Below are 72,089 nucleotides of genomic sequence, written 5' to 3'. Positions count from 1 at the left end.
TCAGCCCGAAGGCTATCTAGAATTTCTATATGATAGTAGGACCTACACATTCCGACTGACAACCGTAATTTGGACACAAAATGCCGAATCGAATATTAATTTTGATAAAAAGGCCGAAAGGTTAGCCGGATCGAATATTAGCAAGACGTCTGCGTAAAACGAGGAGAAGTCGTTGTCGGGCCAAGTCCGTTGGGAGACATCTCGTCTGCTTCTTCGGGCATCGGCGCTTCAGTTTCGGGTCCCAGGCGTCGGGCAGCATTGGCTTCTCTTAGACTAGGGAAAGGTGACTTCTCGCCAGGGACCGACTCTCGCCGCACCACGGAGCGCTAAGGAGCCTATCCGGGGCCCTCGATCCTTGCGCTACTGGGATACGGCGACACACTCCCACCCGGGGGAACCACCGATGGTGACCATGTGCCTGCCTACACCCCTTAGGTCCTTTTCCGAGTCGGGATGATTATCGTCCGATGACGACGCGACACACACGTGGTCCCCAGTGCCTGTTCGATCCAGACATTTATGTAGAAGTGAGGTTAACAATGTCACTACCACTTCGTTACACTGATTTATCCGCACTTGGAATGATTGGACACAACTGAGAAGCGTGCTCGGTGTAATCTTTCGTCATGCATTGGTGATTCGCTCAATCATGTTCTCACGTGTTGGGTATTTTAATTGGCTGCCTGGCTTTGACTTTCCCCAGCACGGAGAAAAGCCAGCGAGGCGTCGATGGACTGGTGGCTCTTCCCGTAGCCCCACAAACAATAGTCAGGCGAAGTAAGATCTTGCAGGCCAAGACACAGGACCACCTCTTCCGATCCACCGACGGTTGTACACGCGATCTAATACGTCCCGTGCTGCAACGGAATAATGTGCTGGACAACCGTCATGTTGAAACCACATTGTTTGTCGTACGTCTAAGGGAAGGTCTGCAAACAATACTGGAAGTTCGTTCTGGAAGAAGTTTCGATATTTCTCACCATTTAAGTTCCCATCGATAAAATATGAACCAATAAGTTTATCGCCAATTATTCCACACCAAACATTTACATTCCAAGGACGCTGATGTTCAACTTGGTGTAACCAATGCGGGTTTTCGACACTCCAATAATGCATGTTGTGTCGATTAATCGTGCCGTGGTTTGTAAAAGTCGACTCGTCAGAGAACAAAACTCGAGTAAAGAAATTGGGGTCTCCTTGTATTTGCTGAAGCGCCCATTGACAGAATGTCACTCGGTTCTGAAAATCATCGCCATGAACTTCTTGATGCAACGAAACGTGAAACGGATGATATTTTCTACGCTTCAGTATTTGGCACACAGTAGTCTGCGAAATTCCCGATTCACGACTTATTTGTCGAATACAAACGTGGGTGTTATGAGCACTGCAGCTATAAGCTCTTTTCAGTTGTTATGGCGTGCGCTCTAGAAGCTAGCAGGGGAAGTGGAGAGCGGGGAAACGACCTACCCAGTGCAACGAGACAGGCCGGTTAGAGAGAGAGAGACTGCAGCGTTTCCAGAGTAGCGGGAAAGGCGAGTTGAAATCGAAAAAACATGAAATAAAGACGTCCCATTGTTCGCGTATGGCCTGAGAATGCGTATTATCCCCATCTTGTGGTCAGTAGAATACCGATAAGTGTATGATATCAAGTGTATACGTTGTAGGAATTCTTTCCAACTGTACCGAATGGTAGCTAGCATTGTCCATTACAATCACTGCGTCTTTGATGTTCCTTTCGTCAAGCGTATCTAAAAACTGCAAACACCACTGAAAACTTATTTACATTCCTGTAGAAAACCAGTGTGACTGGAACCTGCGTGACAAACAATAATGCGCCCACCTTTACCCACGGGCACTTTTAAACCCCCTGCGCCCTCTTTATTTTGCCAGATTTTCGTTGGAGCGTAATTCTGATGTATGTACGTTTCATCTAAATAAAATACCTATATAGGACAAAGGTTCCTTATTTTTTAGAAGATGCATTTTTCGCAAAAACGTTACTCTGGCTGTAACTATATCGGCTCTCTCCATCAGAAATCGTCTACCGTCGTTGTTCTTTTTGTACTTGAACCCCAGTATCTTCCACAATGACGAAACTCCCCACTGAAATCCCAAATCAACGAAAACATGTTCAGTGTTGGATATTCACCCTTTACATAATACCCGAGGATAATTCTTATTATTATATCTTTATCGCAACCGTTGATTGCCTTTGTGATACTGTTCCTTTTGATTCGTTTGCGCGGTGATTCAAATGACGTGGAACCCGAAGCCTCAAGACCTGTCTTTGCCTTCCCTAACAACACGCTGCACAGTTCGCTTACTCACTCCACAAGCTTCGGACACTCTCTGTTGCACTTTGTGCACACTTACCAAGGGGCCACCGTTTTCTGCTTCCTCTTGAAAATATTCATGAATCCTACTGATTATTTTCCTGCCTTGGCTACGAACTACCTCCTTCCTGTTCGCCATCGTACGATACTTACTGCTTTGATAAACACAAAGCAAACAAACAACGAGAGTACAAATAAAAGTCACATCACATGCCACATACACGTTTATCGAAGAAACAATGCAGTTAGGCAGTACACGACGCGACAACCTTGCCCCTCCCTGGAAAAAATCCTGCGGACGTCCATGAGCATGATTGATATTCCTGCCACTTTCTCCATAAATGTACACCATTTCAATTTTCTCTTGCACCGTTATAGCCTGCATTATAACCACTAATGGAGTGGAGGAAGAAAACCACTACTTCCGCCTATTCTTCAGGCTTCGTGGAAGATTATGCCGTGTCTGTTTGACCAAACATGCTCGGCAATCTGTTCAAAACGTTTTTAACCACTTATAAAACTGTAAAACGTTTAAGATTTCAAAGCTCCGTAAAAACCTTTGACCATGTGAAAATAAACAATCTCACTTCCGCGGAATGGATCGTCGAGTTAGTCGTCTTCACAGCTAATGTTGTGCTGCTACGTGCTGCCGATGGCTGGTACTGGCCCCGCCCACTTGCTTCCTCCCTCCCCCTCTTTTTCTCCGCTACTCCTGCATGATTACGTCATCCCTCCGCCTTGGAACTCCTCTATCATCATGAACACTTGTGTCATTTCTTTCGTTACATTAAAACTACAATTAAAACCTATCTGTTTTTATCTTCTTCCATTTTTTTAACATCTTTACCTATCTTTCCTCTACATTCCCTTTCTTCAACGTTTTACAGTTTTATAATTGGTTAACCTCGTTTTTAACAGATTGCCGAGCATGTTTCAGGACGCATGTTTTATCTTACAAACAATTACACCTTGTTTCCTGGTCAAACAGACACTGCATAATCTGCCACGAAGCCTGACGAAGAGGACAGTATTTCTCGAGAATTGCGCCAAATCTTACTTTTTGCGATTACAGCGCCAGCTATCACAAATCCAAAACAAAACAGTTTCAGACAAAACCTACGTATTTTTATCTGGAGAATCCGAATCTGCAGTAAAAAATGAGTGTTCCCATTTGAGATTTTACAGTTGCCCATCGCCCCACCCCCAGGAGGTGGGGTGGGGGTGGAGTTTGCCATCATTGGATGAGCCCCTTCGAGACGAACAAATTTCATTCAGAACTTTTTTTTTTTATCAGATGCGTACTTTTTGAGATATATCGTTGTGTCGAGCAAAAAAACTCACCCGGTATATATTAACTGAAGAAAACTGTCGTTTACTACAGGAAATTAAAAAAACTCCGCGTACCTAGCTATTTTTTTTACCGTATCACCTCTTATATTGAAGAAATTGACGTGTAAACCCGAGTGTTCTAAACGTATTGTTATTTTAAAATTTGCGAAGAAAATATTATGACGAAAATAATTTTAATTCCAGAATAGACATTCTTGTAACAATAATTTGTTGCCAGTCAGAACCTATGTATTGGCAATGAACAAGGCTGTGCACGTGTTCAGCCATTGACTGTTACCAATATTGCTTTGTCAGTCTAATAGAAAAGCCCTGTACCAAATGGCTGAATTATAGTAAATACTGCTATACTTTTAGGACATGATTAATCTCCAAGAAACGGAGCACACATTTTTGCACTGGAAGATACTTGTTTTGTACAGTAACATATGACTTTTTGCCGTCGCTTTCATGGCCCATGCTAAGTTGACGGGACGAGCAGAAGCCCTGCCTAAACACATTTCTAAATGATGACGTCAGCCCAATCAGAGGAAGTTTTCAAATCGGTGACGTAGGAGGTGAATTTCAGCAGTGTTTGAACGCGTGTTTCTCGAGAACCAAAACAAATATCGCCGAGATTTTCTGCACATCCCATTTTGGTGTCATTATCAGTAAAATGAATGGATTTAAAAGGTTTTTCATGTCATAGTGGAAATGTCCATTGTATCACTTAAAATTTTTAAGTGGTGTAGAGAAACAGAAGTACCTCGAAAAAATTGGGAAGTTCCCGGTTCTTTTGGATGCGAACATAACTGACAATACTAATATTTTCCAAGGCAATGTTGATCTACCAACAGTTTCGATTTTGAAAAGACTTCTGCAGGTTGAAATGAAACTTACATTAATTTTAAACATTGAAATACTTCGATTACAACAGTAACATATATAATAATAATCCCTACGGTTATAATTATTATTAATAATATAATCTAATTAAGTACATTTTATTCGAAATTTATTATTATTGTTTATTATTTTCATGCTATTCGATCCACAAGCCGAGTGAATATCTAGCACAACTATTTTCCATTAATTCTTTTACATTTTAGAGTTACTATACTAAAATGCTCAGTGTGCTCAGTTATTGTATTTTGTTATTAACTTTTGCAAGTGTCCTTCAAGAAAGGACTTTAGAAGTTAGAAAGAAATACGCACAAAGATTATGTTGTGTGACCTCATCTAAAATTATAATTTCTCGAATTCCAAAAACTGTGGAACCATTTATTCTTTGGATTAAATGGTAGAATATGAAAATATAACCTAGTTCCTGTATTTTTCACTCATTTTTTTTTGCTGCCACACCGGGTGTGGTAGCATTGCATTGCCTATATTTAATCATTGTTTGTGTACAATTCCTTTTCAGTCTTTTTTTCTAAACTTCAAACCACGTGGTTTATGAAATTACGTGTTGCTCCGAAGATACTAATAAAGAACACCCTTACAACAACCAGAATTAATATTATTTCCTTTGTTATAACCAAAGTATAGCATAAATAACACGGTTACGGTACACAATGTATGCATTGTTCCAGGCATTTTTGCGAATATGCTAAGAATCGTGCTGCCATCTATTCATGGGACACAGTAAAAGAAAGGATTGTGGGGAACAAGATTATATCGAAGCAGACAAACAGTTTAATCCCATAAAAAGTTATAACAATCGTCAAATATATTTAGTTAGAACACTTTGAAAACAAGGAAATGTGCTTCTTTTTTACAATGAGTCCAAAAATTTTGCCAATACTGTATATGTATAATAAAACAAAATTATTTTTCGTTAGTTAAGTTGGTATTATTATAAGTAGTCCTCGGATTTTAGGTTTTTAACCTATTTTTTCCTTTACAGGTACGTATGTAAGAAATAATAAGTTATGTCAGCGTTTCGTTAAAAAAACGCAAAAACTGATGGTTTTATAGTGCCTAAAAAACTATTTTGCTTGTTAGAACCTATTTTAGGTTTATGCGCCTAAATCAAGGCTTTTTTGAGGTTTTCATATATATTTTGAAAGGTTTTACAGGATTTTTATGCCACACAGAGGCATGTGCTTTGTTTGGTCACGAAAAAATTCAATGACGAACGTGTTTGAAACGTACTCTCTGTCGATTTCCCTTCCTCCAAGTCCATGGTGATTTTTCAAAGCTCTAAACAAAGCAAAATGTCTGGGGCCACTGTTACCTGTACAACCCAAAGTGGTCTGATTTCCAATGGTAAGTTCTGCCATCGCCGTAGGGTTAGGCAACACACATAACGTTATGCAAGATAGTGCGCATTTCAGGATATAGGTGTCCCATTTTCATTGCCGGTGACTATACCTAATCAGCATTTTTCAGGAATTTTTAACTATTTTAAAATTAAGTTTTTTTAACCTACTTCAGGATTTTTCGAGCCTAAAGCCCCTATCACACGGAACTGGATTTATAGTAGGAACGCTCTAGTTGACGCTGGACTGGCTACCCATTTGCTAGTTTTCGCCTCACACGGTACTTGTTACACCGTACTTGAAGATATACTGGTGGACAGAAGAGTGTGCTGAAGCAAAACTACATAGAGTCGAATTAGCAAGAATATACTCACGTCAACCAAATCCGGAGAACTGGATAGCATTCAGACGCTCTGTGACCAAATCAAAGAGATTATGCATAAAAGCAAAAAAAACAAAAAAACATGGAAATTATTTTGTGAAAATTTACACCCAAGCATGAAATTAGGATATGTGTGGAATAAGTTTAGGTCGCTAAAAAATCCTCGTACAGCAAATGTGGTCCCTTTGAAATCAAATTGGAAGACTGAATTTATTCAGAAACTCATACCTACAGTGTCAGACGGAGTAATTGAAACACCAAATGAATTATGTAGTTACACATCAAAACTATGTTCGGCGAAAAGTTTTGCAACTCCAATTTCAAAAGAGGAAATCTATGAAATCATCGGCAACAGTAAAGAATCTGCTCCAGGGATGGATGGAATTACTTATTTTATGATTAATCACCTTCCAGATGTAGCGTTAACGGCGATGTGCACAATTTTTAATAAATTCTTAAATAATGGAAAAGTACCAGAAGATTGGTCCAAACAGTTGATTATTCCAATTTTAAAAACAGGCAAGGACCCTCAAGTAGGTAAATCATATAGACCTATAGCTTTGACGTCAGTTATAGGAAAGATATTTGAGAAACTGACACAAAAAAGAATAGAATGGTTCTTAGAAAGCCAAAATATATTTCAGTTCGAACAAATAGGATTTCGAAAGGGATTAGGATGCCAAGACGGATTAATCACTCTTTCCTCGTATATTTTCGACTCACTAAAAAGAAACAGAATTGTATTATCTGCATTCTTAGATGTAAGCACAGCTTATGATAATGTAGATATTAATATCCTAATCCAAATAATACAACAGCTAAAAATACCTCACAACTATGTTTTGATATTATGGAAATTACTCAGTAAAAGATCTGTATATTTCCACTTTTTCAGTGAAAGTAGAGGACCGTATTCAGCCTGCAAAGGGTTACCTCAAGGAAGTCATTTAAGTCCTTTGTTATTCAACATATATATGATCGGGATGAAAAGGAAATTAATTCCAACAGTCAATTATCTTCAATATGCAGATGATATCTGTATCTATATGTCCACGACACAAATTCATACTGATTTTCCTGTTTTAGAGGAACAAATATTGGAAGTGCAAAAGTGGCTTGAAAGTAAAAAACTCTCCATTTCAATGGAAAAATCTAATATTACAATTTTTAGTAAAAAGGGAACACCTCCAATAGTTCACTCAATGTCCCGAAAAACAAGAATTCCCATTACATCCAGAGTAAAATATTTAGGTGTCATCTTGGATGAAAAACTAACTTGGAAGGACCAAATTAAAGCAATACAAGTCAAATCAGAAAAAGTGTTTAATTTGTTCAAAGCAATAGCTGCAATGGAATTTTCCAGTGATCCTTTCCCGATCCGAGTTTAAAATTTGATCTTCGTTCGTGCACACGGCCATCAGTGGGGATGTCATCCTCGAGTTATGCTTTTATTTTACAAGAATTATTTTCGGCCTATGATAGATTATTCTCTATTGGCAATGTGTAACTTGACAGAAGGAAAATTGAATTGCATTGATGTCATACAGAGGAAATTCTTGAGAAGATGTTTAGGCGTTATGAACAGCACTCCAAATGTATAGTTCAAATCACAAACCCTGACACCTTCTGTAAACAAAACCACCTGCATGCAGAAAGCATTGCAAACTCATAGAAGTAAAATAATCCACACGAAAATCCAGCGTTGTTACAGGATTCATTACGTAAGGTAAAACAATGGCAAATTTGTAGTATGGGATACGCTGCCGCAAATGACGTCTCACTTTAAACCCAATGCTCTTTTTTTTTTACTTATTGCTTCACCTTTATGGTTAACTCTTTGCACCAGTAATCATTTCCCATACATTTGGCTTCTTTCTTTGAATATATTTTACTTGCATTTTTTAGACAAAATGATATAACATGGTAATGTATATTTCTAACGATGATATAGATAGGAGTGTATTTGAAATTTGTTTGTACATTTTATGTAAATTGTATCTTATGTAAATAAAATATATAATGGGCATAAACAGCCATATGCATTGCTGTAAGTCCAATAAATATATTGATGATGATCAACACAAGACAAAAAGTTCGTAAATTTATTGCGGTTGGAAACTTTGACAAGCATCCTAATAACGATTTTTGTTTCGCCAAATATAGTGCACTTCGTAAAATAACTTGGTGACATGGCAAGGCAAGATAAGTGTGAACATTTTGTAGTAATATAACTTTCAATGAGCTTAGAGATTTGTGTACATAATGATATTTTATAACATTGGTTATTTTCTAAAAATAATCATGTGAACAGCAAGGAAGTAGAGAAACTTAGTAATATTGCCTGACTTAGCCTTAGAAAAATAACATGCCGAGTTCTATGCGTGAGAGAAAGTCTCCGTTTACTCCGAGCTTGTTTTCAAAACACCAGCAAGGACAGCCTTTGAAAAGGGGTGAGAAACAGATTCTACTCAATATTTATGTAACGTTCTGTCAGTGGTATCCTGAGAAACCAGTAAATGAAGTGGTTAAGTTGGTATCCCAGTGCAGTGGTGTGTCAGTGTCTGCAGTTTTAAGGGTTATGAAAGAGAGAATGACCGGGAGAGTAACAATGTATGCGGCTGCATATTCGTCTGATGTTTTGAGAACGGGTTCTCACATTCAGAGGCTCTTATATAAAATGAATAGGTGCGGCGAACTATGAGTGTAACAGCAGATGATTGCGGTCATGGATCAGCTGACGCGGAGTGATACATCGAATCGGTGAGACCGTTTGTTTACAGAAGGTCTCAGGGATGGTGATTTAGACCTTAGTAGTATACATGGAAGCGGGTGAATGTTCCATTTCATGTAGACAGAAGATGTTAGCAGCAAATATGCTCTTCAAAGTGAAATCATATCGTGAGCATCCTTTCAACAATGTACTAACAAATATGATACACTTACATGAAACAGGAAAAATAACAAACAGAAAATCTGCTATGTGGATAGAATTGTATAATTCGTTTTGTCAAGAATGTCAGGATGTTCTACAGATGCGTTCACGGCCTGTTTTTTCATTAGATTATCCTCAACAGTCTCTGAATAATATTCATTTCCCTCGTTATTCGCACATATCGGAATATTTTACTCAATGGCCAAGTTTTTATTTCATATACACAGATGGATCTAAAAGTGAGTCAGGAGTTGGATGTGCAGTGTACGATCCGCAAGATAAAACAGACCTATTATTTCGGCTTCCACAAGAATGTTCAATATTTACAGCAGAATCTTACGCAATTTACCAAGCTTTAATATATGTCCAAAAATTAAATTTACGAAAGTTCTTAATACTTACTGACTCGCAAAGTGTATTACAGGCTCTTAAATCTTCTTACAAGAGTCTTTACAAATTATCCCCTTATATTATAAATTGCATACAATTAGTTCAAACAATACAAAAATCTGGAAAAACCATTGAGTTTTCTTGGGTTAGAGCTCATAGCAATATTACAGGTAATTCTCATGTAGATGAATGTGCAAAGAAAGCAGTGCTTCTTCCAAATATTACGAACTTATCATTATACTATACGGATATTCTCCCTAGAGTAAAGAAGAAAATTCTGAATGTATGGTTTGATTGGTGTCGAAATGAACTTACAACAGTTGGAGAATCATACAGACCATTTGCTGAATTCAAAACACAAGAACCATGGTTTCATCATGTAAGTGCTACAAGAAATGTAATTGTATTAATTAATAGACTGAGAACGGGCCATTTGTGTACTAGGCAACATTTATCCAAAATTGGAATAACGAACAATAAGAAATGTGAATGTGGCTGGGAAAGTGCAGATGCACAACATATAATACTGGAATGCTCAAAATATAATAGAGAGAGAAATATCTTGTATAAAACTTTAAATAATCTAAAGGTTCAGTTTCCAACAAATTTGTTAAGTTTAGTTGTTAATCCAGATGTGAGAATTGGTTATAGTTTGTTATCATTTTTAAGGAAGTGTAACATACAATTGTAAAAGGAAAAATGTTCTTAAAAAAATCTAATATCTGTAAAATAGGGGGGATGGACTGATAATTTTATTGTAAAACTATTGTGTACATTTTATATGTGTATTGTTATGGACAAAAAACGGCATAAAAGCTGTTAGGTTCCAAATAAAGGAATGAATGAATGAATGAATACACCGTACTTGTCGATAGTCTTTCGTTCCCATAATGGCGGCCGCGCGAGATGTAAACAACGTATCACTTCACACTTTTAAAATACGATAACTATTCAACCGAGAGAAATATCGCTTCGTATTAAATGGTTTTAGGTAGAGAAGAACGGCGCTGATAAAATACATACTTTACAACGTTTACTATACACGTATGGAAGAATATTTTAGCTTTTTCAATTGTAAACATGCCTTTCGTGCTGTATGCACTCGGAAACCACAGACAAAAAAGGCTACTTTGCAAACTCACAGATTATCTTCTCATGGCGAAACTTTGCTCTGATTGGCTGTTCCACAGAATCTAGTCGAAGAAGTTAGTAGCAATTAGAACATGTCCTATTCCTCAAAACCAGTCAAGCAGTCAGCCAGGCGGTCATAATTTCTACGTAGAAAGTCAGTTCATCGCCAATAAGGGCATTCCAACTAGAAATCCAGTTCCGTGTGATAGGGGTTTTAATTGAGATTTTTAGGACCTATTTTAGGATTTTTGGAACCTCTTTTAAGGTTTTTTGAACCTATTTTATAATCTTTAGAGCCTATTTTAGGAACCTAAAAGCACACTTTTAGAATCTGAAAATCCGAGCTCTAACTATAAGCAGGAAACGTAATAACATGCAGAATACACCACTATTTAAAAGATGAAAATCGCCATACTCTTAAAAGTGAGGATCTTCTGATTCGATATTTCGTCTGTGAATTCATTAACGTCAGTTGAAGGTGTCGGAGTGTCTGACTGGGGGGGGGGTCGCTTGCCCACCTGTCCCCCAGTCAGTTACTCCCCCCGCTGGCAACGTGGCTGACTCAGCTGAGTTCGCGGGCCTACTTCTGGAACGCACCCTAAATGTACAACATCTACTGATTTCCCAGGAGATTTTCTGATTTTCAGCACAATCTACTGATCTCCTTACAAGTTTCAGGAAAATGTGGAAATCTCCTGATTTTTTGCTTCCTTAAATATTTATAATGAACAATTATTTTAAAAAAATCGAAAGTTGATTTAAAATTTACATATTCAGCTGGTGGAATGCAAAAGACCCATGAATATTCCGTTGATATATATATATAGAGAGAGAGAGGAGGTGGGGGAGCCCTTTGTGCATTGGGAACTCCAAGGCCGTGTGCGGATTGACAAGCGCTCCGTCCCGTTCTCTCCCGTAACTCTCGCGTGCCGTCGAAGTCACGTCCAAGTCGTCCGAATCTACATGTCCCCTTGTAGTACAGTTGTCACTTTTCCCGCCAGGTGTCAGCCCGAACTTCATCCACCGCGCTCTGGGGCGCAGGCGCATTGCACTGAAGCAGAAGGCAAACGCCAAACAAACATCACAATGAGTTCCACCTATTTACTACTCATATTAAAAATGTAACATGCTATTTCATCATTTACAATTTTTCTACATTCAGCATTATCGATAAAATGTTAAAGTATAACTGAGTTTTACATCCTCTAAGTAAATGTTGTCTGTACAAAGTGAAAGTTAGAATATGGCTGCCAAGCACAGCGTCACACCGAGTTCAAGCGTGCATCTGTCGCGCCTCTCTGCTCTCCCCTCCGACTCCACGTCTGCCGCGAATTCGGACAACGGAGGTTGGCTGAGTCCCCGGATGGAACGGTGCTCTAGGTGACATCCACTGCCGATTCGGACGCGGCCGACGGGTGTCCTAACTTTTTCCCCTGGTAAAAGCTTTGGTGCGCCCAGCTGAAATCTGGAAAGTGCGGATAATTGTCCAACGCCGCACAGTAAAATTTGAGGTAGAAAAAATTAAAATATGTATGTTTATACGAGGAAGAGAAGTCTAAATGGCAACCTGTGGATTTAAATTATACTATATTGTATAATATATTGTGAAAATTATTCAAAATAAAGGAAAAATTTGTTTTTTCAATGATTGCTATCTATCTGGCTTTGGACATGGACATTTCGCAAAAGGAGCGACGGAGAGTCAGAGTCAGTCACGAGTCCTTTAATCTACACGATCAAAACAAACTAAAAAAATAAATTTCTTTGCACAATGTAAGTACAAATGGAAAAACTCTAGTTCAGTATATGTGATGAAAATAATGTCTCTATTCAACACAAATATTGCATGAACCTGTCGTAAACTATTTTACAATGTCGTTTTTATTACAATATGAGCACCCTCGTGTGATTATGTAAACCACGTGTTATGTAGTGCTCCAATTGGCAATTGCTCCATTAATAATTGACGCAAGCAACTGCTAGGACTATTATGGTTTCCGTCACCATCCGCAAGTATGCATATGGAAGCCTAATAAAAACAATAAACCACTACATGACGCAGTATATACCATCTTCATTTGTTTGCTGGTTAGGTTCTGTTTTTCTGTACAAGGGACGGCATTTAGAAACCAGAAATAGCGTTATTAAAAGTTTAATATCCGCGAAACGTCTGAAATTCCTTTATTTTTCACATTGGTACTTACGTATTCTGCATTACTAAGGATTCTTGAAGGTGGTATTTCGTTGGTTTTTTTTCACGAAAATTGTTTCAATTTTTCACATACCGAAAGTACTATCTCCTGTAAATTTGAAGGAATCCGTCTCCGGTATAGTAAAGTGTTACCAGTAAGAATTGTTCGTTCGTTTTTTGGTTGAGTTACACAAAATATGGCGGGCAAATCTTGACTAGTGTTTGCTATGATCAGTGGGTGTGCAGTGTTTCCAACATTCTTAACCGAAAAAGGTAACATTATAGTATAGGGGAGATGGATTTCTTGGTAACATTATAGTATAGGGGTGACGGATTTCTTCAAATTTACAGGAGAAAGTACTTACGGAAATCATTTTCTGTAGCGTTGTGGAAGTTCATGAATGTAGTTTTGATCCATTTTAATGCGAATACATGTTGTTTTCTGTGAAAATCTCTGTCCGACACGCTGTTTCTGCTGCCGTAATTTGCTTCTTGCACGAGAGCACAATGTTCCTTGTGTCAGATGATATAACCCCGTGGTCAGTGTTTCAAACTCGCCGTGTTTTCACTAGAACATGACATGTCGAGTATTTTTTTTTACTATGCTTACCTAACCTAACCTTACGGAAAATGGAGTGAATTTACAATAAAAAGAAAGTCTCCAATTTTGTTAATTTTCGGTATACTAACTAATTTTGACCTAATCACGAATCTGTTGAAAAAAAAACGGGGGTCACGTCTGGATATTTGAAAAAAGGCCGATTAATTTTTTTTTATATATATATAGGTGTATATAAAGGCCTGCACAAGACCTGGAGCAGACCCGTTCGCGAGACATCGCTCCTGAAATGCCATGCAACCTGCGCAACACCCTCGCTTGAGCAGCTTGTATGCCCACCTGCACAGATCGTTCCTGGCAGGCATTGTAGACTCGCCGGGTACCCGCAGTCTTACGATACCTAGTAGGTCTCAGTTCGTTCTTTCCATCAACTGCAGACCCCTCCCTCTGCATGACGTAGTTGCTTCGAGTAGAAACTGCACCTGGCACACACCGTTCTGCAGTGTTGCCAACTGCAATAGATTTTCACTACTTAAAAAAGGGAACTCGAAGCTTCGTAAGCCACATCACCAATGAAATGAGATTTACGAATGTTGCTACCCCCCCCCCCCCACACACACATTGAAATAGGTTTTCCGTGGCACAGGATCCATAAGTATATGTCGTAAACAACCAATATACGTATATATAGTGATATAGGACAGGACTGAAACATGTCACGTTCGACGCTGAGGTCGCGAGTCGAACAACACACTGTTCTACTGCGAACACCAGGGCCGTAGCCAGCCAGGGCCATTGCCGTTACCCTCGTTTGGGGGGTAGGGCTAAGTACTTGGATAAACGTGCCAACAAGAACAATCACAATAATAGTAATAAAGTAGCATGAAAGGCATTATAATCCTCATAAATCACGCAAAAAGGGGGTAGAAGTCGGTTCTCACGCGCATTTGTGTTGAAACAGAGGATTAGAAATATTTTTTTTCAACACGTCAATTTCACATTAGCTAATAATGGAAAACAAGCACACAAACTGTTTTTGAAAGAAAGAAAGTGCATGATAAATGCATTCCGAATGTACAGACATATGGCATGTAAAATTTCCATCTACAATATTTTCTTTTCACATGGAGCGACGTATTACATAATCAATTCATCCAACTCGTAACAAACCAACATTAATAGCAAATAATATCACGGGCCGCCATAGCATTCTCTGTTTTAAAACTTTTCTCACTTAGATCGTTCGGCGCTCAGGGCCGACTCCCGCTACCCCTTTGCTACGGCATTGAACTTGATGAGACTGGATAATATTTTATAATATATTTCTACTTTCATAAAATTTGAAATCAAGGGGTTGCAATTACCCCTCCATTCCCCCTCTGCAGGTGCCCTTGGCCGTCTGGAAGGAAAATGCAAGAAAAATATGAAAATTAATTCCATCTTGAGTACCCTTTAGCCCTGCTACTCTTAAATTCTGCTAGTCTGTTTTTTTCTTGTACTTTAATGTTTGACCCCCACCCTGACCCTTCCGCTAGACTTAATTTCCGTCCAAGGTTGTGAGCAATGCACCCTACCCCCTCTGGTTGCGCCACTGCGTGCCTGGTTAAGGCACCATGCAATGAAAAGCAATTAGTTTTCAGTGAGGAGATTTTTGTTTGCTCGATCATTCATTTAAATAAATGAAGCTGTAATACTGCGTGCATTTCCTGGCAATAACATAAAAACTGCTTACGCTGAACTGAAATCGCTAAGTATATAAATTCTCCTTGGAGGAGAGAGCTCCTCCTAGGACCTCGTAGGATTTACGAGCTACGTAAGTAGGCAACACTGGCTGAAGCTGTCCACATGGTGATGAAACACCTGGAGCGACATGCTGCCGGAGGGCTGTTTCCTTCCAGCAGGTTTTGCAGGTGCCCGGGTCTTGTTGAATGCCCAGTTACCTTGTAAGCGCAGAGCGCCTGGAAGACGAAGAACCCGGGTAAAGACGCAAGTCGACTCGTTGCCGTGGGCAGGCGAGCAGGTATACCTGTCCTCGCGGCAAGCGGGCAGTGGGTAGGTAAAATGCAGATTATGCTGGCCTCTGGGTGTATATGCGTAGTTTTACGAACAAAAATGTAATCTCCTGTCATTGTGTCCAACCACACCATTGTTTTACAAGAAAATGATTTATGATGTTCAATTCTAGTACGATCCCTATTTTCTTCGATGAATTTAGGGGTGAAATGAGTGCTAATGGAACCTAACCTAACAGGCCTAACCTAACCTCGTGTGAATGGTTCGTGGGGCTACCCATGGATGGTTTTTGGGGCTAACGTCAATGGTTTGTGGGGCTACCCGTGGATGGTTTGTGGGGCTACCTGTGGATGGTTTTTGGGGCTAACGTCAATGGTTTGTGGTGCTACCCGTGGATGGTTTTTGGCGCTAATGAACAATTTTTCATCAAAATGTACAATTTCCAGACGTGACCCCCGGTTTTTTACAACAGATTCGTGATTAGGAGGCCAAAATTAGTTAGTATACCAAAAATTAACGAAATTGAAGACTTTCTCTATATTGTAAATTCTTACCCCTCTGGGGATATGTAAATGGTTTTTGGGGTTAACGTCAATGGTTTTTGGGGCTAACATGAATGGTTTTTGGGGCTAACATCAATGGTTTTTGGGGTTAACGTCAATGGTTTTTGGGGGCTAACGTCAATGGTTTTGGGGGTTAACGTGAATGGTTTTTGGGGCTAACGTCAATGGTTTGTGGGGCTAACGCCAATGGTTTGCGAGGTATTAGCATAATTTCAAGTCCAGGCATGAAAGTAGGTATTTTCTGGTGAATGAGGTTGCAACACTGCATAAATCGACAAAACAGTCGCTAACGTGCCCTGAACCAGTATGCTATCGCCCGCCATAATGTGTTACAGAATCGAAATCACAAGTAACAGTAAGTACTCGTAAATGTAAGAAATAGACATTATCTTAGTTAGAAATGCATTATTTCACCTTAGGAAATGTTCCACATTCCAAAATAGTACATTAGTAATGTAAAAAAGTGCGAAATATATGATTTATAGGTGTCACCCCCATGCTATAATAGTACCGATTTCTTCAAATTTTATAGGAGAAAGTACTTACGGAAATAATTTTCTGTAGCATTGTGGAAGTTTGTGAATGTAGTTTTGATCCATTTTAATGCGAAAATCTCGGTCCGACATGCTGTTTCTGCTGCTGCCATTTGCTTTCTGCATGAGAGCACAATGCTCCGTGTGTTAAGATGACGTAACCCCATAGTCAGTGTTTCAAACTAGCCATGTTTTCACTAGAACATGATGTATCGAGTATTTTTTTTTTAACTATGCTTGCCTAACCTAACCTTATTGAAAATGGTTTTTGGGGTTAACGTCAATGGTTTGTGGGGCTAACGTCAATGGTTTGTGGGGCTAACGTCAATGGTTTGTGAAGCTAACGTCAATGGTTTGCGACGTATTAGCATAATTTCAAATCCGGGGAACGAAAGTAGGTATTTTCTGGTGAACGAGGTTGCAACACTGCATAAATCGACAAAACACTCGCTCAATGCCCCCTGAACCAGTACGCTATCGCCCACCATAAAGTGTTACAGAATCGAAATAACAAGTAAATGTAAGAAATTTTCATTATCTTAGAAATGCATTATTTCACCTTAGGAAATGTTCCGCATTCCAAAATAGGGTACTATTATCGTATGAGGGAAACACCTACAAATCATATATTTCAAACTTCTTTACATTGCTAACATGTTATTTTCGAATGTGGAACATTTCCTAAAGTGAAATAATACATATCAATGTCTATTTCTTATATTTATGAGTACTTACTGTTACTTGTTGTTTCGAATCTGTAACACATTATCGCCGTGATAGCGTACTGGTTTAGGGGGCGTTCTGAGAGTGTTTTGTCGTTTTATGCAGTGTTGCAACCTCGTTCACTGGAAAATATCTATTTTCGTGCCCGGATTTGAAATTATACTAATACTTCGCAAACCATTCACGTTAGCCCCACAAACCATTCACGTTAGCCCCAAAAACCATTCACGTTAACCCCAAAACATTCACGTTAACCCCAAAACATTCACGTTAGCCCCAAAAACCATTTTCTGTAAGGTTAGGTTAGGCAATCATAGTTAAAAAAAAATACTCGACACGTAATGTTCTAGTGAAAACACGGCGAGGCTGAAACACTGGCTACGGGGTTGCATCATCTTAACACACGGAACATTGCACTCTCGTGCAGAAAGCAAATTACGGCAGCAGAAACAGCGTGTCGGACATAGATTTTCGCAGTAAGCAACATGCATTCACATTAAAATGGATCAAATCTACATTCAGGAACTTCCACAACGCTAAAGAAAATTATTTCCGTATGTACTTTCTCCTGTAAATTTGAAGGAATCCATTTCCCTCATACGATAATGTTACCCAAAATAGTACGTTAGCAATGTAAAAAAGTGCGAAATATATGATTTATAGGTGTCTCACCCATACTATAATAGTACCCTGAAAAATACCTACTTTCTTGTTACTGATTTTGTATTTTTTTCCAGGTTCGAAAACCCCACGAAACTTAGCCTCACAAACCATTCATAAATAGCCCCACGAACCATTCATGGATAGCCCCACGAATCATTCAAAAATAGCCCCATGAACCATGCACGGCAAGGTTAGGTTAGGTGGTAACGGTTCCGATTGTTTTATGATTTTTTTTCAAATTCTCCTAGCAGAGAGACTAACCATTGCAGAATTTTGGAAATCATTGTCACACGATATTTGAACCTTCCTTAAAGTAATGCGCACTGTTTGGATTTTTAAAAAAAAGTTATGTATGTTGAAGAAAAACTTAAAAATTACCTTACGCAAGCATGCGTGCTTCCCATGGACTATGTTTCTTCAGTTGACAATCGACTGTAAGTATCATAGACTAGTTGGAATGAATGTAGAAGTAAATCGGAACCTTAGTAGAATGCATTTAGGGACTTTATTTTAATGCTAAGAGAACCAAACCTTACCTGCCTAACCTAACCATGAAAGGATATGTTGAACAAAATATTAATTGATCGCTAAAACTCCTCAGTATGTGTTAACAAACATAAATCAAAATCAAACCATGTAAAAATTGCATTCGTAGCATGATGAAATCGCAATAAAACAAAAGGTACTTGGGCTGGTTAGGCAAACATAGTTAAAATTGTCATCTTCAAAATTGTCATGTTCTTGGAAAACAACTGTGTGGTTGGAAACACTGACCGGGGGTTACATCATCGAATGCACACAACATTTTTTTCACATAGTGCAACGACATAGAGGCAACAGCTTTCGTGCATTGGAAAGACATTAATCTTCAAAAATACATGATTTACCGGCGAAATAAATTAAGCGATGGGAAAAAACACTTCCACGACCTTTCAAAATTGTATGCAAAGTCATTTTGGTTTGAAGATTCTTGTCTCTCTTGTCATAAACACACTTCACTGTTTCATAGCTGCATTTCCTTACTGACATGCCTGCAGTCCACCAATAGTCCCCATCCAGAAGGAGAATGACTCATCTGCAAGTGTAGGCAGGTTTCTGGTTAAGCAGAAGCAGTATTGCCATTGCACCAGATTTTCTGGTAAAATATGTATATTTTTTGATCTCGTATGTCTTGAGCAGAAACAGTGTTGCCAGTGTACCACATTTTCCAGTATGCTTTTTTTTAAAAATCTCACAAGTTACATAAAATATTGCCCACTGTGATTGCACCACCTGCAGAAACTATAACAAAATAATAGTCCATACAATTTTTATACATTTTGAGAGAAGGTTTTGGAGAAAATAATTTCTTAAAGAAGTCAAAATGTAACTTTTACATTTTTTTTACGAACAAGAATCTACATAACACAAGAAGTTGGGCAGATATGACATTGCTAATTGTTGTTCTTGTAATCATATTCACCTAGCCAAATTCATGTCCTGTGATTTTTCATATTTTCGGAAAATAAAATTCAAAAATGTATGTATTGAAAAAAATTGGAGTTGGTGGGATTTCAAATGTCTGTTTTTAAATAATATTTTGGAAGTACTTTGAACGAGTTTCCAATTCTTTTTTTTTAAAAAGACCCTTTTTCTTGTTTATATTGCATTGAAGATGACATTTTTTCTGTTGCATGAGATATTTTACCAAATATCATGTTTTGTGTGTGTGGCTGTAAGATAGTAAGAAATCAACAGACAAGAAGAAAAAGTATTTTTTGTCGTGCAGCCTGTGCAGCTGTAATGTATTTTTTTCCTGTTGAGCCTAATTCTTATGTGAAGGAAAGAAGGAGAGAAGGAAAGAGAGAAAGAAGGAAAGAAAGAATGACAGAGAAAGAAACAAGGAAGGAGAAAAAGAAGGAAGGAAAGAGAGAACATATTTATTATTCACTTGAAAGAATTGGATGAAACGACCGAGTTATACAACTTGTCGAAATCATGCTAAACATCCAGGAATCAGAAATATTTTCATCATTTGCTACCAAGAAATCTTCATGATGTATTGAGGTAGAAATGTATGCAGGTTACGTGCACTTTCAGATATATACATATATTTTTATGGTGTCTGCCAGTAAAACAAAATATGTTCTTTTACAGATGGAAGTTATTGAGGTTCTAACATTTATGCTGATGCTAGCAATAACAAAAAGTCAACTTAGCAGTGATCCGGAGGAACTTTTGAATTGGTGTTTAGATGCTAGAAATCATAAGAGTAAACCAGGCCCTGAAGGGGGACTCTACATGCAGGTATGCTTATCCAAGGAAGAAATTCTATTGACAGAGATCAGGCTTTGTATATTGGGACTACTTTAACATGTTTATGTCTTTATGCATCTCACTCAGAATTTTGTGTTTTTCATGAAAATGTCAGTTTTTTTGCTTCAGTCATAAGTGCCTATTTCAAAGCACGTAAATGCCTCACATGGGGAAAATAGGGAACAATCAGTTCAATGTCTACAAACATATTCTCATTACATTCTGATTTACTTTTCTTTTGCTATGTCCCATCAGTTTTGCCACTTTGGGTGCATGCACCTGTTATTAATGACTAGACCTCGGATTTTAGGTTTTTAACCTATTTTTTCCTTTACAGGTATGTAAGTAATAATAAGTTATGACAGCGTTTTGTTAAAAAATGCAACAACTGATGAAGTTTTATAGTTCCTAAAAAACTATTTTGCTTGTTAGAACCTATTTTAGGTTTATGCACCTTAATGAAGCCTTTTTTAAGCTTTATGCACCTAAATCAAGCCTTTTTTTAGGTTTTTATATACATGTTTTTTTTTTAAAGGTTTTACATGATTTTTATGTCAAACAGATACATTTGCTTTGTTTAATCACGGAAAAATTCAATAACAAACGTGTTTGAAACATACTCTCTGTCAATTTCCCTTCCTCCAAGTCCATGGTGATTTTTCAATGCTCTAAACAAAGCAAAATGTCTGGGGCTACTGTTACCTGTACAACCCAAAGTGGTACTCTGATCTGTGTGGTCTTGCTCATTTTTGCGTCACTTCGGTGCTTTTTGGCATTCACGCCTTGCAAACTAACATTTCAACATTGAAGTTTGCACCACTGACTATATTTTTGTTGAAAGATTATTTTGAGCATATAAGATGATCCTCACAGACAAAATTGCGGAGTTTGACTGTGAAAAATTATTGTTGCGTAACTATACGGTGAAGAGTGGATTTTATTAGCAAATTTCCAATGGTAAGTTCTGCCATCCGTAGGGTTAGGCAACACACATAATGTTATGCAAGATAGTATGTATTTCAGGATATAGGTGTCCCATTTTCATTGCCAGTGACTATACATAATCAGCATTTTTCAGGAATTTTGAACTATTTTAATTTTTTTTAACCTACTTCAGGATTTTTTTAGCCTAACTTAAGATTTTAGAACCTATTTTCGGGTTTTTCGAACCTATTTTAGGATTTTAAGAGCCTATTTTTGGAAGCTAAAAGCACAATTTTTAGAACCTAAAAATCCGAGGTCTAATAACCAATCAGAATGTCCACTCTGCTCTCTCTTTTCCAGTCAGTTTTAATTCTTTTAGCCAAACTTACTGTTTGCGTTCCGGACCGTACAGGACCAAAACTGAATGTAGAACCTGTCCGGCTGTGAAGGACCAGAAATGAATGATGATCCGAACCGGTAGGATCTAAATGTAAGTGAAATTGTAGGTACCACTTACATCTCTCTGGTATGGATTGTGTCGCTACAGGGCAAAGTTCACCGCGATCCTCTTGGGAGTTGTAAAGAAAACACAGGCACACACACTGATAACTATAACTATGTATTATACGGTATATGCACATAACACTTGATTACACTTCCCATGCACTCCTGTCTAGGGAAAACTGTTTACACGAAGTTGCAGCTGGTGTTACAACAACGTGCCACTAATGAAACGTAGCCACGTTGGGCTTACGGTATCCATAATTGTCTGCGACAGTTTCTGGCTGTGTCCCGAGTGACTTCTCTACGCACACTGGCTGGAAGTAACTACCGCGCTAAGATGGCGGCAACTAGACACCGTGCTCAGAATGAATTAGCCAATGGGAGTGCAGATTACTTAAGGCATTTCATATACACAAATAAACAATTGGAGCTATATGCAATATAAAATATATAAAGAAAGAATAAATGTGGTTACTTTTATAGATAAATCTCCAACACTTACCTTCCCCATATTTTAACTTTGACTGTTCTTGTCTTATCTCCTGATGAAGCCACGTGATGTGGTGAAAGATTGAGTGAAAAGTAAGTAGATGTCAAACTGGACTTCATCAACCAAGTGAAATGATCATGTGGTGTAAGTTATGCCTTACCTAAGTTGTAATTTTTATGTAATTGTAGTGCACACCGTGGGCTTCAAAGGCTTGCTGTACCGCAGGAACGACACGAGATGCTCATCATACCAACATGTACAAATTTAATTATAACCATTGCAGCCATAAAGGAAACATGTCTTCAGAATGTAAAAGGCATTTTATTCAGGATCTCTGTTTTTATGAATGCTCACCTAATATTGGCCCTTGGGTTGTTAAGGTAAGTTGCCTGAATGTATGCTAAAATTGTAAAGATGGTTAAATAATAACTTATGGTATAAGCTTCCAGTGCCACAAGAAGCAACTGGCATCAATATATAAAGATTTTTCACATGAAAGTATGCTGAAACTCTCATTGTGGAAAACTTTACGAACTTGCCTCAAGATGTGATTGTCCATAATTCATATTTGTGCATTGGTTTGCAGTCTTATAGTTTATAATGCATACCCTGATTGCCTAATACACTTAGCATGTATTTGTGCACCACTTCAGAATCCTAAACATTTTCCATCCCAGTAGATTTTTCTTTCCCCTAAAAATATAATAATAATAATCCTGTATACCCCTAGTGACTAGTGATGGATGCGGTAAACGCGGTTTAAAATTACTTACGTGAAATTTAGAAATTTCGTATTTCCACGTTGCACAATTTAACAGTCAAATCCTATTAATTTCAAAGATCCTCTGTCTTCATTCACTAACGGTACGGCATCTGGAGCGGAGATGGTTCCTCGTCACTGCTTTGCTTTGTTTGTTCCCGGGTGGCGGTAGTTGCAATTTCTCCCGTTTGGCAGCACTGGTGTGTGTATCCTGGTTTGTGTCATCTGCTTCCTGTTGTCAGGTGGTGCTGGTTGGGAGCTGGGTCTTACTGCTTGGTGCGGTGCAGTTCCTGTTCCCCACGTTGCTGGAGGGGGGTCGAGTATGCACACCGCATCTTTTTTTTTCTGGTCGAGGATCTTTTTTAGGATGGGCTACCAAGTTGGGTGTGTCTGTCCATTACCCAGGTTCAGTGCTGGTTTCTGTTGGATGATAGCATGGGTTTCTTTGATAGTGTTTTCTATGACAGAACCGGTTGTTTAAAGTATGCATACGGAGGCGATGGTGTTGTTTGTGGAGTGGAGGTGTCCAAAATCAGACCTTTCTCAACACCTCCACTCCACAAACCACACCATCGCCTCCGTATCCATACTTTACCCAACCGGCTCTGGAAATCTTGGAAAAATCAGGGAATTTGCTTTTTATGGAAATGTCAGGGAAATTTCTCTTTTGATGAGAAAATCAACAGTTTGTTGTAGTGCAATAAAAGTAAGATTTCAAACAAACAAACAAAAAGTAAGATAAGCAACAAGTTTTCTGTTTGGTGTGCATAAATTATACTTCAGTTTGAATATTACTGTTAGTTACAGCGGAAATTGTTTATTAAATGCGCTAGGAAAAGAGGACAAATTTCAAACACCTTATCGTGTAGAAATCTACTACAATGATTGACTGTTGGTATTTACTGCTTTCTTGTTTCTTTTTTTTGGGGGGGGATAGTTATCTGGAGTAATGTATTACTAAATTTTACTAGACTTACGTATTATTTGCACTATAATTGTTATGGATTCATAGATAAAATAATTCTTTGTTACATACTTATGCAGGCATGTTCAGCACAAACCACAAATACATCACATCCGTTTGTAGGCCAGCGTGGGGGTTGTTAAGCAACAACGTTGGATTTCTTAGAGTTTTCCCCTTCTATGACCTTGCTTATCTACAGCTATGATTCTTAGTTATCTGCTGGTTCATAGATGTCCCAACGCAGGGTGCAGCATTGCAATATTTTTCTCATTGTAGTAATTTTCATGTGTTGGTGTTTTGGAGGTGAAAGCACACTTCTGAAATCGTTCGGCTTGTGTTTGCTATAATGGTGTTGTTCTGTGTATTTGTTTGTTTCTTGTTTAAGTCTTATTTTTGTTAATTAATTTATTATTTATTTTTGGAAGCGCAGAGTGCACCAAGAGAGCATAGGGAAAGATAGCATTGATTTCTCCCGAAAGTTACAAGATTCATGTTGATGCAGGTGCGATTTACTCACGTAGTATAAATTATCAGTACAATATAAAAAAAGGTTTTATAAAATACTTAAAAGTACTTCCGTTGGCGAGTATGTGATTTACTTGAAACTACGTTTCGGGATATAACTAATCCCTTCATCAGGTAGACATACTATGCCAATTTAATTATGACATTGGCTGCGTCAGACAAGGCATGGATCAAGAGGTATGGTAAAAATAGGTAAAAAGGTTAAAAAATGACTTAAGGCTGCTGAACGCGTAAAAGTGCCTTATTCCTATCATTACGTTAAAAACCCTGATGGGTGTATCCATGAAAAAACTAAAACAATTATACCCAGAACATGTTAAAAACCACTTTTTCAGGAGTGGCTCGATAGACGCTGTACGCTAGACTGAGGAAGCCTCTCATGGAATGTCGGAAGTTGTGCGTTGCGGTGCATTTCCCCCTGTTACTTCCTTTCCCTCCCCTTTACTTCCATTGGGTTACGTCATATTTAACTCGAAATCTATTATTTCGCGAGATGTGTTAACCACGGCCGAGGTGACCTGGAAGCCGATTTTTTCCCTTTTTGTGTCCCACCTTTTGAACATTTTTATCCACTTTTCGTCAATGTTCCCATCTTCTCTATTTAATTTATTATCCCTCCCTTTGCAGATACAAGCTGCCTTGTATACATTTCTAGTTAATGGTTTATGATCAACCCTCCTAATTTTCCGCTTCTGAATTTCATGCTGTTCTTCAATTATGTGTTCTGAAAGTCCGGTTCTTGGTGTTCCTTCTTATTTTATAACTGTCATGTTCCCCCCATCTAATTTTCATGCTCCGACCGGTTTGACCTATATATTCTTTATTACAGGAATTAATACAGTATTACATTACTGTAAACCCTTTTTCATCTTCAGTTTTATTTTTCCTTTCTTTTCCATCCTTTTTATATTGTGTGAAATATTTCTCAATGGTTTGTGGTGCCCTCATCCAGTATTTTACGCCGTATTCTTTGGCTACTCTTTCTATCTTTTCCGAGGAATACCGATGTATTTGTGTTTCTTATTCTCAGAGTTGGTTTCATTATCCTGCATCTTTCCTCCCTTGTTATCATTCATTCTTTCCCCATCTCCCCAATCTTTTTTGCATATTTTATATGCTTTCCAACGTATCTTATTCAAGTTTTCCTCTTTATATCCATTCTTTTTTCCCATTTTATAAATCCATTCTTCTTCTTTTTCTCTCTCCTTCTTTTGACGGCATACTCGTATTCCCCGGATGAAAAAGTTATGTTTTGTTCTTTTGGCGTATTCTGACTTGCTATGGATGTATAAATCTCTGGCGAGAGTTTTATGAAAAACCCCGATACTAATTTGTGTTCCGGGTTTGATGATTTTTAGATCTAAAAAGCAAATTTCATCCTTTACCATCTCTTCCTTTGTGAATTTAATTCGGCCATCTTGTGTCCCCAGTTCTTCAAATAGTTTCAGAAGATCAGCTTTTACCCCTATTACTAAAACGTCATCGACGTATCTCCCGAAATATTTAATACTTCCTACCATTTGATCTAGGGCAGTTTTTTCTATGAAGTGCATGAATACCCCTGATGCGATCCCCGAAATAGGGTTGCCCATGGCTAATCCCTCTTTTTGGATGTATACTTCTTTGTTGAAACTGAAATAGTTAAATCTTCTACATAAGTCAAGCCACCGTACATATTCCCTGGCTACAACTATATCCACTCCTTTTTCTCTAAGTCATCTGAATAAACAGTCTCCTGCTTCGTCTCTAGGGACGCTGGGATAGAGATTTACCATGTCAAAGCTCATTATTTGATCGTTTTTGTCTAACTCTATTTTTTCGATCTTCTCCTTTACTTCCCTTGAGTTATTAATACTTAATTCTGTGTTATTTCCTACTTCTTTAATTTTAGTTACAAGGGTTTTCGCTAAGTTATATCCGAGGTGGGCATACATAGGGATGATCGGTCTTAATGACCCTCTTTGTGAGTTTTTGGAATTCCAAAAGCAACCGTGATTTCTCCCTTTTTACAACATTCAATTAGTTTATTTTTCTCTGTTCTTGCAAGCGTTATACTAGTTTCAATTCCTTTTTAATTTCCCTCCTAATTTTGTTGATGGGGTTGCCTCTTACAGTTTCAAAATCGCTACTACGGAAACATTCTTTCATTTTCGATCTTTGTCTGATCTTATCAGGAAGACATTATTGTATTTTATCCATGTTCTGACATTACTTAGTTTCTTTTTGAATTCTTTTCGGGTGTCTTTCCTAATTCTATCTATTCTTTCTCGTCCACTTATCTCATTCTGTTCATTTCTGATTTGATTTTCAGTAAGATCGTGGATCTTATTCTTAAGTTCGCTTTTGTCTTCTTTATCGTCGATCATCATCCCTATTCCTTCCGCTGCTATAAAATCTTCCTTAGAGATTTTTTGTTCCCCCAAAGCAAATTTCTGCCCTTTCCCCATTATTTCTTTAAGGTCTTTTGCTAGAACTAAATTAGTTAAATTTAACACGTTACTCTCTGGGTCCCTATGTTGTTCCCTATTCCGTTTGTTTTTTGCTCCCTCATTCTTCCCTAGCTTATTCAGCTTATTCTGTATAATAACTCTGTGTTTATTCTTTGCTGCTTCTACATACTTGTGGTGTCTTTCTTCTACCCTCCACCAGGTCACGTCCAAAACGGCTCCGAGTTGTAAGTGTAACTTTAGATATTCTTTATTTCATTGATCTACATTAGCATAGGCCTCTCTTATACATTTTGTATACAATATCCCCATTTGGATGTTCTTTTTCTGCTCAACCCCTTTTTTACTTAATGGACGGTATCGCCATTTCAAAAAACTCGGGATCACCCCCAACTTCCTACATTCCTTGAGAAACCATATTCTATGAATTGTCAGATTTAACCTAATCCTTGCCTTTTGATAATTGCACACTTTTTCCCCTGTATCGGTATATACATTCATGTTGATGCAGGTGCGACTTACTCACGTAGTATAAATTTATCAGTACAATATTAAAAAAAATCATTTTATAAAATACTTATGTTGGTGAGTATACACTAAAATCACCATCAATGCACAATGCTTGCACTTCCATAGTTTTCCCATAGGAGTCACCGATCTATGGAAAATGTTAAATAAATTGTGTAGGTAGCAAACAACGGTCGAATGGAGGTTTATACAACAGTGTGATTTCCAAACCGATTTATTGGGATGGATTGCAAACGCACTAAATTACAAATGCCATACAGGAGGATTGATTAGAACGTCATGTTTTTTTCCAAAAGAAACAGTTAAATTGTGTGTGTGTGAAAATACCAATCAAGGAAGCAGCTGACAAAATTCAATTTTTCATGTTGTACAACAATGTCATAAAGATAAATATTGGGCTAGACTCCCCACAAAGTGCACTACAATCGCCAAAAACAGTCAATGGTCACATCTCCATTGTTTTCCCATAGAAGGCACCGACTGATCTATGGAAAACATGAAAAAAATTGTCTAAGTGATTTCCAAATTGATTATTAGGATGAATTGCGCACACTGTGAACTACAAATCCCATGGGGATTGATTAGAACTCCACAGTTTTTGCATTGCAAACAGGAAAATACCAAATACTCTATTTCTAGTCTACTTCTTTAGAAAAGTGTACCCCTCTTCCACAAAGTCATTAGCCTGGAGTGTGATTTTCTGAAACTAAACTTAATCTTATTTCATCGTTTCACACACGTTTTAAACAATTTTCATCTAATTAAGAAGGTTTCCTAGAGCAGAGACCAAGTGAATTAATTGGAAGTAAAATGTAGTAGAATTGTTTACAGTGAGTTGAATTCTTTTCTTTCTAAACAATAGCTATTAGAAAGTATGTCCTTTTAAAAGCAGCACCCTTTAGTGGGCTACAACTTGATTCTTTGGATTGAGGGGATACTGGAAGAACAAGCTTGATTGTTGGATAATGATGGATAATTATTAGCTCAGTATGTTAACCTTTTGCTGCCCAAGCATCTCGAAGGAGATACCCAAAAGTAACCCTCATGGAACCAAGCGTCTCGTTCGTCTCGAACGAGACGCTGTGTCAAGGTCGTAGTTTTTACGTTATAACTTTTCTATTTTTGGCTAGAATTTCGATTTTATTTTTTTATATTGTTCCTAACACATGTATTTAACAGAAATGATTTTTTGCATATTTTTTTTGTCTTCATGAAAATGGAGGGGAAAAGGCGGGAAAAGGTACTTCTCTTTTGCAGCTCTTTTCAACGTCTAATTTTTGCCGACAAAGGAAGACCGGCTTTGTTGTTCTAAAGCAATGCTTTTCACGTCGTCCTGCTATCTGCGTTCGAAGGAAGCTTGTTTATAAGTATCCGATGTCAAAATGAAAGTTTCCCGTGAGGGCGGAAGCAGGAGGGGGGAGGGGGAAAACTGGTTGTTGAATCTGCGTTGTGAAAATGGGAATTCGAAGCGTGCTGAAGGAAACCTTTGTTTGTGAGCACAAGTGTTCCACAATGTTGAGCAGAGGTCACAAAGCATTGTCTAAAAATAGAATGTTCATATCTCCAGGGCAAATAGTCTCTGAGCTGTAGTCAATTCAATGTAACTCTGCATTTCGCTCAATTCCGAAGCTTGAGACAGTGGCGTACAAGCCTTTTGTTTCAGGGGTACAGCTCGCGTTACATTGGTCATACGGCAATGATGCAAATATTTTTCTGTTTCTTACATGCCAGCGATAATTTCTATGTGCATTTTGAACTTTTCATATCCTTTTTTTCGGGGGGGGGGGGAGATACCCCATTTTTTAAAAAAAAAAAATTTTTCAGGGCATTTCCCCCTTTCTCCCTCCATATGTGCGCCGAATGTGCATAATTATATATCGTCTGAAACTGTGATTCATTCTGCGTACAACGGTATATCATTCATATCTCCAGAGCAAATAGTCTCTGAGCTAAAGTCATTTCAAGGTACCGCTGCATTTTGAAGCTTGAATCAGTGTCGTGCCGACAATTCCTTTTGGGGGTATAACTCAAGTTACATTGGTCATATGATAATAATGCAAATATTTTTGTGTTCCTTACATGTTAGCGATCATTTCCGTGTGCATGTCGACACTGTCATGTACTTTTTGCTTGAGGGGAGGGTGGGGGGAACAAAATTTTTTTCCCGAAATTTTGGAATTTTGAGAGTTAGCCCCCTCTCCCCCGCCACATATACGCCGAATTTGCAAAAATTTCATATAGTCTGAATCTCTGGTTCATTCCACGTACAACGGTATATCACTCATCTCTCTAGGGCAATTAGCCTCCGATCTACACTCATTTAATTGAAACTGCATTTTGCTCAAAATCGGCTCGGGCAATAGAGGCTTACTTGTGAAAAATGCCTTGGGCGGCAAAAGGTTAACCACCAATTTTCAGCAGTTGAAATGGTAGGCCTGAGTTTAGAATCAGTAGTCATTCACAATCGGACATATCACAGATAGGTTTGCAGGGAGAATAGCGCAGTAAAATAAAGTTACAGGGCGAAAATTGTAGCGCTATAGCAGCAATAAAATTCTGCGTCTAAATATCTACAGTATATTATGAAGAGTGAACACCGTAACTACAAAATATAGTAAATATTAAGGGGGTTCAGACGGAAACAGAGAACTGAGCAGTAGACTGTACTTACGTACATAATTTATTATAAATTATGTTATTTACAAGTAAGAGTCACTACATATGCACCGTCCATCTACTGGACAATTACCGACAGGTTCATTGTGGAAATTGTAGTAACTACATTTTCTTCAAGAAAATTTCCAAAGGCTTAACACTTTTAGTAGAGACACTTTTCTTGCCTTTTTTGTCGAAAATTCATCTACTATATCATCGAAGTCCAATTCACGAAGAACTTCATATTCAATGCTTAATAAAGAAAGATTATTTAGTGATCCTGTCCCATGGCAGCACGAAGCCTGTTTTTCACTAATTTCATTTTTGAGAAAGATCTTTCTCTGCTGCAGGTTGTTACAATTAAGACCAAATACATTCTAAAGAGAATTTCGACATTGGGAAATGTACTGCGAAACGGGTCCTTATATACAATATTATACATAGACAGTTCCATTGGGATATCTTCCTGATGTTTGATATTGCTACTGCTTATAGGTGTGCAAACTGTATCAGCTCATTCTCTAGCGAAGGTTCCAGATCCTCCTCATAGATGCTCACAAGCTCGCGAGCTGCAGATGTAATTTGTGATGGAGTTGCCTCTGCAAGTTCATTTAAAATACTAAACCTCTTTGGGACAGTTTCGTAGGGAAAATTTCTGTCTGAGAGTGATGAGGTGATTTGATCAATCACTGGTAGAAAACTTTCCACTCTGAAATATTCACTAGGCGAGAGGTGGATTTGAGGTTCATTTTCATAGTCAAGAGGATTCAGACGTTTCTCATCCGCTGACGTGAGTGTTCCTTATTCTACTCTTCTGGCTGTAACGAACCTGAGCATTTAAGGTTTTATATTTGTAAGAAGTTAAGATTTTTAAAATGTTTGTTACTTCAAATAATGGGCAAGTTCTCACAGACAACTATAGTTAGATTGTTACAGTTGTGGTTGGAACTTGTTTACATGTTTAGAAATACGTCATAATCTGTTCGTGTTGAAGTAACTTTCTCATCTCAGCAGAGGAAGTGAACCCACCTGAATGTTTTTCACCTGACGACAGACTCGGTTAGAAAACAGGTGAAGGTGAGAAATGAACAGAAACGTGGTAACGGTTAATGGAATGTCCGAAGTGTAATTGGTAATTATTTTCGTTTCATTCTGGCTATGCTTGAAAATAATAATTAAGTACAGAAACTTTCGTGTATTTACGTTTGTCTTGTCCAACGTTAATTCTATATGCAAGTGTGTTTAGTGATTATGATGTGATTTAATATGCTATAGAATTGTTCCTCTTCAGACAGAAACGTAAGCAAATCTGTACCTTGCTTGTAAGTCCACATGCGATAGGAAATATAAGTGATTATAAAACTGCGTTTAACTTTGAATACTGTGTTGTGTTTCTTTTCTACCCAGCAAGACCTGATGATTTGCAGATTCTCAAGTTCCCGACTAAAGGAGTAGCGGACTAACTTTCTGACGACTGGTGTACAATCGGGGGACGTTGCATATATTCACTAGGCGAGAGGTGGATTTGAGGTTCATTTTCATAGTCAAGAGGATTCAGACGTTTCTCACCCACTGACGTTCCTTAGTGTACTCTTCTGTGCCACTTCTTCTTCTGGCTATCTCCTCATATTCAGAAAACGAGTTCCTTTTTGATTCTACGAACTTCTTTAAAGATCTCAAAATGTCAATGGCAAACTGAATGGCAGACTGAAGAACTAACCTTGGATCCTGAAGTGTTTTGCTCATAGCATCAAATCTCTCTAAAATGTCAGTCCAGGAGACGGCTAACAATGCGATTTCCAGGGACGACATCTGCCCATTTGCTTCACTTCATACAATACCCTTCTCTTCTTTGTCATTGCCTATTTCGACAAGAGCTTCCTTAAATTTTTCGTAACCTTGAACTATGGCTTTTGTGGCATCTGCTCTACATGCCCACAGAGTCTCACTTGAACTCATGGGAACATAGTATTTCCCTTTTGCTTGTCTTAACGTATCCACGAATGTTTGATGACAGTGAGGTGATACTGTGAAGAACTCATAAAGCCGTTGTACAAAATCGAAGAAATGAACATCTGCAGGACATGCATTAGCTGCTGCTTTTTTTTCCTACCAGATTCAAACAGTTACTAGCTCTGCTAGTTTATTTTTTACCTTGACGAGAGCTTTCGGCCTTTATACTTTCCACACATATTCACACCATTACCATACGATTGACCACGACAGGCATGTATATCAATCTTATGATGGTCTAAAAAAAGTAAAGTAAAGTGTTCCCCTGTGCTTAGCACCACGCCATGAAGGCGTATAGGGGGTGCGGGGTTAACTCCCCACATTTTCTTGATCCGGTCGTGAGTGGGGGTGATGTGATCAGCACCATGCCCCTGACTGCCTTTACCTCCCAGGTTTCCCCAGGTACCCATGTTATTCGATGCTGGGTGGGTGCCGGGGCCGCTTCCATCGTTAGAAAAGTTCCCGGATTTGAACCGACCGGGGATTGAACCCGGGACCTTTAGCATGGTAGTCAGACGCGTTACCGACTGAGCCACCGCGGCCACATCTTATGATGGTCAATAAACTCCAATAACTGCATTAGTAATAGCAGACCCAGTGTGACCACAGCTTGATAAAAAAAATACAGAATAGTATTTTAATGTCTTAACTCTGTCAACTATTTCTTGTTGAACATGCTGCCCCATGAGACTTATTATTTCTTCAACTACAGTAGACGAGAGTTAGTTTGTTTTGCCTTTTCCTTTCTGAATGTTTTCCTTGAGATGATTTGAGAGAAAAGGGTCAAATTCAGCTATCAGTTCCATTATTCCAAGAGTGCTTGGGGATCCTAGCTGTTCGTTTTTACCTCAAAACACTAAACCACGTTCAGCAAGAAATTTTATAGTACTCACAACTCACAGGAGAACCTGCCGCCAATACCCACGCATTTCCTCTGTCTGTTTCAACAAATCACGATCGATACGTCCTTTGGCAGATCCTCGTGTTACTAAAATCATAACTGATTCAACGTACGATTTGGAAGTCTCATGATCAGCCAAATTTCTTTGTGTGTGTTTCCAATCACAAAACTTTCAACAGAGACGCTATCTTTTTGGGAATTCAGCAGTTTGCAGATGTAACAGTAAACTTTTCCAGTGTTCGGAGAGAAACACAGCCTAAATCTATTCACAGATTCACCATTTCAATTTTTTTTATGTGAAAAGACTTCTAGTGCATTTCGTACCAGTGATTTGTTTTTCTTTTGTAAACTTTTAGATTTTTGGCATTTGCAGTAGCTTTGAATTGCAATTCTGAAGACTTTTGAACCTTCTCTAGATCACTTCACTGGAGTACAGTATTGAGGCCAAAGGCCAACATCATGGCAAAAATTAGGGGTTGGTATGGTTCGGCAGAGACTGCCTTCTTCACCGCCATCATCTCTGGTTCAAGCTTCTTCACTTTCATCATTTCTGGGTAGAACTACATCTTCTTGTGCAGGATGACAAACGGATAAAGGTCTAATGTCAGCCTGTGTGTAGCTACTTTCCACATGTGAGTCTTCTTGTGTCGCCTGTCCCTTACTCTGCTCGTCAAAGGCAGTTTGTCGACCTCCACTAACTGAACTGGAGCCATGTTGCACAGTCGTTCCTTGCAATGAAACTGGTGTCTTCAGTCTTTTAAAATAATGACTTACCTTTGGAGTGTTTGCAAGTGTGTCTGCCTGTTTTCTTTGTCGCTCTGCAACTTTTTCCCTTTTCTGGCAAAGCACCAGTATTCACTTTTCATCTTAATTTTATAAACGGTGGACATGCCTCTTTCACTTTCTTTTTATTAAAATGACAAAAGGAGACCTTTGGCTATGTTTATAAAACATTGGTCCTACCTACTCTGCAAAGGTACGAGGGGCATTGAAGTCAATGTGGGACTTTTTTTTTTTTTTTTACAGGTTTAAAAACAAATCCCAGAGTGGAGGTACTGCATGCAGTAGGAACTGGCAACTGTGTCCTGTTACTGGTACGTGGTGCTCATTGCACACGCCAGTCCGGAGACCAGTATTCAAGATGGCAAACAACAGTGTGAACATGTACACGGAACAGAGTGTGGTGATGAATGGTGCAAGCATTTCAAAGATGGCCGTCATGGCTGTCACCGACAATCCCGGTCGTGGTGGTTCTCAGCCCAGAGCAGTCATTCCTGGGAACATTCACCACGTGGAACAGATTATCACTGACAATCGTCGCACTACCTGGGACAAACATAGGATTATTCACGTGGATATTTTACCCTGTGGTGTCACTATCAACAGTGAATATTACTGTTGTGTTCTGCATGTTGTGCAAAATAATCTGAGGAAGAAACGACCTGGTTTGATCATGAAGGGGGTTCTGTTTCTGCAGGACAATGCAAGACCTCAAACCGCTCAACGCACTACGCAAACATTCCAGGAAATCGGCTGGGAATTATTGCCACACCCCCTTTACAGTCTGGAATTAGCACCAAGTGATTTCCACCTCTTTGGACCCCTAAATAATTCCTCGGAGGTCAACATTTGAGCAGTGATGACTAAGTGAAGCAGGCTGTCCTAGAATGGTTCAAACGTACTGACAAATCTTTCTATGCCAAAGCTTTCCAGGCATTAGTGAAACAATGAAATAAGTGTAATGTAGCAGGGGAGTACGTCAAAAAATAAAAGCAGTTTCCACCCCTTGAAATTTGTTCTTATATTTTATAAACTCAAAAAAAAAAGTCCCGGATTAATTTTAATGCCCCTTGTACATTATGTGTGTTTATAATAGGATAGTTTGTCAATGTAAACCAATTAAAAACTCCACTTTCTTTCACTTTTTTATTTATTTTGGAATACAGTGTTATTTCTGTTTTTCTTGATTTCAGGTGAATATGAAAATAAGAAATGAAAGATTTTATAAGGTTCCACTGTGCGCTAGTGACTGTGAGGCTTGGTTCAGTGATTGTGCTAATGAATTCACTTGTACTGATAACTGGGGAAGAAACTTCGACTGGATGACTGGGGAGAACAAGTGCTTGCCCAGCACGGAATGCAAAACTTTTAGAGAGATTTATGGGAATGCTAAGAACTTCTGCGAAACGGTAAGTATATGTTGTAACTCTTCGCATGAACTCAGTGTTGTTTGAAATTATTATTTTTGTAGAGAGTTCTCGCATAGCCTCATGGAATTCACTTTTTCCGTTGGTGCGAATGGTGCCTGGATCAATCCCTGTCAAGAGCTTCAAAATGTTGGGTGTTAACAACATTGTATGGATATTTGGGGAGCTACTTGGGAACTGTAACAGCATACTCTTGATGGGCAGACAACAGCAATGATGGGACTCCATGCATTGTCCAGGTCTTGACCCCCAACAAAGTTTGTATTGGGGGGTAGTTGTTATTAAATAGCTATGGTTCTATCGATTTTATGCCTCAATGTGTTAATGGCATTAAGAATACACTATGTTGCTATTCGTCACCGGACACTCCATACCAGTATGTTAATCCGGTCGCAACACCACATCAGTATCGTGTAAGTCCACCTTTCGCCGCAATGACGTCTGCAACTCTTTGAGGAAGACTTTCCACCAATTTCCGATACATGTCGACGGGAATCTTGCCCCATTCCTCCTGCAAAACGGCAAACAGCTCAGTGGTGTTTTTTGGGCAGCATGGCCTGGCTCTCAAGCGGCGCTCCAACTCATCCCAAAGGTGTTCAATGGGGTTGATATCTGGACTTTGGGCTGGCCAATCAAGTTTTTGCACACCCATGTCCTCAAACCATGTGTTGATAATGCCTGCCGTATGACATGGGGCATTGTTGTGCTGAAACAGGTATGGGCCAATACCGTATTATTCCCACAATGTCGGTAGCACAGAATTGTCCAGAACTTTTTGGTACGCATCAGCATTCATGTTTCCCCGAACTAAAACAAGAGGACCAAGACCATACCACAAAAAGCAGGACCACACCATGATCCCACCTCCGCCAAATTTCACAGTGGGTACGATACAGTCCTGTAAACAGCATTCACCAGGCATACCTACACATGTCCATCAGACTGCCACATCTGGTAGCACGATTCATCACTCCATAGGACAGATTTCCATTGTTCGAGAGTCCAATGACTGCGTTCCTTGCACCACTGTAACCGACGGGTCGCATTGCGGGCTGTGATAAGCAGCTTGTAAACTGCTGCGCAACCATGAAAACCAAGTGCGACGATCTCCCGGCGGACAGTACGATCACTTGTAGCACTGCTGGAAGCCGATCGAAACTCCTGTGTCACCATCAGTAACAACACCTTCCAGTTTGACTTCACCACACGTTTCAAGCATCGGCGGTCACGATCTGTTAATATTTTCGGTTTACTGGGTCTGGGTCAGCATGTCATAACCCCCTCTCGCTTCCACTTCACGATAACATCACTCACTGTCGACCGGGGTATCTGAAATTTGTTTGAAATCTCACGGGTCAAATGCCCAAACCTGTGGGCTCCAATGATTATCCCTCTTTCTGCCTCACTCAGTTTGCGTCATCTGTCCATATTGACTGCTGTGGCTGGTATGAGTGTATTCTCAACCGGCAATGCCTTTTATAGGTTGTATGACGTGTACACACGATCCCAAGCACTTTTTGAGGGGTCTCCAGTGACGAATCGCAACATGGTGTATATGAGGGTGATTTAAACTAGATGTATCAGTGATTCATTTTTTTTTTTTGTTGTTTTAAAATAGGGCTGAGTCAGTACTAAAGCATATCGCCCACTGAGACGTGAGGAAACGTGGAAAATGCTTCCATTGAAATCAAATGGTGTAATGCCCACTACAGCGAAATGTGCAGAACAAAAGCATGGAATTTCCATGCCATAGGTCTGCAGGTTTCTAGGGTGTAAAATTTTCATGGGCTGCATCTCCAAAAGCCCTCTCATGTAATTCTGCAACTTTTTGTTTAGCTTCTTCAAGCATCATGCTTGGCCTAGCTGTAGCTGAGCATGAAAAAATGTTCTGCTTGGCAGCATGGTTCGGAGTGTGGCGGTGTGGTACATGGGCGTACTACCCTCGGAAAAGGTAGTAATTTTCCATTCGGAGGTTTGTGATGGCACGATTCCAGCATCTCAGTGGACGTTAAGTTTTATACATATGCTGAGACTCTTCCTGATACCAATACTTAAAGTACTTCATTAGAACTGTACCACGTCAGTCTTGTCAGCATTATTTTTAAATATTAACAGCTTCAGCTATGGGATAGAGTATTAAAATAGTTATCATTTATACAAATAGCTTCCAGTATATTTCGATTCCATGAAAATGTCATTTTTTAAGGATCTTCCAAGGCACCCATACTATAGAGTGTAGCATATCTAGTGGGTACAGCAGCTGCAGGTCCTAGCGGTTCTACTTCATGATGAATTCTGCAGTGTTGCTAGCAAGATTGTTCAATTTAAATCAGGTTGCAGGACATTATAAAGTTATGTACATACGTAATTTGTACGTTTGAAAATCACATTTGGTGAAAGTACTTTAATCTCGTAATCTTTTGATGGTGTTTAATATGCTCTTAAATACTCTTAACATTTTGGAAGGAAAAGCATGCGGACAAAACATATGTAGTGATGGGGTGAAGCTCACACAAAAGGAAAATATAATATATAAACACACTAAACTTCTGTTGCTTTAAAACTCAATAATTTTCATGGGTATCAATAGGGTATCAATAGCAAATATTTTGTGCAGAATAATATGTAGAGGTAATACGTCTCGAATTCTCGACCTCTGCTAGTTTTGGATATGATGTGGTCAGCACTATGCTCTAGCAACCTCTACACCCTTGGGTTGCTCCCAGGTGTCAGTTTGAGGTTGTATGAACCCATAACGTCTTTATGTAGGGACCAGGCCAGAAAAATTCTGACCTTAGATAATGCACCCCAGGAATCAGGATACCCTGCTGACTGGACCACCTAAGTTTCTAATATAATTAATGTACATCCAAATTGTTTCAGAATTTTTTTTATTGGTTATGATTTTAAAATGTTTATTATTAATAAGAAAATAACTTATTAAAATTATGCCATCCTAGGGCTGCTGTAATTTAAAAATTTAAATGCCACCCACTATTTCTGTATATGTAATGTAGTGCTAACATCACTTTATGGAGAATTGCTACTTGCAAACACTAGTTGAAAGCAAACTGATTTTTATTTTCAATTTGGCGTTACTATTTCGTTACTTCACATCAATCCACAAGTATAGATGTTTCCAGTAGTTGACCAGTCATGTTTCAGGATTTCCAAAAATACTCAATAAAACAAGAAAAACTGCAATATTATAACTTTTAGATGAATAGAGCTGTAGTATATTTACTCATACGTGGGTTAACTCATAAGTCATGCAACTATTTTTTTTTCTCGCGAACAGGAGACAATATGAAAAATCTAAGATATATTTGGTCTAGGAATTAATTCGTGCGGTTGTTACGCACACATTGAAGCTGTAGTTCAAACACAAAATACATAAATACCTTAAGAAAAATATTGTCCATCGCGAGCCACCACTTTCGCCCATCTGTCAGGCAAGTTACGGATTCCGTGGCGAAAGAAGTCCACATCCTTTGAAGCGATCCAGTTTTCGATATCTTCTGAAGAAGTGAACCACTGTCCAATCAAATCGTTATTCATACAATCGAACAAGTAGTAGTCCGAAGGAGCAACGTCTGGTGAATACGGCGGGTGGGGTAAAACTTCCCATCCGACATTTTCTAAATAGGTTTTGACTGGTTTTGCGACATGTGGGCGAGCGTTATCATGTTGAAAAATAAGTTTATCATGTCTGTTCTCCCATTCTGGTCGTTTCCTGGCCAGAGCTTGCTTCAAACGCATTAATTGTCGTCGATAACGTTCTCCATTAATAGTTTTACCCGGTTGCAGCAGCTCATAGTACACCACACCTTTCATATTCCACCCTATTCACAGCATAACCTTTGCACAGTGAATATCTCGTTTCGGTTGTGATGGACCTGGTTCACCTGGCTTCACCCAGGCCTTTTTTCGTTTCGGGTTCTCGTAATGGATCCACTTCTCATCGCCAGTAACAATGCGATGCAAAAACCCCTTTCTTTTCTGTCTTTGAAGCAGCAATTCGCAAATAGTTTTTCTTCTTTCAACGTCTCTGTCTTTCAATTCATGTGGAACCCAATGTGACATCTTTTGAATCATTCCCATGGCTTTGAGGCGTTTGGAAACTGTTGTTTGATCAACGCCTAATGCTTCTGCAAGTTCTTCCTGCGTTTGACACGAATCCTGATCGAGCAATGCTCTCAATTCTTTGTCTTCAAATTTTTTTGGCTGTCCAGGTCGCTCTTGGTCTTCCAGACCGAAATCACCACTTCTAAACCATGCAAACCACTTCGCTCAGCTAGCGCATTGTCACCATACACTTCCACCAAAATACGATGACTTTCGTTAGCACTCTTCTGCATGTTAAAGTAATGAAGCAGAACACCCCGCAAAAACACTTTGTCTGGCACGAACTGCACCATGTTAAGTTGACTAAAAAATGCTGTTGTTGACGCGTCAATCAACTGCCCTATACTACGAACGATGCGTGCTGACAGGAGTTTTCAATGCATGTGTGGCTATAGTGGAACCACGAGCAAAACAACCTGCGCAGACCCGCGAGTCATGTGCACCGTACCCCCGCGAGTAGGGGAGGGGGAGAGTTGACCATGCTTCCTTATGGCCCGAGGTGGAGGGAAGAAGGGAAAGTTGCGCGGGGACTTCTCGTCCCAAGGTTTTTTTCCTTGTGGTCGATCTATACACGGAACTGTGGGATGATACGCTCGTTACGCCATCTCTTGTCCAGGCGCATGAATTAATTCCTAGACCAAATATGTTTGAAAGTGTATGGAATGTACTTTCGAAAGAAGCCACAAGATGGTGTATGTGAACAATGGTGGGGTAGTAAGCACGCACCCAAGTTCAGTCGGTGGGTGACAGCGTTCGAAAATGGAGGTCATGAAGCAGGAGCTACGTTCAGTACGTTAAAATAGCAGTTCTCCGCGACAGAAATGCACGGGAATGCCATACAGAGCTACGGGAAGCTCTGGGTGTGCATGCCATGCCCTATCAAACAGTGGCGAGGTGGGTGGAGGCCTTCAAACGGGCAGAGTGTCATCTGTCAATCTGCCTCATAATAAATCACTGTTGTCCAATATCCTGTGTTCTGCCTCTTCCCTACGACAGTCTCCTGCATCCAGACTTCATCTGGTGGCTTCATTCAAAGGTACATTCCGTACACTTTCAAACGTACATCTTAGATTTTTCGTGTTGTCCCCTGTTTGCGATATGAAATTCTCGTGATGTGTAATTTGACCATGCAGAGTAGAATATAGAAACGTAATGGTGAAACTCTCTTGTTGAGTAAGATTTAAATTAGAATTAAAATATTATTATATTTATAGATACTAGATTCTAGACCAATTGTTAGAATGACGTGACTTATATTATTTGTATATATTTTTGCACACGGAGAAAAAAAATAGTTGCCATGACTTATGACTTAACCCTCGTATATTATTACTCATCCAAGTCACAATATTATGAAAGTCCCTGTTTAGAAACTACCCACCACTGCACTGGTATAACTAATGGTCCCATGGAACGGGGCAACATTTAAAGGGGCTAAGATGCCAGAAAAATTTAAAGGAAATGAAGAATTTTTTTTCAGTGTAATTTACTATATTGCCATGAATTTTGAGTAGCTGTTTTTATTTACTTTTGTTACATTTGTAAAACTATTTTCTAACTGTAGTGTTGCATGTAAGAACATCAAATATCTGAAAAATCTTTAACAGAGCTACTCATAAGAGCGTAAAAGAAACACTGCTTCAAATGACCTGCCTGTGACTTCAAGAAATAAATGGAAGGGGAGGCTGACTTTTAAGCAGCTAAGTTTTGTTAAAAGGTGAGAATCTGCATTGGGGACGACAAACTAAACTCTTCAATAATGCTTGAAAAATACAATGATGCATCACTCTTACCCTGAAGATGAGAGTGACGTTAGCTCTCGAAAGCTTGGAACCGTTTCCACAACTCACCTGGTCGATAGCCTGAGAGAATCTTTTTTCATCGATGATGTTAGGAGTGTTGTAAACAGTAAAATGGGTATATATGCAGCAAAAGTGATACTGAATTTAAAATCAGTATGGTAAGTTATTATACAATTTTCTTCTAAGTCAATATTGTATTTATATATGTAGTTTTATCACACCTATAGTTCTAAAAGAATCAGGATTTGGCAAGATGAAGGCCCCATAAGGTTTCTTGGGGGGGGGGGAGAGGTTAGTTACACTACCGAATATCATAGTAATTTTCTTTTCATATCAATGCTACAACGAAAAGTATCAGACCTTTCCAAACTCCCATTTAATACCATTGCAAGCAGATGGAATGTAAGTATCACTGGCAACACCAGCACCACTATGGAAATGTGGAGAGGAGTCAAGTTCTCTTCTCTTCTTTGGTCTGCAGTCAGACAGTAGACACCTCTGACTCCAGAAATTGGCAATTTTTTTTTTTTTTTTTTTTTTTGCCTACCCTCACCAAGCATGAATAGCGAATGATATGCTTCAGGATGAGGGTATCGAAAGGATGTTATGGCCTGCGTGTTTCCCAGAACTTGGTCCAATAGTCGAATGCCCTGGGAAGATTCATATCACGTAGGCTGGGAGCTCCTGCAACTCTTCAACAGCTGGAAATGGCTGACCTGGAGGAGTGGCGAAGCCTTCCCCAAGAACTTCTCACTAATCTTCTTGATACCATGACAAAAAGGTGTGCAGCATGGAGACCATATACACCTTACTAGAGGTCAGTTTCTGTTTTGAACATCACTATTCATATCAACTTATTCAGCTCAAGTATACTCACCTGTAGTGTGTCGTATCATGTGTCACTGCATAAACACCCTCTTGGGCTGTGTAATTGTTCACAATATAACTGTATCTGTTGAGGGAAAGCCAAACACAGGCAAATAAATCACTGTTGCACCACTTTCTGGGTTGTTTTCCTCCATCTGGCTTGCTCCCTAATTTTTTTTGACCAGTGTAGATGCTATACCCTTACCCTGGAAAAAGTATAATTGATCCAATTCCAAACAATACTTTCCAATTCCAATATCAGTGTTATTGGCTAAAACTGACACATGCATACTCAACCATATTGTAGAATTGTGTACATTCTTACGCAATTATAGCATTAGTAAAGTTGATATCAGTATCTTTAAATCTCCAGTGAGAACAGGTTATTTGTATTATTTAATTTTGAATTTAACAGTTATGGGATTTTTCATGGGAGTATACATCAGATGACCTGCCCTGTATGCGAATATGGTTTGACTCTAGTAAAGGAAACCCAAACGAGGAAGTGGCAAGGCTTAAAGTGGAGGAACTTCTGAAGACTGGAAATGGAGGAGCAAATCTTAGTAGTTCTATTATTATTACTGTTTTGGGAATATTCTTAAGTAAGTAGAGAATAAAGTTGACTAAATAGTATTAGTGTGAGAATCGTGTATCTCTACAGATACCGTAGTAACCATTGTGCCTTAGACAACATATAGTACAAAGTTTTGTAGGCAGTTTTTTAAATTTATTTTTAGTGGTTAAAAAGCATGAAGTTTGTAGTATGGAATGTAGCATTTTATAAGACGTGTGAATTATGAACAAAATGCAGTCAGGATTTATACAAGTTTCCTCATTAGTAAGTATTTTTTGTCAGGTTTAACTCATTTGTTTTGCATTTCTTTACAAGTATTGTATTGTCTTATTTACAATTTTGCACTGTGTTAAGAAATGTGATAATGATAAGTAGTGCTCAAGAAATTTTGTGATTTCTTATGTTCATTATCCTATCTAGTAAATAACAATAAGATGCTAAGAGTGTTGTGGAATTAAAATATATTCACTGTACACAGTCCCTTCCGCGCTCTCTTTTGGAGTCCATTCATTTTTCAAGAAAATTGTCACAATTGCTGTTAAGACATACACTACGTTGCCATTCGTCACCGGACATCCCATACCAGTACGTTAATCCGGTCGCAGCACCACATCAGTATTGTGTAGGGCCACCTTTCATTGCAATGACGTCCGCAACCGTTTGAGGAAGACTTTCCACCACTTTGCGATACGTGTCGACGGGAATCTTGCCCCATTCCTCCTGCAAAGCGGCAAACAGCTCAGTGGTATTTTTTGGGCAGCATGCCCTGGCTCTCAAGCGGTGCTCCAACTTGTCCCAAAGGTGTTCAATGGGGTTGATATCTGGACTTTGGGCTGGCCAATCAAGTTTTTGCACACCCATGTCATCGATCCACGTGTTGATACTGCATGCCGTATGACATGGAGCATTGTTGTGCTGAAACAGTTATGGGCCAATACCGAATTGTTTTCACCATGTTGGTAGCGCAGAATTGTCCAGAACTTTTTGGTATGCTTCGGCATTCATGTTTCCCCGAACTAAAACAAGAGGACCAAGAACATACCACGAAAACCAGGACCACACCATGATGCCACCTCCGCCGAATTTCACTGTGGGTACGATACAGTCCTGTAAACAGCGTTCACCGGGCATACGCCACACTAACACACGTCCATCAAACCGCCACATCTGGTAGCGCGATTCATCACGCCATAGAACGGATTTCCATTGTTCGAGAGTCCAATGGCGGCGTTCCTTGCACCACTGTAACCGACGGGTCGCATTGCGGGCTGTGATATGCAGCTTGTGAACTGCTGCGCGACCGTGAAAACCAAGTGCAACGATCTCCCGGCAGACAGTATGATCACTTGCAGCCCTACTGGAAGCTGATCGAAACTCCAGTGTCACCATCTGTAATGATGCCTTTCAGTTTGACTTCACCACACGTTTCAAGCATCGACGGTCACGATCTATTAATATTTTTGGTTTACTGGGTCTGGGTCGTCATGTCATGACCCCGTCTCGCTTCCACTTCACGATAACATCACTCACTATCGACTGGGGTATCAGAAATTTGTTGGAAATCTCACGGGTCGAATGCCAAACCTGTGGGCTCCAGTGATCATCCCTCTTTCGGCCTCACTTAGTTCACGTTGTCTGTCTATATTGACTGCTGTAGCTGGTATGAGTGTATTCTCAACCGGCAATGCCTTTTATAGGTTGTATGATGTGTACAGACGATCTCGAGCACTTTTTGTTGGGTGTCCAGTGACGAATGGCAACATAGTGTATGTAGTATTGCATTGTTGTTCAGTTTACCTGTGACAATGAAGCCCTTTGAAATAGACTCCAATAGCTAGAAGCATACAAGAAATCATTTCAAACTTGATATTAAAATTATGTTTACTGCACTACATCATGATTTGTCTCAAAACATTATATACAAATTATGAAATTATTAATTTTTACTCATCAAACTGCTCAAGAAAATGTTGCATTAAGATTTTAAACCCTGGGGGCCTCTCAAATAATTAATTTGGTAATTTTCACAATACTTTCTCTCTTTTGAGTCTTTAAGAACGCTAGTGATCTTTTTATGTTTGCCTTGCTCCTTTCTTTTCTATCTGCTATTCTTCCTTTTATCACATGGTTCTATGCCCAGGGTTATCATTTTGAAGTTAAAGTTATTTGTTTCTAGTTTCATTTTAGTTTAAGATTAAAAACTATGTTTTGATTGTTTGAAGTGTACATGGTTTGTGTACTAGAGAATTTATTGTTGCTGGTTTACATAGTTAGGATTCAGATTGTTTTTATATTGTGTTTTTCCAGTTTTGGTTTGTTGTATTTTGCTCATTTTAGATAAAGTACAGGTGGTACTTTAATATGTATATGCTAAATCTTGCCTTTGTGTTTTAACCTTTACCAGACAAGAAGTTTTCAGACTTTTAAAATGTGCAGTAATGTTAAAATAATAATAATGGATTGGAACTACTTATTGTATAGAGTTGAAGTTTTTTAGGGGTGGGGTAAAGTTATATTCTTGTTGGAAGTGAAATATTTTCATCCTTCAGCCCAACTAGTATAAATGAAGAAGGAAAAAATTGAAATTTTACCCAAATATATTCATTTTATGAGACAGTATGAGTCAACCAAATCAAATTTTGTTTGTATGGACACATTTGTGACTTGTGTTTGTAGATGTATTTCGGGCCTGAATATGTGAAATGGCAAATGTAAACTCCGCATCTTAAATTAAATATTTTAAATATATATACCGACCGTTTAATTGAATTGAATTATGATTTTTGGATAGGATTTGAAGCACACAGATCCTTTATATTGTTAATATATTTGTTGAGAGGGGGGTGAGATGTGGTAATACTTAAGGTAGAAATAGAGAAAACGTGTTTGTAGCCTTGAATTTTTTAAAAGTTCACCTTGAAAACCAGGAATTATACTTGAATTTTATCATGATCCTAGAGTGGCCATCCTGAAATTCCTTGCTAATGCTGACATTTAAAAATGTCCACCATTTGGAGTGTAAAATATTTTTCCACTCGCAGTATTGTTTGTTTTTTTTTTGTTTTTTTTTGGTCACACTGAAGAATTTATAAGGTATGGCAGACAGAATTTCTAAATAAAATTAAATGTATGGTTATAAATTGCAATGTTAAAGTTTATTGTAAGATGATGTTGAAAGACAACATGCACAAAATGAACCATTTTTTTTTAGATATGTTAATAGCAATAGATATAGACTTTCTGCATATGTAACATATGAAATAATGCACGTGCTCAATATAATATGAACTGTTATTTCTTTGCTTATCGGGCTGTCTATTACAAAGTGCAGGAAAGCTAACAAATGTTTAAATATGGTTGGTTAATACATAGGACTGAACTAGTGAGGCTGTCATATTCTGCTGCACAAGATCGGTGGTAATTGTGACACTCGTTCAATTGTTCAAGCTAAATAGATCTTTGTGTACATGTGCTTCCTTTGGCAGTCAAACTACCTGTATTGAATGTATGAAAGCAATCATCGGCAAGTTCCATGGGCTTTCAGCATAACTGCAGCCATGAATCTGGCTTCACATGTTTCCACTTTGCTATATTCATTTTTCACAAGGCAGCATCATCTATGTCACTGCTTAATTAATAAATCTGTGAATATTTTTGTTTAGTCTTGATCATGTTGGTGCACTACAAGATAATCAAACATTATTTAAGATTTATTTTTGTGTTGCTCAATTCATTCTCATTTAACTTTCATTTTACCATTGTCTGAAATGCATTTTCCATGAATTCACATATTGATTTAAGTATACGACTGTGTTCTACATGATCGGTTTGTTTAGTACTTTTAGGTACCTATGTTTACCTGTTTGTATATGGTAACAGATTTAAATGTATGTTTCAAAAACCTGTTAATCATTGGGTATGTTGTAACGTGAGCTGACAGCTGTTTGTCATTATTTAGAGCTTGTCAGTGAACAACTGGGCAATACCAGCTCCAGTGTATAGGCAGTAACATGAGTGTTGGGTTCAAGTTACTGGCTAATCTATTTTGTAAATCTCAATATCTTGGGACAGGGTTGCCCAATCTACAGTCCCTATAGCCACATTTGGCATGGCTTAGTACTTATAAAACCTACTTTTGTGTAAGCAATATCTTAGCCCTGAATACAAAATTATTGGACACCCCCAAAACATCAAGGCTTGCATCTCCTATGCATTGCATAATTTTGATGATTGGACCTCCTTGATAGCATAATAGTTAATGCTACCAGCTTATGAAGAGGTCCCAGTGGCTCGGATTTCACTTAAAACTGTAGGTCCAGTCCCAATTGGCATGTCAACAGGAATTGGTATGATTACCTGTATTTGTTCAGCTCCAGATATAACTAAAAACATAAAATAGTAAATGTTATACTATTAAAGGGATTATTATTCTTGTGGCAATATTTCATCCTGGTTATCCCTGAACTTTTTCAAGCTTACACTACCAAGATACACACACAACCTTTTACTGTATTATTTTGCATAATCCAAAAGTGGTTATGGGAACTTCTAAGAATAACATATATCTAGAATGCAGAGGAACCAGGTTTAAATTTGAGGCCATGTCATTTCAAATTCACAGTATATAAGGATTTTTAATATTGATGTGCATGATCATAATTTTTTTTATTATTTAATGTTGATTTTACTGTTAATGAAGACATTTTAAGAATCAGTTTTGAATGTTTGTTAAGGTGTTTGTGTGTGTGTGTGTGCGTGTATAAGAGCTTCTAGGACAAAATTCAGGGATAGTTCTGTAATGTCAAATGTATGACTGTGAATATTAAGAACTGAACTGTGGTGCAACTATCCTTTGAGAATATATTCAAACAAATATCTTTATATACTCTGTAAATGATGTGATCATGTAGTAACGTTGTCTTGTATTTGGTCTGTGTTCTTATTGTTGTATGATTTTTACAAGTTTTAAAGTGGTGAACACTTTTCATGAGGATAACGAAGCATTTAGAATACTGAAAATCATGGTGAATGTAAGTTTGAAGTTTTGAGGAACTACGTTGCATGCTGGTTGCAAGAAAAAAGAAAATATTGGGATAAATTGTGTCTGAAAAGTAGGTTGCACAACTGACCACACTTGTAAATTGCTCCTGTCTGAATCATCTTCTTTCCATGAAGAAATGCACATTCAAGAGAGAAGGAAATATGTCGAAATATCCTAACCTTCTGAAAGCTTATAACAGCACCACAAACATGAGAAATGTCTCCTTGATTGCATAGTGGTGATTGCCTTGTAATCAAAGGGGACTGTGGGAGCACATAGTGGTTGTGATCCCACTTTAAACTGTAGGTCCAGTCTCAATTAGCTTATCTCTGCATAAAGTGAATTTAAAACAAAAAAAACTCAAGCAAAATAAACATTAAAGAATAAATATTTTACAAGCGAAAACAAAGACAATTTCATGTTACTGTTTAAATGTTTGTATACCAATTGTGTTATTTACAAATCAAGGTCTGACATGGGAATAACCCTCAGCCTTTTTCACATTTATAGACTGTTGAGAAATATAATCCACCTTGATGTCCGATACACACTGTTAGTATACCTGTAATTCATCCTTATTTTTAATTTTGTCCATAGTTCTTTGTTGATAGATTTTTAAATGTGTTCGTCCACTGAATTGCTTTCCCAGCTATTATTAAGAAGCTGGAGAAAGAACTTGTAAACACTTGGAACAGTCATGTGCACTTCTGCATCGTAAAAGGCTTATTGGCTTTAAATACAATCATTACAATGCTTAAGCACACATGAGCGTACAAAAGGATAACTGGGATAGTAGGCACAGTTAACATGATTGTGATTGGTCTCATGTTTATAATATAGTTTCTATTAAATATCCTAGACATTATCTATTATATGCAAGGTTTTGAGTATGTAGAGTTTGAGATACTTTCTTCGTCCTCAGATTTGTTCATTCAAATACCCCTTGAAGCCACTACTAAATACATTTTTGTTTGAAACTCTGCCTAATGGCAATAAAAATCTCTATTTGGTTTGAAGAATATTGTTTTTATAACACTAAAATGTGTACCAAATTTCTACTATTCATAACTATAGTAGGAATTCTTGTGCAGCTTTTTTTCCCCACAGATTGTTGCAATATCATTAAAAGCAAACACTTCAAATTTTTATTTATGTACAGAGTTAACTGCAGGAATACTTTTCACCATAGTATGCAGTTAATGTGCTAGATGTTCAATTTTTAGATGCTGGTACAATACTGTTTAATGATACCTCAATATTGTCAGTATCAAGTGTTTTGATTATTTCATTTCAAGCAGAAATTAGTAAGATTTAGGAGCAATTTGTAAACCTCAAATATGTTTAGAGAATTGTTCACGTGCACATTCCAGGAAAAGCAAAGAACAATATGTCAATGTTTGTGTAATTTGCTCAAACAGAATGTTTGTTCGTGAGTTAGCACATGTAATATCAAAATGTACCAATGCAGAACAAAAATTATTAAACTGTACTTTAATGCAAAGGAAATTGGTGTATGTGTTCGTGTTTAAAGTAAAATATCCATGTGCTTAAAATATTATTTAAACAAATGTACTCTTAATTCTGTAAAGTTTTTGGTGAAGAAAGAAATGTTACTTTAGATTAGAATCAAAAGAGGTGATTTTAATACCTCCTTTCACTGTGGTAGCAATAAAGTTTCATTTTTAATGTTTGTTGATTTTTTCACACTGCCTAATGAAAGAACAGTGGAAACTCAATTGTACATTTTTCAGGAAGCCAGAGGTTAAGAAACTGAAAATGTAAAATCTGTGAGAAAAATTCTAACATGGAAAATGTAAAATTAGGGTTCTATCACATGTAGTAAATTTTCAGAAGGGTAATTTGATATTACTTTTGTCTGTTTTTCTGTAATGTACTGTTGTTAGTATGTTTGCATTCCCAGTGATTAGTGAAATTGGAATAGATCTCAAAGCATTAACCACAAATGAACAAATATAAACCCTGTGATGCAATTTTATAGTGTACACTTAATGTTTGGAAAAGCATGCTGTGAAATCAATTGGTGCTGCAGCTAAGCTGCTGGTGTATACTTATTTTGTAAGGGTTGGACGAAGTTGAAGAATAAATTTGTTGGTTTATTAATGACTGTATTTGATTCAATACTAATAAGTTCTTCACAGGCCATGTTTTGCAGGGTGTCGTAAAATCTCGCTGGGTGTAGACAACAATAGTGTGCCTCAACAGTGTTTTTGTTCCTTTTCCGCTGTCACCTTTCACAGATTACATTATCTTCAAGTTGAGAACATATTTGGACTGAAATAATCTTTATGTATTTATAGGGTGGCGACACCTGGAAAACTGGAAAAAGTCTGGGAATTTTTTTTTCTTTCTCGTTATGGAACTCTGCATGGGAACAGGAAATCTTATTGCTTAATTTTGGCCCTAACTTTTAGGCCCCTTTTATGCACAACACAACCACGGTGCCATAAACCAGTGATGGCAGGAGGAGTAAATTTTCAGATGGGGCAGAAAAATGTGTTAAGCCTCTAAATATTACGTGGAAAATGCATTGAATTATCATTTTTTCTTGTCCGTATGGGAGTAGTAAGGGGACAGAACTGTCAACAGATGGAGGATGGGAGCGGTTGGCACTGTCCGATAGTTGTCGGATGTCGTAGTAAGTCATTTTGTTGGATGAACTGAAGGAACATGGAAACAAATAGGCTCCATTGGTACAAACGATTTTTGTCAAATATCGCCATCCGACAAAGTATCTCGCTACAACATACAACAGAAATTGCATGCATGGCACTCGTATGGGATTGATTTTTGTTGGATGTCTTTGGACTGCAACATCCAACAAAAATCACATGCATAAACAAGAAGAGCTTTAGACTGCAAATGTGCTGCTGGAATTTTATTACTCTTCTGGCTCACTTCACCTTATTTAATGTAGCAGTGCTTACAAAGGTTTTCTTTCATCATCCTGACGTATTACTGGTTTTGCACAAGTTAACATACATTTACAATGACATTGCACTATTCTTAGATATCAAGAAGAATCCAACAAAACGGGATATACCGTATTTACTCATGTATAATGCGCACTTTTTTTTCCAAAATTTTTGCTCCCAAAAACTGTGGTGCGTATTATGCACGGAATAATTCAGACAGCCAACATGAAACCCTACAGTGTCGTTCCATGATTTTGGGACACTTGCATTGATTTTTCATGTTTATGGAACCCTATCATGTTATATATCGTTGTAAAGCTTATATCCTGCAGTTTCTGAATATGGCAACAGTATTCCATTCAAGATAACGACACTAATGTGAAATGCGGTTGAAATAAGTTCATCACAAAATGAAGGAATGTTCTGATTTCTATGGTGCTTCGGATGAAAGAAGACACCAGGAAAAAGAAAACAATAATTAAAATGTATGACTGGCCAAATAATAATATATGTACGGAGTGTGTAAATTCCTTAATGGAAGAAATCTTGTGCTGCTAACTGCTAGTTTGAAGGTCCTGAATGTGCCTTGCATATATGTTACATTAGTCACGGAAATAGTATAATTTGAAGTTCTTTTATAAAAAATAAAGGAGGAATGAGCAAAACCACGTATAAACGTTTGAAGGCCATTTCACATGATTTTTCACTTTGTAATGTAATGTTCTGCATCACCAAGAAAAGCCAGGCAACTCTGGTGGAATTCAAGCATGCACCTTCTGTCACATGGGATGCATATCAGCAGTATTTGTTGGACAAGAAATAATAGAAAATAACTTCCTGAGCAATGCAAATCCATTACGTAATTTTGATCTCACACTCTACTATTACAGAATAAATAAAGTTGTTAAAAAGTGAAAGTTTTGGGATGCTAAACACAGTGAAGGGAGAGGGGTGCAGGTGGCATGGGTTGGAGACTTATTGTTTACACAAGAGGATATTCTCCTCTTGGTCCACATAGCAACAAGTGATTCATTGAATAGGTATGATGTTATTCACTCTTGATCAGCATAGCAACAGCTTTACGACCTACAACTAAGAATGCCATTTCTCGAAAATGGATTGTACAGCGCATTATATACGAGATATAATTTTTTGTAACGTTTACTCATCAAAAACCAGGGTGCGCATTATACACGCACGCACACTATACACGCGTAAATACGGTATATTGAATACTGTCACGAAGAAGTGAAACCCAAATCTGCATTGGTGAATGTTATAAAAATTGGCAAGTGCATGCATGCTCCCAACCTCAAATTTACTGCAACACTAGTATTGCAATGAAATTAACGCCACTCTCTGTCCTGTCTGTTTAAACTTGTGAGAAATGGTCATTAATATGAAATAAAATACTAATAATAAATATGTAAATATTTTAATATTATATTTACTTGAATCATTCAATCGTAAAAGCAAATAACTTTCTTCAAGAATTAACTTTTCTCTGCCAGCCCTACTAAATTTTCACGAGGGGTGGCCAGAAAGTAATTTCCAAAATGTAGGGACATTGATTTTTCGCAAATGCGAAAACCGTGAAAAATGGCAATTGCCCCGAAGTTGTGTTTATGAATGTGCAGTGATGTCTGGACAAATTTTTCACCCATTCGAAATATCGAAATAATGCGAATTTGGCATAAAATGCAAATTGTTGGCATTTTTAGCAATTTGATTAAAAAAATGTCCTAAAACAAAGATAAATTCCATGAAATCCAACATTCTTGTCTTTTCTAGGCCATGATTGTGTACATAGAATGTGCAAGTTTTCCAACATTTTATTCAAGAGTAAACTATAATGCTTGTTATGCATGGAATAATTTCGATAGTCACATTAAATCATGTATTTCCCATGATTTTTTCAACTTCTATCAAAACCATTTGCATCACAGAGCAAAGTGGCAGGGTTCTAACAGGAGATCGAGTGTATATCTACCGTCACACAGGAGCTACATCTTTAGTATTTGTCGTGCGAGATGTGTTTTGAATTACCAAGCTAAGTGCGCACAATCTGCATTTGTCAAGCGAGAAATAATGGAGCTCGGTCGTTAGGGCGTCTGACTACCATGCGAGAGAGACGGGGTCGATCCCCTTCGGGGGAGAACCGGGATCTTTTCCACCTATTCAAACTGCTCCGGCCCCCACCAAGCGTCATATCAAGTGGGTACCTGGAGGAAACTTTGAGGGATAAAAGTAGCCAGGAGCATGGTGCTGATCAAGAAAGTGTAAGGCCCTATACACCTTCATGGCAAAGTGCAGAGGAGCACTTTACTTTTACTTCCTCTAAAATCTGTTCCAACATATTAACATGTCATGAAAATACGTCGACCATGTGACCTACAATTTAAAATAGAAGTTTAAAAGCACAATGGAGTATTAAGTTTGTGTATATTTGGCAGAAAAATGTTCTAAAACAAAAACGTGAATTTTGGGTAACACAACACTAACAAGTCAAAAAAAGATAATGCCAATTTTTGGTGCCATAATATATCTGTGTCTGTCACGTGAGATTGATTGATTTAAATTTTTTGTGTGCATTGCCACTTATGGTCATTATGCACCCTTCAGTATATATGGGGAAAATTCCATTATCTAAAACCCTTACCTTAAAATTAAAAAGCTGGTATGGAAAATAACTTTCCCAAAATAACTTTCAAGATATCAAACTCTCACGAAGAGGCGTAGGCCATGTGACTTACAATTTGAAACATGAAGGTATAATTTCAGATATTTGCCAGAAAAATTGCTAAAATGAAAATGTGAATTTTGGGGAAAATAATACTGAATAGTAAAAAATAAAGAAGACACTAATTTGAAAAAAAATAACAAAAAATCAAGGCCCCTACTGATTGGGCATAAATAAAACAAGAATATCAGTTGTAATTTATTGCATTAGTAACAGTGAGTCCTAACCTAATTATCGGCATAATCACCTTCGTTGTTCTGGCATTTGTTGTAGCATGGCACTAATATGTGTCTGACAGCAAAGACTGGAACTATCTCTACCACAGTGTAGCTGTCAAATCCTTGTCCTGCCAGAAACCTCTTCAGTTAAACAAAGATATGAAAGTCGGTACATGCAAGGCTAGGGCTGTACAGGGAGAGGTCCAAGATTTCTCACCTGAAGTGATTGCAAAGGGCCCGTGTGTACTCAGCTGTATGGGGTTGTGCACATTCGATTGGCCTTCCGTCAATTGTCTGCACCATCGTCTGACCATACTATCACTCACGACGTCTGGTCTGCGTACCTCACACGATTACTGGTGGCTCTGTGCCAAATTCTGAGCAAAAATCTGATTATTACACGTAGGCTACATTGCAGTCGGTAGGAGACTGTATGAGAGCTGCAATCTTTAACCTAGAACTGTCCTAAAATGGCTGCATTGCAACTGTACCAGATTACAGCTACCTACCTGCATGTGTGTGTGTCGCTCTTCGACCATTAGTGCTGCATATAGGCACCAGTGGAGCTTTTTTCAGGATGCTCCTCATATATGAACTTTCAGAAGCTGTTATTAACAGTGTTTTCCTGTTTTAATGTGTGGTTAGCTAAATCAGGTACCTATACAATGCAATTCCATAAATTCCTTGCATTAAATTTCTAATACCTACATATCCTTTTCGTCAGCAATAATGGTATAACTGCATGGGGTTATCAGTTTCACAGTACTTCACTTGGATATACTGTCCTGAAGCAGAAATCCCATGGATAATGTAAGGAAATATGACACTTTCTTTTGTACAATTCAATTGTTTCACTTATATGCAAGAGTTAAGTTGTTTGCTTTACAGAGAAGAGAGAAGTAGCTTTATGCATCCAAAAATGAGTCTGCACTCATGGTTCTTGCAAGCAGAGGGTTCCAAACCTCAGTAGAAATATCAACATATAATACCGAGAATGGATAAGGAGACTGATAAATTACAAAATGTATTTCTTAATCAATCACTCTTCACTCTAATCTCATTTAGTCGTAACTTTAAAAATAATCAAGTATTTTATTTTAAACTTACTGTGTATGATAAAATTCCGTAATCCTTCCCTAGCTTGTGAATTCTAATAATTTTCCAAATTCACTATTTTGCTGTTTGAATTCAAATCATAGAAAATAGAGAAATTAAGTCAATTTCATAGAAGATAATATTGGTACTTAACAAATCCATACCTGGATCTGTATGAGTTTATTATTTCCATTTGCAAAAAACATCGATTTAGTTTAGTTTGTAATTGTCAGGGAAAAATGTAAATTTTGTCCTGGAAAAGTCAGGGAATTTCATTTCCACTTGTTTGTAGCCACCCTGATCTAGTTTTTCTTGTGTACTGTGATTCTGATAGTTCAGTGCTCTTCTCCTTGGGTATTTCTCCAGTTGAACCCAAGATGCTGGATGTGTACCGAAATTTTAAATGATTTCACACTGAATGATAAAATGTTAATGCAAAAGTCTGCCTGAGCAATCTATCATTTATTCTTAACAGGAGAAAATAGTTTTTAAAACTTATTTTGACTCACTTTTCCATGGTCAGGAAAGCATTTTCAACAACTGTTGATTGGTCCATGGTAAGACCAACTTCAATTTGCCATCCAATGTAAACCCAACTCTAGTTGGCCCAATGGTTCTGGTTACTTGGGATAGCATTTTAAAAAGTTCTTATATTTAAATTTCCATAATTTCCACACAATAGAAGAACTACAGGGTGCGGCACGTAAAACCAGCCAGCTGTAATCCCGATGTAATTGCTTTGCTAATGAACATGTAAAACATCTAAATGAACATGTCAACAGAAGATGGCGTTGCATGAGTTACTAATTCTGTTTCTCACCAACAGGTAGCTTGTGAACCCATGGTCAAGTGAAAGCAGTTGAGAATCAGGCCTTGTTGGGTGAAGCCGTGGTAATGCCGTATTTGATTCCTGAGCATGTTGCAATTGTTGAAGCTTTTGTGCGCACCGGATCCTTTGTGCAAACAAGGAAGTTGTTTCAGGAGAAATTTCCAGGACGTCCTGTCCCAGCAAAACGCACAATACAGGATTTGATTGGGAAATGGAGGCGTACAGGATCTGTTGCAAATGCTCCCAGGGACAGATGACCATCTGTCTGCACACCTGAATTACGGAGGCAGGTGCAGAACATAATGGCGAGAAGTCCTCGTAAATCAACGAGGAAATTAAGTCAACAGGTTCCAGGTAGTGAGCGAAGTTGTAGACGTGTGTTAAGGGCGCTGAAGTTAAAACCTTACCAGATAAGTGTAGTGAAACAACTGAGGGAGCTTGACCCGGGGAAGAGGGTGGATTTTTGTTCATGGCTATTGACGAATGTTGTCAGTGGTGTTTTGGATCCATTGATGCTCATCATGAGTGACGAGGCGTGGTTTCACCTGTCGGGATACGTAAATTCCCAAAACAATCGCTATTGGTCGTCACAGAATCCACACGTAATCCACGAGCAGCCATTGCATGACGAAAAGATTGGTGTTTGGTGTGCCATTTCCGCACAACACGTTATGTGGCCCATATATTTTGAAACCACAGTAGACAGTAACGTGTATTTGGGAATTCTGGAAGAGTTTTATGAACAATTGACAGAAGAGGAGCGTCAGTTCTGTTACTTTCAGCAGGACGGATCAACAAGCCACACATCACTATCCCGTGTGCATGAAATGTTTACTCCAGAGAGGACAATTAGCAAAGGCCTGTGGCTTCCTCGGTCACCCGACTTGTCAACTTGTGACTTTTACTTGTAGGGAATGTTAAAGGGGAAAGTATTCGAAACAAATCCACACACAATTGAAGAACTCAAGACCTCCATCCAGAATATCATGAACAGCATCACCACTCAAGAATTAACAAAAGTGTACATGAATCTCTTGAAACGTGCTCAGACGTGTGTTGAAGTGGGTGGAGGACACTTTCAGCATCTATTGTGAAGGTGAGAAATCTTAACACACAACATTAAATTTCATTTGGTGTATTGCTTTTGTTTGATTTTGTTTTAATTTCACTTAATCATTCAAATTGTTCATCTAATGATATCTTATGAAGGGACGGGCTGGTTTTAAGTGCCGCACCCTGTACAACCAACAACTAGCAGAATTTCGACTTTCATGATTTCAAACAAGTGAATAACAAGCACACAATGGAAGTAGGTAAGCCTGCATTCTCGAGTACTGCACTGTACACAATGCATAACTTGTTTTTCCACTATTATAATTTGTAGTCATGGTGTATCTAAATAACATATGCCAGAACAAGAGGTGGTAAGTTTAATTGATTGATGTAAACAGAACTGAGAGTGGCGATGTTTAGTTCAAAGATATTCTGGGAGATCATCAAGGTACAGGATGAAGAGAAGAGGTCCAAGAACACTGCCTTGAGTTACACCAGAAGATACAGCTTGATAAGAAGAAGACATTCCGGAAAGAACAACTTTTTGTTGTCTGTTTTGGAGGTAGTGTTTGAGCAGAGAGAGAAAGTTTCCATGAATATTGAAACGGTGGGATAATTTATGAAGCAGGAAATTGTGGTTTATAGAGTCAAAAGCTTTCGAAAAATCCAGATATATTACATCCAGTTGAGAATTTTCAGATATAGAGTTGATAGCGTCAGATAATAAAATGCTTAAGTTGGTTAAGCAGGAGCTTCCTGGTAAGAAGCCATGCTGTGCTGTATTTATATATGGAGAGGTAAATTTGTAGAGTCGGTCCTTTATTATCTTTTCACAGGCGATAGAAAGTGGTGAAAGAAGGGAAATAGGTCTATAAGAAGAAACAGCACACTTGTCTCCAGATTTATATAATGGTACCACGTTAGCATTTTTCCATGAATCTGGAAATGTACCCTCATTGAAGCATCTGTTTAATAAAATAGAGAAGGGAATAGCGAGAGAGGAAGCAGCGTTTTTTAGGAAAATAGAAGGGATTTCATCAGGACCATTGGCGCGATTTTGAGGCATTGAAGATAGGATGTGTTGCACTTCTTCTGGAGACGTGGAGAGAGAAGTTAAAGAGTGACAGCAAACTGGACGGAGGTTGAGAAGGGATGAAGCCGGTGTATTCGAGGTTGTATTTATGGAGAAAAAAGAGTTAAAAAGATTAGCTTTGTCAGGGCCCTCTGCGCATACTGAGTCATGTGTTACTTTCAGAGGTATTCGGGAATTTTGCCTCCTTGAGTTGATTAGTGACCAAAAACGTTTTGGATTTGATTTGATATTGTTTGTGATGGCACCGATGTATTCCCTGTATTTGGTCTTCTGCAATTGTTTAGAGTGACGTCGTAAGTCGGTGAAAGTTTTCCGTGTGTATTCATTAGGAAAATGTTTCCAGAGATCCCAGGCCTTTTTTCGGTTTAAAAGGGCAAGCAAGAGCTCAGAGTCGAACCAGGAAGGGTATTTGCTTGATTTCGTTTTTTTGAGTGGCACATAATCCTTTATCACTGCATGAATCACATCAGTAAACACGTCACACGCTTCGTCGACACTTCCACTCTCCAGGATTGTCCAGGGAATGGAATCCAGCGCCGAACGGATGTCACCCCAGGGTGCTTTGCGCCAAACAAGGTATTGGCGTGGAGGGCTGGAAGGTCGTTGACTTTTCAGGTGGTCCGGGAGCCAGAATACAGCATCCAGCGATTCGTGGTCCGAAGGGATGAGATTTCTCGAAGGGGTAATGTGCGCTGAAGGGAGTGATGAGAGAATGTAGTCCAGGTTATTGTCTTTTCGTGTATTGAACATATTGTGCTGTTGAAGTCTGAGGCCATGTATGAAGTGATCCATGAAGTACGTGTCGTTCTTGTCGTTTGTAAGGCCATGCCTGGAGTCTGTCCATGTAATTGACAGATTGAAGTCTCCGAAAAGAATTACGTCGCCCATAGAGGATGCCGACAGCACAGAATCGTAGCAAGCCTCCAGAACTGCTACGGGGCAAGTTTTGTGTGGCCTGTAAAAACAACCGATGAAAAGTTTGTTTTTCTTGCCGAGAAGCACCTCAATCCACAGAATTTCACAGTCGCGATCCAGGTCACTTCGCACCACACTTTTCCATTTGTTATTTATGCAAAGTATCACTCCCCCGCCCCTTGAGCCTCGGTCTTTCCTGTACATAGTGAAATGTTTTGAAAAAGGCAGTTCGGAATCCAGTACATTGTCATTGAGCCACGTTTCGGTTATTGCAATACAGTCCTGCTCCATAAATTCTCCCAATTCCGAAGTGCAGTCAGAAAGTTTATTCTTTATGCTCTGGGCATTATGATAGTATGCACTGAATTTGTTTTCCATTGGCCTGGGGCCTGGATTTAACTTAATGTCTCCACACAGCAGCACAAGGAAAAGAAAGTTCAAGAGCCGGTGAGGCCTGGGCTTACCTTGGCCGCTGTCCGTTGCACGTGTCTCCCTCGGCGAAGCAGAGAAAAGCGTCGGGAGGACGCCTGCCGCTGGAACAATAAAACACCTCTCACTGCATTTCCACTCACTTGGGTTAATGTTTTTATCATCGGCACTGTTCAATAGCAATAGCGTAACACCCGTGCAAAGTACCACAATGAAGAAATAAACTGAGAACACAGAAAATCCAATCTTATGCGGAGCGCGATCCGACAGCTTTCTACAGGTGGCAGTCATCTTATCAAGCCAAGCCTTGGCTTCAACAGTATTTTTTTTCACCAAAAAGCAATGCTTTATTAACACACGAAATTCTTTTTTCTCCATTTTCACAATAACAAAAGCTGCTTCACTCACAATGCTATATCTCACGAACTAATTATCCGGCAGCTGTGAAATTTATACACGTATCTTTTGAAGGTTAGTACTAAGTAAAAATCACATGGATTTCATTCTAGTATGCCTATGAGTCAGCCTATGAACTTTTCAGCCCAACTGTTACAAAACTCTTACCAACATTTTGCTCGCAGATGCTTTTCAGAAGATCTCTTTCAAGAACTTCATCTTACCTTTAAGCAAGGAAAGCAATCTCCTAATCTGTTCTTTTAACAAATTACAAAGAATGTCTATAATTTGAAGCACAGAATTTTACTCCTTTTCTAATTCTTGAATATTATACTGAAATATCTCCACAAGTGAATGCAAATGTAACAAGTAAGATTCGCTTAACTTATTTCGAAAAGCCACATTAATATTTTAGGTAGTTTTGATTGTGTAGAGAAATATGATTTCAATGCCATGAACATTTCTAGCGCTCTTTCAACAGCAGAGGAAAGTGACAACCACCTTACAATTTACCCCATATTCGTTTCTTCCATCCTTTAAAACTGGATATTTTCTTGCAAGATCATTGTTGAATTTACACTTTCGCTTCGTTTTTTCATGAAAGTAAATATTACTTAATAATCAAAATTCTCACTACGCATTTCTGTATCGCGTATGTATAACTCGAAAAGGAACTGGCCGACCTCTGTGGTGGAGTGGTTACCACACCACGCCACAACACCAAAGGCCTCAGTTTCGAATCCCGGCCTGGGCATGGGTGTCCTTCATCAAAATCATCATATCATCACTCATACTCATCTTCACGATTAGCGAAAAGTGGCAGAAAAGTGAAGTAAAATAAACCAAATCAATCAACCGAAAAGGAACTGCACAGACTACATACATTCCAGCAGTCTCAGCACTTAATTCTAATGACTGGGGTGCGGAAATTTGCCCATTTGCCTTTTTTATTCCTTTGTAGTACACCATAGGCTTTCATGTTTAAACTTTAAAGTTCTTTTCGTGGAGTTTCTATTCCTAAAGCACATTTTTTATAGTGCCTATAAATTTCTATTTTGATGGTTAGTGACTATTTTGCTTAATCGTGCCAATATTCTGCAATTTTTGCATACTTCAGCTTTTTCTTACGTGCATTTGGCTTTCCCTATATTGAAAGATATAAGGCTTTGTTGATGTTGATGTTGTACTGATTGATATGTGGAATTCGCCAGATTTAATGGTCTGAATTGGAACATTGTTATAAATATTTTTTGTTACAATGGTGCAAATTGTTAGCACAAACTCTTTTTGTGAGAATTCCTTTAACAGACGATTCCCCGCAAATGTGAATTTCGATCAAAAGAGTATTATAGTATGTTAATCGCTAGCGCACTTTTATGTATAAACTGAAGTTCTAATACAATATAACTGTACATTGTAAGAAGAAAATTTAAATAAGTTCACATCCATTGCCTATTTTAATGTCTTTTTTTAATTTTAGGGTGCCTTTTAAGTGCTTATTTTTGTACCTTTTCTTAGTTTATGGGGCTTTTTAAGTGCCTATTATCATTATTTTGGTGCCTATTTGACTACCTATTTCAGAGATTTTTAGTGCCTTAAATACGCACCTTACTAGAGACTCAGTCGGGAAAGTGATCGTATTGAACTCCCAGATGCTAGGTGAGCATTGCTCGAATATTTAACGTGCCCCAAATGAAGCATTCTGCATGCAGCACATTTGCTATGGTAAAGGCTATACTCTTTCCAAAAAAGGAGGACATTTACTGATTTCTAAAAAATTCACCCGGACGCCGGACAGACACCTAAAAAGGAGGACATGTCCGGATAAAAGAGGACGTCTGGTCACCCTAAATATATGATCTGTCAGTACTTACATTACAATACAATACTACATTAATAGATTTTACAAATACAAAATACATAGCTAAAAATTGTAAAAAATTGGGTCTTACTCTGGTATTATATCAAAATCACAAAAACATATATAACATGAAAAGGTAAAGAACATTACAGTCTACTTGTAGGTGATACTAATTATCCACCTTCATTTGACATTTAAATTTACAAGAATAATGTGTGATTATACTACATTATATACATTTTGTCTTATGTAAAAGTTGCCTTCATGTATTCTGCTATAGAATAAAAAACATGCTTCAGAAGCATTGATTTTATCTTGTGCTTGAATATCATCAATTTTGGTTCTTTTCTCACATCTTGTGGTACTTTATTGTAGAGATCTATGGAAGAGTTTTAGGGACCTTTCTTACATAAGTTAAGGTGGCAGTGTTTGATGTAAAGTTTGTCTTTATTTCTTGTGTTTAGGCCATGTATTTCCTCATTTGTGGCAAAGTTGGAAATATTTTGCTTAACATAAATTAAGCATTCATAAATGTATATGCAGGGGAGAGTCAACACATTAAGTTTACAGTAAAGATTTCTACATGAAAAAGTTTTCTTTACTCCAGCTATGATTCTTATAGCTCTTTTTTGAAGCATAAAAAGGACATTGGAGTGGCCCTTGTTACCCCAAACCATAATCCCATATCTTAGTAAAGCATCAAAGTTTGTCAAGTGTTTATTATCCATTTGCCTTGACTCATCTCACCCAACAGGTCGCTAGGTGCCGAGGCTTGCCCCGAGTTGATAGCTTCCTGAAGATGAGGCCTGCTGGAAAATGTTTATTATCCATTGCGATTGCAAAGTGGTATTCATGCACGACCAAATAATCAACTTGGAATTCTGTTTTTGCCTTTTGCGTCGGATTGGAGGAAGGTCACATGAACTCTCGAACCAATCAGGTTGGTCCAGTTACCATTGTGATGGGAAATTCTTATGGTATACTGGGTGCTTGAGATGTCTACCATTTCTCGAAAGGCATAGCACACACTACTTAATTTTGATTGTATCGTGTTTATGTGTTCTGTATAGCTAAGGTGTTCATACAGAATGATACCCAGAAATTTTGATTTTTTTAGGCTCTAGTTGTGTATTCCCAGATATTAGATTGAGGCTTATTTGGTTTCTGGTTTGGATTGTAGAAAATGTAATGTAATTTGTTTTTTTGCTGTTGAGGAGTAGATTATTATTTAAAAACCAGTCATCTAATTTCTTTAATACGTTATTAGCCTTAGATTGTAGAGCATCTTTGGAAGTGTCTGTTACTATAATATTTGTATCATCAGCATATAATATTGCATTTGCCTCAGGTATAACATTTGGAAATCATTTATGTACATAAGAAACAAAAGAGGGCCAAGAATACTTCCTTGAGGCACCCCACATGTTACACTTTTCATGGTGGAGTGTTAAGTATCCTTTTGCTGTGGTGTGAGCGATTTCTATAATTTGCTTTCTATTGGTAAGGTAAGATTGAAACCACTTTTGTGGTAGTCCATGGAAACCAAGTTTTTGAAGTTTCCACCACAGCATCTCGTGATTTACGGAATCAAAAGCTTTTGATAGGTCACAAAAGACTCCTACCGTGTGATTACAATTATTCAGCGATTGTGTGACACATTCTACTAAGTCTGCTAATGCTGCTTTCGTGCTTCGTTCGGACCTAAAACCATGCTGCGACAATCTTAAGATTGAGTGTTTACTACAGAAATTTTCTACTCTCATCATTATTGCATGTTCAATAATTTTTGAGAAGACTGAGAGTTGCGAAATGAGCCTGTAATTTGATAAATCCTTTGGGTAATTTTTTTCAGTAATGGTTTAACAACAGCTACCTTTAGCCTGTCTGGGAAAATACCCTGTTCAATGGAATTGTTTATTATATGTAGTAATATTTGAACTATAGCATTTATTAATTAGGAAGTCTGGTATTTCATCAATGCCGGGAGATCTTTTTGTTTTTTTTATAATTCTGAAGATTATCTTTAATTCCTGTGCAGTAATGGGGGAAATGAACAAGGATTTGTCATTTACTGTTATGTGTGTAGAACATTCTTCTGGAGCAGCCATAAACCCATTCCTTCTACTTGGAACTGCATTTACAAAATACTCATTGAAAGCATTCGCAGCATTAGGGCGATGTTAGACTTCTTTTTCATTAATACACATCACCATATTATTACGTAAAGATCGGTGTCTTGTTGATGCATTTCTTATAATTTCTCACATTGTTTTACATTTATTGTTTGAATTATTGATTTTACGGTCATTATTATTAATTTTTGATTGGTGGAGTACATTTTTATATATTTGCTTGTACCTCTTGAAATATTTCAGAAAAGATGGATTGGGGTTCACCTTACTTTCAGAATGGAGCATTTTTAGTTTTTTACTTGAGATTCTAATTCTGTTTGTGGCCCATGGTTTTAACTCAGTGGATATGTTTACTTATTTAGGTGGAAAACATTCATTGTGTAACGAGATAATTTTGTTCAGAAACAGATTAAATTTTTCGTTTGTGGAAGGTAAATTATAAATATCTTCCCAGTTTTTGCTGTTTAGTTTTCCAATAAACATGAGTATAGAACCTTCATCATATTTACGTTTCTGCATTTTTAGAGGCTTTCTCAGCCATTCCGGGTAAAGAGGGAATTATACCAAAAGAAATTAATAATCAAAAATATGTTCTATTTGCATGCAATGAGTAGATAAAACTTCTCATTTAAGCATTCTGCTGAGATATTTTGAAAAATAATGTATTTGATATGTTTTATTGTTACAAGAAATAGCTGCTTTTAGTTGGCAATACAAGGCCAGTAGCATTCACTAAGTTGGCAGCTCCCTTATAGACATGCAGTTCAACTGTTAACTCCATTCTCAGGAAGTTTACTGCTGAGTTTATGTTTTGAGAGTCTACACACTGAATTTCAGAGACCAAGGTGAGTAAATTTATGAATTAAATGTAAAACCGTAATTAGATGTACATGGTGTAACATCCGTGACAAAAAGAAGATACTTTTTAAAAATACAGAATTGAACTAAATTTGTTTTTGTCAAAAGTAGATAATGTTGACATTCTAGTAAAATACTTGCATCCTACCATCTTAAAGATATTATCTGAGTTTAAATAAGAATAAAATAGATGTCACGGATGTTACAAGTCACGGATGTTACATTTCTATCACCACTGATACTTTTAGGTTTGGGTTGTCTAACTTTATGAACCATAGTCCACGTTACATAACCTATTACTGGTATAATTCAGAGAGATTTAAAGTATATTATTGATGTGTAGAACTTGATTTTATTAAGTCATAGAGTAAAATGAAATTATTTTTCTTCGTTCCATCTAGAATTTATTTTTTATGTTATAATGAAATGTCCTTAAAATCAGTGGTAGCTAACAGAAACATAAAATAACCTATAATTTGGTCCAAGTTTATGTTTTCTCTTGTTGCAGATAATGCCACCTGCAAAGTCTGCTCCTAGAATGGCAAAAATGAGAGCTAAAATGAAATCTGAAAATCCAGAGACATGGGCTGCATATTTGGAAAAGGATAGAGAAAGAAATAGGTTAAAAAGGCAAGAAGAAAAGGAAAAGTGTGCAAAAGACAAAAACCTTTTGAATTTGAGAAAAGACTAGATTGAGGGTACTGGAGTGGAGGAGGAAAAAAGCAGAAGCGATGAAGACCAATACACCCCCAAACCCTTCAGCTTTGGGCTCATATTCTTCAATAGCAGTAAAATCACTACTTTGTACTGTTCAAAATGCTGAAGAATTCTTCAAAGTCACTGAAGCTCAATGTAAGTCAACTGAGGTTCTTTTTGTAACCAAGAGACAGAAGAAACTTCAGTATTTTTGAACAAACGATGGGAGTACGTGCGAACGGCACCAGGAATACAAGAAATACATCAAATCAAGAAAATTGATCTGAATCATATTCTGATGACTGTGATGATGATGCATCTGTTGAACAACATAAATGAACTTGGACATAACTCGAAAACTGAAGAATTAGACCTATGTGAACTCAATGTGAATATTGTACCTGAGTATACATTGAAGTCTGCATCACTGGTCATGGAAAGACTCAGGTTAGCCATAACTATGTTGCAGTGTGTCAGACAAGTGTTTTGCGAAACAGTGGTGATTTACGTGTGATCTTCTTGAAGCAGTATGGAAAAACTGGCAATTTATTCGTACCTAATAAAGAGGATGAAAAATAAATAAACATTAAGCAGGTGGTCCGCATTCTATCTAATCCAACTATAACAGAAAATGGAAGTAGTTATATCTATGATTTCAAAAGCAAAATCTGCTTGTAGGATTTTTATTTCTAAGAAAAGTCTTTAAAATCCTATTTGTGTTATAATAATTACAAATTGGATAATGACCACACAAGACTTTTCTTCAATCCATGGTTTCTTCCAATAAATAAAAGTATTTGCTCTGATTTCTAATTAGAGACTTAATTATGTGTGACTGCATAATTGTGTTAATTATACCATGTAATCTTATTAATTTAAGAAAGGTAAAACAGTACAAATCTTAACTGTCTGTCATATATTATGTCAGATGTAACATCCGTGACATGAATAAAGCAATTATAAAATCAATTCCTTTTCGTTTTTGTGAATTAATAGATCAGAACTAGAACCTGTAAAGCTTGCAGATTAACACAATGAGTATAAAATTAATTTTGTCTCAGGCAGTAACCTGGATTTTTAAATTTTAGTTCACAGCCTGTAATGTGAGTTCACAAATTCTGTGACATCTGTGACTGAACATTTTTTTCAGTTTCCGGAATAGTAATACATTTTACTTAACATAGTTTTTTCTGTAGGGAGGTCATCACCATTTACTGTGTTTCATGTTTAAAAAAGTTCACAAAATACATTTAATTTTAATGTTAAGAGCTTTAAATTAGTAAAACTGTAACGTCCGTGACAACTGAAATGGCTGTTCTATGATATTCAGTAGCTTCTCTTTTACATGTGAGACATAAAAATTGTGCTTCATGGTCGGAGAAGTGGACTGATATGTTTTCACATTGAAACTCTTTTGATTGTACACTTATTAACATGTGGTCTATGAGGGAGAGTGTGTCTTTCGTTATGCACGTGGGTGTAGTTACAATTTGCTTTAGGCCAAAAGTGTTTATTGTGGCTTCAAAGTGCAGTTACCGTCCTGTATTTTTTTAGAAAATCAATGTTTAGGTCCCCACATACCACAATTTCACATGTATAACTTTTTAATTCATCTAACAATACTGACCACGGTGGCTCAGTCGGTAACGCGTCTGACTACCATGCTAAAGGTCCCGGGTTCGATCCCCAGCCGGTTCAAATCTGGGAACTTTTCTAACGTTGGAAGCGGCCCCATCGCCCACCCAGCTTCGAATAACATGGGTACCTGGGGGAAACCCTGGGGGGGGTAAAGGCAGTCAGGGGCATGATGCTGATCACATCACCCCCACTCACGACTGGATCAAGAAAGTGTGGGGCATTACCCCCACACCCCCTATACGCCTTCATGGCGTGGTGCTATGCACAGGGGAGCACTTTTTTTTACTTTTAACAATACTGACAGATTTTTTATGAATATTGTATACATCAGGTGTTCTGTAGCACCTGATTAAAAATTATATTGTGCAAGACGTACAACACTAACTTAAAAATGTTTTTCTATAGGTTTCACAGTTTTGGGGACAATTTGTTTGGCAATTATATAATTTTTTGTAAATATGCCTTTTCTCCCTCATTTTATTAGAGACCTTGATGAGAAACTAGCTAGGTGGAAATTTGGAATTTGAAGGTAAGTAATTTCATCTTTGGACAGCCAGTGCTCAGTAACACACAGTGCATGTGCATCTAAACATTCATCGGTTAGGAGCATTTCTAAATCTGACACTTTGCCTGTAATATTTTGAATGTTTAGATGCACAATATTGCATTGTATAACTCTCTTCTTCATTTGAGAGAAACCATTGTGTGTAATACCTTGTTCCTTAGCTTTAACATTTACAATATTTGTTGCATTTTTACATTTTACAATAAAAAATCATCTTTATGTTTGCCCGGAACACTCCTTATTCTATCGGATGTTCGTGCAGATGGTTCTGTTTGTTTTTCATTAACTCTTTATCATTTTCCACTTCCTTGTCTTTTTCATCTTTTCTCACTTCACTGCAATGTTCATTTTCTGTTTCACTACCTTTTTCATCACTTACCATTTTACTGCATTTTTCACCATTCATCACAAGACAGACTTTTCCGCTATTTACCACATCACTATATTTCTTTCCATTTACCACTTCACTCCCCTGATTATTTATGGGGTGCCATTTCAGTTCAATAGGATTGCACTTTCTTCTTTGGTTTATAATTATCACCGTACCTATAGGTACAATATATTGCTGTTGACACCTTTTCTTTTCCAGATCGGTTCAGATGCATGCCGTGATTTGTGAAATTGTTTCCCTCTAGCCTGCTTACATCAACAATATTGACATTACTAAAGTTTTTGCACAGGTGTCTGATATTCTTGTTTGTCTCGTTTATGGCCACATTAACTCAAGATTCTGGTATGAGATCGTATCTCGTTGGTATATTAACTACGATCACTTTAGAGTTTCTTATTTCAGGTAGTTTCTTTTCCAATGTATATATTACATCGTGACCTTCATTGCATGCTACATTGTTTGAACCTGCCATTAGTACTACACAGCTGCTGATTTCTTTGTTTTGAGGTTTTAGGCTACTTACAACCTGCCCAATTTTTGCACCTGGCTTGACAATACTTAACACTGAAACATCGCCTAGCTGACTCTTCACTTTTTCTGCCATTCCTCTGCCATGACTATCAGCATAGATGAGCACTTCTGATTGATCAACACTCGATTTTTATATTTTCGAGATGTTTGTGGTTGTGTTTTTTAACTTCACATTTCTTCTGTACGTTCTTGAATTAGTTTCTGGGTGTATTTCTTCAGTCTGGAAATCTTGTAGTGTAGAAAATCTGTTTTTACTCTCGAAATTTATGCTATCGATGTGATGATTTTTCTTTGTTGATTTCCTAACCACTTGAGTCCATGAGGATGTAGAATTTGTTATTTCATTCGCCTTTTCAATAGTATCTAGTCTGTTTTTCAGGGCTTCATTTTCATTTTTTAGCTCCTTTATATCACTTTGAAGTAGATTCACTACCTGCAAAAGATTCGCAAGTTCCTCATTTTCAACACTTTTTTCTCTCCGTTTTCACATTGCGGACAGAACCATTCACTTTTTTGGTCGATTTCTTCATCGGCATTCAAAGTTGCCGCATTTAAAGTGTAACCATTTGTCACACATGTTGCACAGAATTCCATTTTTTACAGATCTTTTACACTTTGCACATCTGTCATCATATTTTGTATTCAATTTGAGAGGAGCTGATAAAAGTACGTCTTCACTCATTGGCGCCATCTTGTCAGAGCCTCGTTACTCTGAAAAATGCAATTCAGGCAGTACCTGATGTGGAAAATTTAACTCGATGGATACTCCTATGATGAAGAGGTTTTCTCAGGATAACAACAATATGATTTCTGGATAGGCCTCCGAGCTTTTGAGAGCTAATGTCACACTCATCATCAGGGATTGAAGCTCGGAAGCCTATCCAGAAATCACCTGGTTAATATCCTGAGAAAACCTCATCATCATTCGCCACCAGGAAAGCTTCGTGAATTATTTCAGATGCTCCTATGCTTTGACATGGTAACGATGTGACAGGGAGGAGGGTGCTTTGCGAAACCCCCCTTCCCTGTCTTCAAGCACTGGTCCAAGATGTAATATGTGAAAGAGAAGTTGATATTTGTGTGTCTGCACATAAGTCATCTTTTATTATTCTTCTGTTTAAGGGGGTTCTAAAGCCATGCTAAAGCATAGACCCAAATTTCTAAGGATAACTGTACAACTAATATAGATTCGGTAAGGAAGAAATTTTCCGATATAAAAGATTGTTTTATTCGCTAGAACATGTGAACCTTATAATTTTGTTACGATTGAAGGAATTTAAGTAAATAACAGAAAATATAAGGTCTCCGTCATGTTCAAACTGCTTCGTACAGATGGTGCTGAAGTGGTAGTTTTGTTAATACCGGTGCATTTTCTTTCTTTTATGACTAGTAGGGAAGATTTCGTGGTGAAACAAAGATCACATGCTCTTCCCGCAAGTATCTGAAATACTATGTGTAAAAATGAAAACATTTCGTTCCTTCAGAAAGTAGTGGTTATCATTAAAATTTTTGAAGTGGTGTTTCGTCGCAATACACTCCGATGTGGAGATTTTAGACAACACTGTTGCTGAGATTTCACTCCATGTTTTCTACTGATATGATCAATGCGAGTGCTTCGAAATCGTGAAAGTTAAACCAAGCACCAGAGAATAATGAATACAGTACATGCTGGAAGAAGAGAACATTGGAAAAAACTCAAACTGAAAGGTAAGTCATGTTTAAATGCTTGTTGCTTAATCCATCAAAAGCAAAACATTTGCAATATGCAAGGGTGATGCAGAATGTATGATTTATTTATAATGTTGAGGAAATACCTTCCGATATAATTTCTATGAGAGTCTCGCTTCAACTTGTTTACCTTTTCAACGCAGCATGCATTTTCCCTTACAAACGAAGATGATAATTCTTTGCAATTGTAACATCAGAAGAGAATGTTATTTTAAATTAGGCATAATGCAGATAATTACAGTTTTGTGATTATTACTAGACCATGAAATACCTTGATATAAATTATATTCTGGCATTATATCAATATTGCAGAAAATGCTCTACTATCGTTCCTGTGAGATTATTTTCATATTTCACTGGTGCTATTCAAATGTACGTACATCGGAATTTGTACTACAAATCAGTAGTTCATTATAGTTTAGCTTTGCCCTTGTACATGGTTGGATTGAGCCGCTTCTGACCTGTTTTGAATAAGATTTTTCTCCTTTAGGTTTTTTAAAACTTGAACACAGTTCATAAAGCTCGCAAATGTTAAATGCATTAAGTAGGTTAAGCTAAGTTAGGTTGGATTGGAAATTATTTTATGCGAGATCCCCGAATTTTGTACAAGTTCTGGACAACGTTCTGCTATCTTCTTTCACAGAATCAGGTCAACAAACCAGTTTTGTAACCTGTATAAAAGTCTTAGGTTTCCTCGTTCTTTTATAATTTTGAACACCTTATAATAGTAGTGCATAATTTCAAATAAGTTCATGCTTTATGTATTTAAAGTGTACAAGTACACCCTAAGAGCTAAAAGAGTAAAATTTTAACGGTCTACCAATCAATAGTTTACATGTTTACTGAGAATTTACAAATTAGTATAGATTAGTAAAGCTTACTAGTTCACATATTTTACAAGTGCAAGGCCAATCATTTATTTGTGTGTAAGATTGATTTTCACAGATCATAATTTGTCCTGATTATGTTACGAATATTTGATTCAATAAGCTACTGAAGTCCGAGTCATATTTAACATGCACTGTAAAAGTAGACCTGAGTCACTGAAGTGAACTGATACCGTGAATCAAACCTTTAATAATTTTGTTATAACAGGACCACTTCGTTAACCATTATGGCGCCATTTATATCAATTATATTCACATCCACTTACACAACATCTCTAAGTTGTTTTCATTTTATTATTAACTCAACTTGTCTGAGGTTGTAACAATGTAATGCGTGTAACAATGTACGTAAATGCGTTTCTCTTATCTTTGTTCAGTTCATAGTCTCATACACCATATTAACAATATTTTTATATGTTCCTTTTGCAGATGAACATTTGAGAATCTATATATTTGATGTGTCTTCTAAGAATACCTTGAAATTTGTAAAAAGGACAACAGATTTGACTAACAATGGTAATCCAATACCGTGGAACTTTGTGGATATGCTTCTATGGAATCAACATCGTCTGTGTGGATTGTTTGAAATTTACACATTTTCCAGATACATGGTTGAATGGTGATGGTTTACAAGAAATCGAGAGTCCAAAATATACTCAAGAAATTATATTACAAGACTTCTTAATATCTGGTTGCAAGTAGTCAGCAATTGAGAACAGTATATTCGAGAAACTGAAAATAATGGGAATGGTATAACTTTTTTGTCTTGTCTGTCAAGTTGTAGCACACATCCCTTGAATTTTTTTCTAGTTCCAATTTTTAAGAGTATTTGCCCAAAATCTTAGGATATTCATTGCTTTCTGAATGGGATGATGATTCCAAGGCAGCAAGAAGCATACGTGTCTCTGAGAGGACGACATACTGTTTTTTTTTTTGCAGAATGAGAAAGAAGGAGAGTGAAACTACATTGAAACATATACGTTAATTTGAATTTATTAGTATATCCCGAATGTATAGTTCTAGTAGTCACTTCATGAATGATTTGAATCTTATTCTAATGGTAATTATTGCCATATTGTCTCTTAGAAAACTTCTCTCACAATTCTTATCTGAGTCATGCTGAACTCTTAAGGCTCTGTCCGAAAGGTACAAAGTACATACTTGAAGTTTGGTCTTGACGGAAGTGACGTCACTTAGTACAGTTCGAAAGTGTCAAGTTCACGAGGTATCGAGACCACAAAGTAGAGCACACGAAGTTGGAGGATCTGTCACGTGACAAGTGGACTTGTTGTTCATTTGTTTGAAATCGCGGAGGTAGGAAGCCAGCAAGTTGTTTGTTGCAGTTCTTTTAATGTGTGGAAATGTATGTATTAGAACATTTACAAATGCTATGTGATTTCTGTGGTGAAAAACAAGTGTTTAAAATGAGGAAAACCAATGTGTCCTCGATTATATCTACTGATCATATTTGGCGCTGCA

At 37.8% G+C, this 72,089-nt stretch overlaps 1 protein-coding gene across 1 annotated transcript; it reads left to right on the top strand.

Moving 5' to 3' along the window:
• The first annotated feature begins 12,749 nt into the window (after positions 1-12,749).
• LOC145987874 (folate receptor beta-like) lies at positions 12,750-45,246 on the top strand. The gene is made up of 5 exons (XM_083122644.1): positions 12,750-12,768; positions 20,137-20,286; positions 22,402-22,593; positions 34,980-35,195; positions 42,423-45,246. The coding sequence occupies exons 2-5, from the start codon at positions 20,137-20,139 to the stop codon at positions 42,615-42,617; spliced, it is 753 nt and encodes a 250-aa protein (XP_082978770.1). The 5' UTR covers positions 12,750-12,768; the 3' UTR covers positions 42,618-45,246.
• The last annotated feature ends 26,843 nt before the right edge of the window (positions 45,247-72,089 follow it).

This window comes from Lepisma saccharinum, chromosome 5, assembly GCF_977018435.1.
Source record: "Lepisma saccharinum chromosome 5, izLepSacc3.1, whole genome shotgun sequence".
Taxonomy (NCBI): domain Eukaryota; kingdom Metazoa; phylum Arthropoda; class Insecta; order Zygentoma; family Lepismatidae; genus Lepisma; species Lepisma saccharinum.
The sequence above is the reverse complement of the archived record's forward strand: the minus strand, read 5'-3'. Positions and strand labels throughout refer to the sequence as shown.

Coding starts and splice junctions, on each gene's coding strand:
- LOC145987874 (XM_083122644.1), top strand. CDS start 20,137: ATGGAAGTTATTGAGGTTCTAACATTTATGCTGATGCTAGCAATAACA. Junction 22,594..34,979: donor TTGGCCCTTGGGTTGTTAAG/GTAAGTTGCCTG, acceptor TCTTGATTTCAG/GTGAATATGAAAATAAGAAA. Junction 35,196..42,422: donor CTAAGAACTTCTGCGAAACG/GTAAGTATATGT, acceptor TGAATTTAACAG/TTATGGGATTTTTCATGGGA.